Here is a 72,089-nt window from a genome sequence, read left to right as displayed (position 1 = left end):
TAATTTATTTAATTAATTAGAGGAAATAGTAAACATATATGAAAACTACACCATTAAATCTACAAAAATTACAGTAGACACTACATGCCCTAAGTAGACTACCATAAAAATTTCACACCAATTGAGTAAGTACAACAACCTACACAAAAATGATAAGGCATAATGGCTTAAAATGGCATAATTAGGAAACCTTAGTGAAAAGTGTCAAGCAACAGATTTCATATTTTTCCTAGCATCCTTAAGGTACTAACATACTACCTACCAAGTTTCATGGCCATAGGATTCCTAGATAATTTACAAAAATTCACACAAGTATCCACCAATGATAAAAGGAAAATCTATAACTCAAAAACTACACATGCAATGTCTCTCAAATTTTAACCAGAGCTTCTACTAAGCAATACTAGCTGACCCACAAAATTTCACAATTTTAGGATCACAGAAACTCAAGATATGATTTAAACAAATTTGCATGCATTCAAAAACACTTTTCAAGTTCCTATTTAATTCATCCAAAATTTCTACATAATGTGCTCAAGACATATTTTTCTTAAATACTAGACCTCACTGTGAGTCTAACAAAATTTGAACCACAGCATTTGGATCTACACATTAGGAGTTACAAAATTTACAAAACAGCATTCAAAACTAAAATTTGAACTATCTTTAAGAACACACAGTCACTGACGTGTGGGACCTCGGTTGTCAGCCGGACATGACTGTCAGTGAGACGAAATAGGGGAGGCGCACGCGACTGGCACGGCACACGGCGAGGCTCGCCGACGGTGGCTCCTCCGGCGAAATTGACGGCACCGGCGTGCTCCCCAAAGTCTCCCGCGTCGATTGACCCCCTAAGCCCTAGACCCTAGCGGCCCCTAAGCACGTCGGCCATGGCACACGGCTGGCTCAGCCATGGCGCACGGCGGTGCGTGGTCGCGTTCCGACATGACCGGACCGGCGTGGTCGGTAACGTCTTCACATGAGCAACTACACGAGATGGCGAAGACGAGACGAGGGCTAGGGATGGAGGAACGGTGCGGTGGTGCGCTGGCCACGGTGAGCGCCAACTCCGGCGAAGCTCAGCCATGGCGGGCGGTGGTGGAAATGGCCGAAGGCCCTCACCTAAGGACGATTGGCTCAGCTAGAAGGTGGAGAATGTAGAGGAGAACACGGCGGAGCTACGGTGAAGACGTAGTGCGCGTTTTTGCAGTGGTGAGCAAGCTCGGCGATAGCGCAGTTGGCTCGGCAATGGTGGAGCGGCTGAGCTTGCTAGCTGCGCGGTGGAAGGCGACTGGAGTGGAGAAATTTGAAGTGGCGACTGCGTCAGGCAGGCACGCAGGGTGTTCACATCATGGCCGGCCGTGCCAGGACGCCCGCGGTGCATGGCCTGCGCGTCAGGCGACCGGCGACGAGTGGCGCCACGCGGCGGTGATTGTCTGAAAATGGTCAGGTACTGTAGCTTTGATTCAGTGAAAATGATCAGCCTGACAGCCATGTTTGACAGCATTGGGATCTCTTAAACCTGTGACTGTATTAGTGGAAGCAATGAACATGAAAGTTGTAGAGTTAAGCTAGGTCTACAACTTTGCTTTAGAAATCAACAGCCAGTTCTCCATGGATCAAGAGTTGTATCAAGCCAAAGTTGGCTCAATCAAACTGAAATGGCATTTAGGACTTAGCAAATTTTTCAAGTGTTGAATCCACCTTCAAAGCTGACTTGTGGGTCCTTTTTGAACATGTTGTGCACATTTTCATGACTTGGCTTCTAAACAAAGTTTGTTCCTTATAAAATTTTCTACAACTTTGTTTTAGGTTGCTCAGACATGCAAACATCCTAAGCTACACTTTTTAAACAGTCAAACAAAAGGGTTTAGGGGTCAAAATTGGTCAAACCATGACTTGGGGAACCTAATTAGTCAAAGTGATCAACATGAACAATGTCCCAAATGACATTCTAGGTGTAACTAAGTTACTTAAAAGAATTTTTAGTCACACCATACATTGGTCACACAAGAATCAAGCAAGGTATGTACTGAAACAATGCAAAACACATGAAATGTTACAATTGTTTCATAGTCATGTTTCACATGTTTCATGATCTTGTTGCATAGTATTAACTAACTTTGTTTCACTAAAGTGAGTGGCCCATGTTGCACTTAAGTGTTGCACACTTTTCATTTCATAATGGAAACAACACACATGAAACATAACGATACGTGGCAATGTTTCAAAAACATGTTTCATGTGATATAAGCTTATGAATGAATAAATGATGCTCATGTCCATGAAATGCAAGTGCAAATGTGGAAGCCAAACACCTGGGGTGTTACAGCCCTCCCCCCTTATAAAAATCTCGTCCCGAGATTTGAAAAGCGTACCATTGTTGATAGAATTCCTTATAACCATCCCTCAAATAATCTTCCCTTTCCAACGTTGCATCGCGTTCACTACCCTGATTACTCCACATGACTTTGTAGAACTTGACCACCCGACTCCGAGTCACTCGCTCATGAGTGTCAATCACTCGAACTGGCTTTTCTTCAAAGGTCAAATCAGATTTTAACTCGATATCCCCCAATGGAACTCTCTCTTCAGGGACGTGAAGACATTTCTTCAATTGGGATACATGAAAGACATTGAAGATAGCACTCATCTCAGGAGGTAATTGAATCTTGTACGCCACCTTACCACTTTGTCCAATCATTTCAAACGGACCAACATATCTCAGCGCAAGCTTTCGCTTCACACCAAAGCGTTGGACACTCTTCATAGGTGAGACTTTCAGGTAAACGAAGTCTCCTAACTTTGAACTCAATAGGTTTTCTACGTCGATCAGCATAACTTTTCTGCCTAGCTTGAGCTGCTGGCCATGTGGGTTTGGATAGTACGGACTTGTTCTTCAGCTTCTTGAACAAAATCAATTCCATAATATCTCCTTTCACCTGGCTTCTACCCAGTTCAACGGGGTTCTACACTTCCGGCCATACAAAGCTTCAAACGGTGCCATCTTTATACTCTCTTGATAACTGTTATTGTACGAGAATTCAGCTAGGGGTAACCATTTTTCCCATGAGCCCTTAGCCGAGATGACACATGCTCTCAACATATCTTCTAAGATTTGATTCACTCGTTCAGTTTGCCCATTGGTTTGCGGATGATAGGCAGAACTTCTTACTAGCTTAGTTCCTAATAATCCATGTAAGTGCTCCCAAAAGCGAGCAGTGAACTATGGTCCTCTATTCGAGACAATAGTACGAGGGATCCCATGAAGTCAGACTATCTGATTGAAGTACAACTCCGCATAGTCGGTTGGACGAAAGTCTATGTGGACAGGAATGAAGTGTGCAGACTTGGTTAGACGGTCTACAATCACCCAAATGGAGTTAAAATTCCGTTGCGTAGTAGGGAGTCCAACTATAAAATCCATACTGATCTCCTCCCATTTCCAACCTGGAATAGAGAGTGGCTGAAGTAATCCAGCTTTCATGTGCACAGCCTTGACCCGACAACAAGTGTCACACCTAGCCACATAAGCGGCTATCTCTTTCTTCATTTTGGTCCACCAAAATCAAGGCTTCAAATCATGATACATTTTGCTACTACCAGGATGAATAGATAATTTAGAGGAATGAGCTTCGGATATGATTTGATTTCTAAGCTCTCTATCCTTCGGAACTACCAACCTATCCTTGAACCATAACACTGCCTTCCTCATCTACTCGAAAATGTTTGGTTTCTTGCTCTTTCATCTTGCGCTTGATGTGAAACACATCAGCATCTATCTTCTGTAGCTCGATAATTCAACTCTGTAGAGTACAACTGACAGTGATGTTGTGAAGGACTACAGGATGAAGGAGCTTCGACAAATGGACATCACTCTCAATCAATGCGTGGCAATGAGACTTTCTGCTTAAGGCATCCGCTACGACATTTGCCTTGCCAGGGTGATAGTGCACTTGGAGGTTATAATCCTTGATCAACTCGAGCCATCTTCTCTAACGCATATTCAACTCTAGTTGAGTAAAGATGTACTTGAGACTTTTATGATCAGTGTAGATGTTGCACACATTGCCAAGTAAATAATGTCTCCAGGCCTTCAAAGCATGAACAACAGCAGCGAGTTCCAAGTCATGCGTTGGGTAATTCACTTCATGGTTTTGAAGTTGGCGAGAGGTATAAGCAATGACTCTACCCTCTTGCATAAGAACACCTCCTAACCCAACACCTGATGCATCACAGAACACATAAAAAGATTTCTCGATATCCGGTTGTGCCAAAACCGGAGCCGACGTTAGAAGAGTTCGTAGGGTATGGAAAGTCGCATCACACTCAGGAGTCCAGACAAACTTCATGTCTTTTTGCAGCAACCGAGTCATAGGCTTGGCTATTTTAGAGAAATCCAGGATGAAGCGACGATAATAGCCAGCCAACCCCAGAAAACTCCAAACCTCGTGCACCGAGATTAGAGCCTTCCAGTTCAATACTTCTTGCACCTTGGTGGGATCAACCATAATTCCACCATTGGACAACAGGTGTCCAAGAAAAGGTACCTCATGAAGCCAAAATTCACATTTGCTGAACTTTGCATACAGCTGGTGTTCCCGCAATCTAGTGAGAACCACCCGTAAATGTTCAACATGATCTTTTCATTCTCAGAATAGACTAGGATATCATCTATAAGTACCACCACAAATTTGTCCAACTCGGGCATAAACACCGAATTCATCAGATACATAAAATGTGCGGGGGCATTGGTCAATCCAAAAGACATAACAAGGTACTCATACAGACCATATCTTGTAGAGAATGCGGTTTTTGGGACATCCTCAGGCCGAATTTTGATTTGATGATGCCCAGATCTCAAATCAATCTTGGAAAAGACTTTTGCTTTAGACAACTGATCAAATAAGATATCTATGCATGGCAGAGGGTACTTATTCTTGATTGGAACTACATTCAAGGGTCTATAATCTACACACATGCATAGGGATTGATCCTTCTTCTTCACAAAGATAGCTGGGCACCCCCATGGAGATGAACTAGGATGGATAAGGCCTTTCTTTAGAAGTTCATTCAACTGGGTCTTAAGTTAGGCTAGTTCATTGGGAGGCATTCTATATGGCCTTCTAGAGATGGGAGCTTGTGCTAGGAAGCAACTCTATCTTGAACTCCACTTCTCGATCTGGGGGCAATCCAGGCAAATCATCGGGAAAAACATCCGGAAAGTCACACACGACAGGGATATCTGCCAGAGACTTTGCTTGCACCTGCATTGGTCGTGCAAGAAAGATTAATGTCTCAGGGGTAACTGTACTAGAAAACCCTCCTGATTACCAGGATCTTGAGCATGACTACCCTAGTCGATGTATCAATAAGCACTCCATGACGGCTCATCCAATTCATTCCCAATATCACATCGATACCTAGCCCCGGTAAAACTACCAGATCAACCTGATAACTTCGCCCATCTATCTCAAATTGTAAGTCCCCAACTACCAGCTTGGTTGGAATAATACCACTGGCAGCCCTAATACAATAACCCTCACCCTCAACAGTATATGTTTTCTGCAGAAACTTGGATGCAAATACTGGACTAATAAAGGAATGCGAAGCACCTGAATCAAATAGTACAACTGCGGGGTGTTGATCAATCATAAACTTACCAGCAGTCACTACCTCTCCTGAAGGAATCTTAGTAATATTAGTGTGGTTCACTTGCCCCTGATGGCCACCCTGGTAATTATTCTTCTTAGGGTAAGGGCACTCCCTTGCCCAGTGGCCTGTCTTGTTGCAGTTCTAGTAGGGCATGTTGCTTGGAGGAGCCCTGGAACTGCCCTGACTGGTAGTGCCCTTAGGAAGAGCAACTGTAAATGCCTTGCAAAACCCAGTCTTGATGGGATTCTTCTTCATCTGCCGGCTCAGCTGCATTGTCATCCATCTGTACGTCCTCTTCTTCCTCATCGGCCACAATCACTTGAGGTCCACCCACATTTGGATACCTTGGTATGGGATAAGGAATAGGAAACAGACGGTTGTGTAGCTGATGGTGTTCAACCTGAAGCTCTTCAAGCTGTTCTTGTAGTGCTTGCTCCCTTTGAAAGGCGTTGTGGTTGGCCAAAATCCAACCCCGACGTCTTTCTTCTGCTAACTCTAAAGCTGCATCCCGGTGACTGGGTCACATGATCCAACTCTTGTGTAGCCTCATCTCTCTCAATAGTGAGGTTCATCAGCTGGTTATGAAGCTCGTCTCTCTCGCGTGGGGTTTGACCCCACTGTTGCAGACGATAATTTGCAATATCCGCGAATCTCCTCAACTTCTTACTGAGCTCTCCCACATGCATCCAGCCCTACGGCGATACTTGCTGGGCACGCAACCTGAACCTGTGCTGGGCTTCCATTGCCTTGCCAGCTTCATCTAGCGCACTTGAAAGGGTGTTTTGCCTGACTCGACAAAGCTTCAAGACTGCCATCATAGCACTCATTCTAGCGTTGTCGCTCTGCACACGTTCACCATGGCCTCGAACCAAGGCTTGACCAACGTCCTGAGTCCACTCAGCCTCAGTAGGAGACACTCGGGGAATGGATGAAGCAGGTCCACCCACTAACTCATCCCCGAAGCTCTATGCTATGTTCCATCAGCACATCAAGGGTAGCAACCTGAGCGGCTTCCCATGGACTACGTCCATCAGTCTCAATGCTCCACCCATGCCACAACGGTCTTGTGGGGTTTTGCGGCACTACAAAGGTCACGACGTACCATGGTACATCTCCTAATGGTACCGCCTGCCTCCACATGTAGCTAGGTGCCTCCGGGTACCTAACTGAACTAAGCACCCTCCAGAGCAAGGTGGGAGTACCGAACTGGTCCAAAAAGGTGCTGCTACCAGTAGGAAACACGGGCACTGGCCATCTGTATCAAAAAGGGATGCAATTCACGTGAGAGGGTTACTTTGCTGAGAGATTGCATTGTACACTTGGGATAAGAAATTATAAGGGAGGGAGTAATGCAATATGAATGACATGAGTGAATATGATGCATGCTCGTTCCGTACGTCCTCACAAACCTAAGAAAATTTTAAGCTTTAGCGGAATATACTGCTGGCATACATACGTTCTCTCAATTAGCGGTAACTAGTCGATCTACACGGTGCGTTGTTAGCGTACCTGCAGAAAAACTTCATTGCAGCCCAACCCAACAAGATATAATGCTAATTACACAAGTAGTAACTAAGATAGTCTCCATATATACATCCCCCGATATATATACTTCAGGTATCCAAACTACCCGACAAATGTACCCACAATTAAGTACCTTCATATATACATGTATGCAACATGTAAATACTCCAGTAACCACAACTAGCTCTCCCCTAGACCGACGGTTGGACAGGTCATGCTCTCGCAACTCACACTTACCTTGGCGTAGAGGCAATTGATCCATACATTACCATTCAAACGAATGGCACCCATGCAATATCACGCCTGCATGGACGACGAAATAGAAACAATCAATTCCCCCAAGTTAGTAATTATATATAAGCCACCTAGAAGTCCTTAAGTGGGCTATAAGGGATGTGATCACCAGTATACCATAATTTTTTGATTTTTGAACACTTATATATAACTATAAGTTGGAAAACCATTTTTACAACAAAAGCTTTTGTTTTAAATAGCCGTAAGACATGTTTAATGTTGAATCTAGCTCTGATACCAGCTGTCACAGAACTGACCAATTTATAAGAGCACAGGTACAAAAACAATTGCCGAAACGATCAAATTCTCGAACTTGAGCCCATATAAACCCGGTAGTCAACTGAAATCTCGAAGGATTTCAAGCCAACTTGCATACAACCAAGATCACAGTAATTCAACATAACATATCGTACGTTACAACATTTCAGCAGACTGTTCGCAAATAGATTACATCATCACAGAGTCATCGTTATTACAAAACAAGTCTTGTAAAACATGCGGAAGCAAATAGTTTAACTTACACACCCGAGTTCAAATACAAATACTGGTTCGCTGATCACAACCCGCAAAAGCATTCAGATAAGAGAACAGAGATCATGCCCATGATCTAGTCTTCATCACCCGCCGGGTGGAGACAATACTTACAGAATCCCTGATATAGGAGGTCATCTGCAACAAGAGGGAATAAACCCTGAGTACGAGAATGTACTCAGCTAGACTTACCCGTCGAAAACCAAACAAATGACACCAAGGATTATGCATAGCTTAATATAGTGGAGCTGGCTGACACTTTCTTTTTGCGGAAAAGCATAAGTAATAATGATCAACTCTTAACCTGAACTAGCAGTGACTTTTTAGCCATTAACCTGTCATCTATATTAGCACCTAGTACTAAGCAATCATTTTATTAGGGTGCAAACATTAATAACCATATCAGGTATTCATTGTGGCAACCTTATCATCATCATCCATTTAACCATATCATTAAATTAATTGAATCTACATTGCCGCTGCTCAGTCAAGTTCTCACTATCCGGGAGAGACGGCGATTCAAATCGATTCCTATCCAGCTGGAGGGGTATTCCTAAACACAAACCCTGCTTCCCCCATCAGGGTCGCAAACAAGTCACCTTTGGCACAATTCAGGAGTCGCTGAGTCCGAACAGATCGGCATTCTCAGAGAACCACTCTGCCAAGGTTGTTCGGGACTCTAACCCGCCTTGGACTTATGCCAATGGCTCTCCTCACATCCTTACTACCTCCAGAATGCACGCCACTGCTCGCGTCCCCGGCCTGATGTCGAGCTACTAGGCTTCGCGGTCGGAACGACTTATCCGGCTAGCTAAGTGTTAGGCTGCGTTCAACATGACATGAGGACGTACAGCGTATCGGTCCTTAAACGACTCAGACGGAGTCACTATGTTCAAACCTACACAAGACCCCAGTCCGGTCTTAATTCATTATTCACATGGTTCTTTTCCACTGATAGAAAATATAGCCAACCGTGATCCACCTCATCCTAAAGCTCGCAGGTGATAGGAAATCACCTGACTTCTACCGCACTAAGCATGGCTAAGCATTTAACCCGTCCTGAACTTAAATAGGATTCCAGTGCGATATCTAGACAAGGAATGATATATAATGCAGCAATTGGTTCCAACCAATTCCTATACTTAATGCATCATCAACAATAAAAGATACTCAATGTATTTGTGAAAACATGGGAGGCTTAATATGCTCCGGGGCTTGCCTTTCAGGAACGAGGAAGGCTGGTGGTCAGGGCACTCGGGCAACTCCTCCGCGGCGGCTGCTTCGTTGGCTTCCTACACCTCGGGCTCCTCCTCCTGGTTGGCTCCCTCGAACTCCAGCAACGTCACTCCCTCCGGCACACCTATTGCATGAATGCGCAAGATAAATATCATGGATGCACATGAACGAATGTCAGGGATGCTCGGGGAATGCACATGTTCGCTGTAGTCTGCATATTCCAACTTAAGCCCTATTCAAATCACTTTTACTTACCAAGTTTATACAACCTAATGTATAATTGCTCATCTTCAGTTAATGACCTAGCACCTGCACCTAAGCATATTCTCAAGTTAGGCTAACCCCTAAACAAACAATGAGAACATTGCATCAAGCATACACTCAAGCATTTGTATTTCAGAAAAATGAAGACTATGTAGCGGTACAGTAAACTAGCCATAACTGGAGATTTATAAATCCAATTGACATGCAACAAGACAATCTGGAAAGCTTATGAAATTGTCTACAATTCATTTTCAGACCTCAAAGCATGATTCAATCCTTTACCAGGTCGAATTCATCAATCAACAGAATTCTATCCACACAAGATAGAGAGTAGGTAAAACTGGAACCTAACCTTAAACAGCTGTAGTTTCTAAACTACTAGGCCAAATGACCTCAAATTTTGACAGGAGCTAGATACATAAATTATCTACAACTCTTGTATTCATCACATTCACTGAAAACCAAAATCTCATGGGTAACTTTCTAAAATCCCCAGATCTGTCCAGAGGGACATAATGCAAATGAAATAATTAATAACTTATGATGTAAACATATAATTGGACAAAACTAACTCTACTCACATATCACACATATCACATGAACACCAGAAAGTAGGGTGTTCATCCCCAAAACATTTCTTTTAATACCTTTCTTAATTTATTTAATTAATTAGAGGAAATAGTAAACATATATGAAAACTACACCATTAAATCTACAAAAATTACAGTAGACACTACATGCCCTAAGTAGACTACCATAAAAATTTCACACCAATTGAGTAAGTATAACAACCTACACAAAAATGATAAGGCATAATGTCTTAAAATGGCATAATTAGGAAACCTTAGTGAAAAGTGTCAAGCAACAGATTTCATATTTTTCCTAGCATCCTTAAGGTACTAAGATACTACCTACCAAGTTTCATGGCCATAGGATTCCTAGATAATTTACAAAAATTCACACAAGTATCCACCAATGATAAAAGGAAAATCTATAACTCAAAAACTACACATGCAATGTCTCTCAAATTTTAACCAGAGCTTCTATTCAACAATACTAGCTTACCCACAAAATTTCACAATTTTTGGATCACAGAAACTCAAGATATGATTTAAACAAGTTTGCATGCATTCAAAAACACTTTTCAAGTTCCTATTTAATTCATCCAAAATTTCTACATAATGTGCTCAAGACATATTTTTCTTAAATACTAGACCTCACTGTGAGTCTAACAAAATTTGAACCACAGCATTTGGATCTACACATTAGGAGTTACAAAATTTACAAAACAGCATTCAAAACTGAAAATTTGAACTATCTTTAAGAACACACAGTCACTGACGTGTGGGACCCGGTTGTCAGCCGGACCCGACTGTCAGTGAGACGAAACAGGGGAGGCGCACGCGATGGCGTGGCACATGGCGAGGCTCGCCGACGGCGGCTCCTCCGGCGAAATTGACGGCACCGGCGTGCTCCCCAAAGTCTCCCGCGTTGATTGACCCCCTAAGCCTAGACCCTAGCGGCCCCTAAGCACGTCGGCCATGGCGCACGGCGGTGCGCGGCCATGTTCCGACATGACTGGACCGGCGTGGTCAGTAACGTCTTCACAGGAGCAACTACACAAGATGGCGAAGACGAGACGAGGGCTAGGGATGGAGGAACGGTGCGGTGGTGCACTGGCCACGGTGAGCGCCAACTCCGGCGAAGCTCAGCCATGGCGGGCGGTGGTGAAAACGGCCGGAGGCCCTCACCTAAGGACGATTGGCTCAGCCAGAAGGTGGAGAACGTAGAGGAGAACACGGCGGAACTACGGTGAAGACGTAGTGCGCGTTTTTGCAGCGGTGAGCAAGCTCGGCGACAGCGCAGTTGGCTCGGCAATGGCGGAGCGGCTGAGCTTGCTGGCTGCGCGGTGGAAGGCGACTGGAGTGGAGAAATTTGAAGTGGCGAGTGCGTCAGGCAGGCACGCGGGGTGTTCACATCATGGCCGGCCGTGCCAGGATGCCCACAGCGCGTGGCCTGCGCGTCAGGCGACCGGCGACGAGTGGCGCCACGTGGTGGTGATTGTCTGAAAACGGTCAGGTACTGTAGCTTTGATTCAGTGAAAATGATCAGCCTGACAGCCATGTTTGACAGCATTGGATCTCTTAAACCGTGACGTATTAGTGGAAGCAATGAACATGAAAGTTGTAGAGTTAAGCTAGGTCTACAACTTTGCTTTAGAAATCAATAGCCAGTTCTCCATGGATCAAGAGTTGTATCAAGCCAAAGTTGGCTCAATCAAACTGAAATGGCATTTAGGACTTAGCAAATTTTTCAAGTGTTGAATCCACCTTCAAAGCTGACTTGTGGGTCCTTTTTGAACATGTTGTGCACATTTTCATGACTTGGCTTCTAAACAAAGTTTGTTTCTTATAAAATTTGCTACAACTTTGTTTTAGGTTGCTCAGACATGCAAACATCCTAAGCTACACTTTTTAAACAGTCAAACAAAAGGGTTTAGGGGTCAAAATTGGTCAAACCATGACTTGGGAACCTAATTAGTCAAAGTGATCAACATGAACAATGTCTCAAATGACATTCTAGGTGTAACTAAGTTACTTAAAAGAATTTTTAGTCACACCATACATTGGTCACACAAGAATCAAGCAAGGTATGTACTGAAACAATGCAAAACACATGAAATGTTACAATTGTTTCATAGTCATGTTTCACATGTTTCATGATCTTGTTGCATAGTATTAACTAACTTTGTTTCACTAAAGTGAGTGGCCCATGTTGCACTTAAGTGTTGCACACTTTTCATTTCATAATGGAAACAACACACATGAAACATAACGATACGTGGCAATGTTTCAAAAACATGTTTCATGTGATATAAGCTTATGAATGAATAAATGATGCTCATGTCCATGAAATGCAAGTGCAAATGTGGAAGCCAAACACCTGGGGTGTTACAGCCCTCCCCCTTATAAAAATCTCATCCCGAGATTTGAAAAGCGTACCATTGTTGATAGAATTCCTTATAACCATCCCTCAAATAATCTTCCCTTTCCCACGTTGCATCGCGTTCACTACCCTTGATTACTCCACATGACTTTGTAGAACTTGACCACCTCGACTCCGAGTCACTCGCTCATGAGTGTCAATCACTCGAACCGGCTTTTCTTCAAAGGTCAAATCAGATTTTAACTCGATATCCCCCAATGGAACTCTCTCTTAGGGACGCGAAGACATTTCTTCAATTGGGATACATGAAAGACATTGAAGATAGCACTCATCTCAGGAGGTAATTGAATCTTATACGCCACCTTACCACTTTGTCCAATGATTTCAAACGGACCAACATATCTCGGCACAAGCTTTCGCTTCACACCAAAGCGTTGGACACTCTTCATAGGTGAGACTTTCAGGTAAACGAAGTCTCCAACTTCGAACTCAATAGGTTTTCTACGTCGATCAGCATAACTTTTCTGCCTAGCTTGAGCTACGACCATGTGGGTTTGGATAGTGCGGACTTGTTCTTCAGCTTCTTGGACAAAATCAATTCCATAATATCTCCTTTCACTGGCTTCTACCCAGTTCAACGGGGTTCTACACTTCCGGCCATACAAAGCTTCAAACTGGTGCCATCTTTATACTCTCTTGATAACTGTTATTGTATAAGAATTCAGCTAGGGGTAACCATTTTTCCCATGAGCCCTTAGCCGAGATGACACATGCTCTCAACATATCTTCTAAGATTTGATTCACTCGTTCAGTTTGCCCATTGGTTTGCGGATGATAGGCAGAACTTCTTACTAGCTTAGTTCCTAATAATCCTGTGTAAGTGCTCCCAAAAGCGAGCAGTGAACTGTAGTCCTCTATTCGAGACAATAGTGCTCCCAAAAGTGATCAACATGAACAATGTCCCAAATGACATTCTAGGTGTAACTAAGTTACTTAAAAGAATTTTTAGTCACACCATACATTGGTCACACAAGAATCAAGCAAGGTATGTACTAAAACAATGCAAAACACATGAAATGTTACAATTAGTTTCATAGTCATGTTTCACATGTTTCATGATCTTGTTGCATAGTATTAACTAACTTTGTTTCACTAAAGTGAGTGGCCCATGTTGCACTTAAGTGTTGCACACTTTTCATTTCATAATGGAAACAACACACATGAAACATAATGATACGTGGCAATGTTTCAAAAACATGTTTCATGTGATATAAGCTTATGAATGAATGAATGATGCTCATGTCCATGAAATGCAAGTGCAAATGTGGAAGCCAAACACCTGGGATGTTATAGTATTTGTGCACAACAACTACCGGCGGATATGTATTCGGCTTCGGCGGTTGATAATGCAACACTATTTTGCTTCTTTGATGACCATAAAACAAGTGATCTTCCTAATAATTGACATGTGCCCTAGGTGCTCTTCCTTTTAACCTTGCATCCCGCATAATCCGAGTCAGAGTAACCAACTAGTTCAAACTTTGCTCCTTTGGGATACCACAAACCAACATTTTGTGTATGCTTTAAGCACCTCAATATTCTCTTTGTAGCCTTCAAATGACTTTCTCTTGGTGAGGCTTGAAATCTTGCACACATGCACACACAAAACATGACATCCGACCTTAATGCGGTCACATAGAGTAGGCTTTCAATCATAGACCGATACAATTTTTGATCCATCATATTGCCACTTGCATCACTATCCAAATTGCCATTTGTTCCCATTGGTGTACTAATGGCTTTGCTATCACTCATTCCAAACTTTTTGAGCATGCCTTTGATGTACTTGTCTTGACTCACAAATATACCATTCTTCAATTGCTTGATTTAAAGACCAAGGAAGTAACTTTACTCTCTAATCATGGACATTTCAAACTCATTAGCCATCATCTTTCCAAACACTTCACAAAAGTCTTAATTGGTTGATCCAAATATGATGTCATCAACATAGATTTGCAACATAAACAAGTCTTTGCCAATCTTCTTGATGAAAAGAGTGGTCTCAACCTTGCCCATCATGAACCCTTTAGAGAGTAGGAAGTCCCTCAATCTCTCATATCATGCTCTAGGTGCTTGCTTCAAGCCATACAATGCCTTCTTCAACTTGTACACATGGTCGGGCTTCTTGTCATCTTCAAAACCAGGAGGTTGCTCAACATATACTTCTTCATTGATGTAATCATTGAGAAATGCACTCTTGACATCCATTTGATAGAGCTTGATGTTGTGGGCACACGCATAGGCTAGCAAGATTCTAATTGCTTCCATTCTAGCAACCGGGGCATATGTTTCTCCAAAGTCAAGACCTTCAACTTCAGTATAGCCTTGTGCTACCAATCTTGCTTTGTTCCTTACAACTATCCCATCTTCATCTTGCTTATTTCTAAAGACCCATTTGGTTCCAATCACATTGTGTCCCTTTGGTCTCTCTACTAATTCCCATACTTGATTTCTTGTAAAGTTATTCAATTCTTCATGCATAGCATTCACCCAATCAACATCCTTCAATGCTTAATCTATCTTCTTTGGTTCAATGGATGACATAAATGAGAAATGCTCACAAAATGAAGCCAATCTTGATCTTGTTTGTACACCTCTAGAAATATCTCCAATTATAGTGTCCAATGGATGACCCCTTGCAATATTGGTTGGTTGGAGGATTGGAACTTGATTGCTTCCACTTGCTTGATCATTGGGTTGAGATGATGTACTAGCCACTTGATCTTGTTCATTATCATGAGAGCCACTTATACTAGCTTGATTTGTATCATCTTGCACGTTTGAGTTAGAGAGCACTTGCACTTGATCATCTTCATCATCATTCGCTTGCCTAGGCCTCAATTCACCAACATCCATGTTCTTCATGGCATTTGAAAGTTGAATGCCTCTAACCTCTTCCAAGTTCTTATTCTCTTCTTGTGAACCCTTGGTTTCATCAAATTCAACATCATGAACTTTCTCAAGAATACCACTATCCAAATTCCAAACTCTATATGCTTTGCTTGTAGTGGAATAACCAAGTAGGAATCCTTCATCACACTTCTTGTCAAACTTGCCCAATCTAGTGCCTTTATTTAAGATATAGCATTTGCAACCAAAGACCCAAAAATATGCGATGTTGGGCTTTTCACCATTCAAGAGCTCATATGATGTCTTCTCTTTCAATGGGTGATAATAGAGGCGGTTGCTACAATAGCAAGCTGTGTTGATTGCTTCAGTCCCAAAAAGATTGACTCACATTGTACTCACTAAGCATAGATCTTGCCATATCAATGAGTGTTCTATTCTTCCTCTCAATAAGGACCATTTGATTGTGGAGTGTACTTGGCAGAGAATTGATGTCTAATTCCAAATTCATCACATAACTCATCAATTCTAGTGTTCTTGAACTCACTACCATTGTCACTTCTAACTCTCTTGATGGTTGTTTCAAACTCATTTTGAATGCCCTTGATAAATGATTTGAGTGTTGCAAACACATCACTTTTGTCCACTAGAAAGAATACCCAAGTGTATCAAGTATAATCATCCACTATCACAAAGCCATATTTGTTACCACCGATGCTAGTGTATTGTGTTGGCCCAAACAAATCCATATGCAATAACTCAAATGCTTTACTAGTGCTCATCATGCTTTTCTTAGGATGGGTGTTTCCAACTTGTTTGCCGGCTTGACAAGAGCTACAAAGCTTATCCTTCTCAAACACAACATCTTTCAAGCCTTTAACCAAGTCATGCTTGACCAATCTATTTAATTGTTTCATTCCAACATGACCAAGCCTTCTATGCTATAACCAACCCATGCTAGACTTAGTGAACAAATATGTTGACAGTTGAGCTTCGCTAGCATTAAAATCAACCAAGTATAGATTCTTATATCTAAAGCCCTTGAAGATCAAATTAGAACCATCTACACTTATGATCTCTACATCATCTACCACAAATATGCATTTGAATCCAAGATCATACAATTGTGCCATGGATAGCAAATTGAAGTTCAAGCTCTCTACTAGCAACACATTGGATATGCTCATGTCATTAGATATTGTAATCTTACCAAGCCCTTTGACCTTGCCTTTGCCATTGTCACTAAATGTGATACTATCATAACCATCATTACCATTGGTATTGATTGAGTTGAACATTCTTGCATCACCGGTCATGTGTTGAGTGCACCCACTATCAAGAACCCTAGTGCCTTCCTCCGGCTTTGTAATTGACCTACAAAAGAAGATCAAATCTTTTTAGGTATCCAAACTTGCTTGGGTCCTTGAAGGTTAGTCACTAAGCTCTTTGGTACCCAAATGGCTTTCTTCTTTGAGCCTATCCATGGTGCACCAATGAACTTAGCCCTCACACCATTTGAACCCTTAGTAAGCATATAGAAAGAATTAATCTTAATTGAGGATACATTAGCATTTTGCTCTTGTACTTGCACTCATGCTCTTTATGACCAACTTGCTTGCAAATAGTGCAAAACCGACCGTTGTTCTTCACAAAACTAGTCTTGTGAGGAGCAAAGGTCGCCTTGCCTTTCTTGGGGGTATAGCCCAATCCCTCTTTGTAGAGAGAAGCTCTTTGGCTACCCAAGCATATAAGCAAGCGGTCCTCACTGCCATAGGCCTTAGCCAAGGTGTGAGTGAGCTCATTGACCTCCTTCTTGAGGGTCTCATTCTCAACCATTAGTGAGGTATCACATGTGAAACCATCACTACTAGATGAGGTGGAAGTAGAAGTGCTACAAGAAGGATTAGTAGGAGCAGCAATGATAGGATTATAGCATGATTCATCAATTAAGTCACAAGTTAAGCCTACATTACATGTCTCAACATGCTTCTTTTTATTTTGCTCATCAAGCAAAGAGGAATAAGCTTTTTCAAGCTTCTTAGTGAGCCTTGCCAAGCTTCTCATGGGCTTCCTCTAGCCTCTCATGAGATGCATTGAGCTCACCAAAGGCTTGCTTAAGAGCTTTTAGTTCCTTACGCAAGCTTTTGCATTCCCTTCTCTTAATGTCAAAGTGTTCTTTAGCATCATCTAGCATGTCAAGTAATTCATCCTTAGTTGGTTCATCATCATCTCTATCACTTGCATTTTCATTTTCATTATCATGTTCCTCATCACTTCCATCATCACAAGTTTGTACCTTAGTGGCCTTAGCCATGAAGCATGATGGAGTGTCGAAGAGAGAAGACTTCTCATTGATAGCAATGCTAGCAAGTACCTTCTTCTTGGTGGTCTTGTCATCATCACTATCATCATCATCACTTGAGGAAGCATCACTATCCTAAGTGACTACATATGAACCACCCTTCTTCTTGAGGGTCATCTTTTCCTTCTTCTCTTTCTTTTCCTTCTTCTTGTTCTTCTTGTTGTCATCACTCTTGTCACTATTGTATGGGCATTGAGCAACAAGATGATCCTTGCTTCCACAATTGAAGCACCTTCTTGACTCTTCCTTGTTCTTGGATGAAGACTTCTTTCTTCTAGCATGGTAGCCCTTCTTCATCATGAACTTGCCAAATCTCTTGACAAAGAGTGCCATCTTCTCATCATCCATCTCATCATAGTTCAAGTCTTCATCTTCACTTGATGATTCTTAGTTTGCCTTGCCCTTGGATGGCAGCCATGGTTGCACGGAGCTCGGCTGTGGCCAGCCATGGCGAGCGGCTACGCGGCAGTAGGGCGGGCGAGAGCGCTGGGAGAGCGAGGGAGGCCAGAGGAGGCGAGCATGAGTGAGGAGGGTGCCGGTCTCTGTATTCATGCACATGGGGGCGAGGTGGCAAGCGAGGCACAAAAGAGCCACGTGGCATCGCTCTCCTGCTGTGGTCGGCCACGACGCCGTTCGTTTCTCAATCCTGAAGGAAGTAACTAATACTACCACAAAAATACACGGAAACATCAATTTTCGTCCCCTTTTAACTCCGAATCCTTTTAGTTTTGGCACAAGCGGTAGTAACAAATGTTGTAGAGCTATGCAAGATCTCCAACTTTGCTTAAAGTGTGAAAGTCTAATTCGGCCTGGTTGGAGAGATACAAGGTTCCAAAGTGGGGTTCATGAAACTTGAAAACTAAAATCAGTTTCAAGCCGACTGAAACCTCCAACTTCTCTCCTCAATATCTCCCAAACCATTTGATGATGCAATAAACCAATTTCTCCTTGTTGTAGTGCTACGTGAGTACTACAACCTTGATTACATGAGTTTGGCCAAAATCGACATGGTTTGCAAACTAAAATTCGCCAAAGATAGGTACATGAAAACGGAAACACGAAAATTCAGTCATCCTAGACTTAGCCAAATTTCAGGATTCCAAAACAGTATTTTGTTGATTTTTGTGAGCTCTATTTAGCTAATCTAGGCACTAACTTAGCTCTTGACCATTAAACAAAGTTTGTTCTACATAAGATGAACTACAACTTTTATTTAGGTTCCACTACCATGCAAACACTCTAAGCCACTGTTAAAACCAAGTCAAAGTAGCATCATGATAAAGCTTAAATTATCCCTTTTTGATCTATTGAAGCATTTTCTGGCCACTTGCTCAACATGAACCCTTCATGACTTTTGTTGTAGAGTTCATTTGGAGTCATTTGGGTAAGGTAGCAAGGTTTGGTTGATGATCTATAATTCCATTCACTTAATAGTGCAATTCTAGCAAGAATGTAACTCATCATTTCATGTGACTTCTTGATTCTAAACTTCATGAAACTTTTCCACTAGTCTAGATGGATGCATGTTGATGTAATGTACATGGAATGAGCATGTTTAACATTACTCTTGCATAATCTTGACAAGGGTACACATGTAAGTAAAGGTGTGTTGTCCAAGTTTAAGTTGGAGCTCACTTTTGTAGATTTGATCTTGACACCTTCATCACCACTTAACATGTCATGTTTGAGCTCAAACCCATTGCTTAACTGGGGACAAAGACCTGGGGTGTTATAGCCCTCCCCCTTACGAGAATCTCGCCTCGAGATTCGGTGTGAAAGACTTTTAAGAGAAGAGAAGCATGTCAACCATTTTCCAACATCAGTGATAGCATTGGGCTTCTTAACTTCGGAGTATCAGTGAGGCTAATTTGGTCAAGACACTTTCTGATACTTGCCTTTCGTAGCAAGTTTTGTCTAAAGAATTTCCTTCGTTGGCTTCCATGAAGCATTGTTACTTTGGGAGGAATCCAAGACAGCACAATACTTCGTTCTCGGGATACGGAGAGTACTATGGAGCATAGACTAATTAGAGCATCAAGTGGCACTTTGATAACCGTATTTCGATACGAGTTTCACCCCTCTTAATAGTATGGCTATCGATCCTAAATGTGATCACACTCACTAAGTGTCTCGATCACTAAACTAAAAAGCCCCTATCAATTTCACCTTTGCCTTGAGTTTTTTGTTTTTCTCTTTCTTCTTTTCCAAGTCTAAGCACTTGATCATCACTATGGCATCACCATCATCATGTTAAGATCTTCATGTGCTTCATGACTTGGAATGTGCCACCTATCTCATAATCACTTTGATAAACTAGGTTAGCACATATGGTTTCATTAATTCACCAAAACCAAACTAGAGCTTTCAATAGGCCTTACCCCCAAGTTTGAGGTCGTGATAGCACTCTAGCTGACCCCAAGCAAAATACCAAATTGGAGGTTGGTAGTGATCGACCAGAGATGGGAAAGATAGAGGGTCCAGTTGGCTCCCTAAGCCGCTTACTAGCGCGAGTAATCGAACCATGGAGCCATGAGCTTGCTAAACCAATGGGCGGTGGCATGGAGCTCAAGCCATGGTCGTTTCACGGAGGAATATGTGAATGAGCTCAAGCGGATGAAGTGGAGGCTCTGGCCATTAGCTGCCACCTGCACCCATGTACACAAGTGACAAGATGGAGCAAGCTTTTGCACGGTGTGCATGAATTGAGTCGGCCGAACCCGAGCAGAGTTCTCCATGGCAGCTAGCGGGATAAGGCAGGCAGGGGAGCGTCACCTCGGCACTGCGACTGGGACTGGATGGCCACGGTGCGGCAACAGCGGCACAGGCAGGGCAGGGAAGTGTCCTGTCTCTAGGGTGACTAAATCATCATTGCGGTAGGTCGAACGAGGGGCAGGGCAGTCGCCATGTCGGTGAGATGGTGGCCACCACGGTGTTCGCTCGGCCCGCCTACGGCCTCATCGGTGGCGACCCTTGCCCAGTCCTATGGAGATGAGCATTGTACACCCTAGCCTGATGTGCTGCTAGTGGAGCAGTGGCCATAGCCAGGAGCAGATGGGCAGACGTGGCATCAGGCTCGCGTGGTGACCGCGGCCACGGGAACCCAACGACCGAAATGGCAACACGCACGAGTTTTAAAGTGAACGAAAAACTATCAACGATCATGTTTGAGGCTCATTCAACTCCCCTATCCCTAGGCCCATAGTACCAACATTCCAAAGAAATGATCGGCGCATGAAGAGGATAACCAGAAGGGGAGATAGAAGCATGCCAATCTAGGGTCATCGCGTAGAACACTGGTTCATGAACGAGCACCAGATTGTAATTCGTAGCGTGTTCTTAGCGAAGTTCAAACAATTTTTGCGAGAATATCGCAACACCTAACACGACTATAACCTACTGTTGGCACAAAAAAATGTGTCGACACGTAGCAAGCTGGAAGGATCTGCTTGGGATGAGCCTGGAGATCCGCTTGGCTTCAACGTAGGACCAGCTGACCCTGCAAATTCTTGAAGGCGTGCCAGTCAATTTGACCTGCAATTAACAAGGAGAGAAAGTTTATCGGTAATTTAGGGTGGACCATGTCGATTTTGCCTAGATAGTTTCAAGTGTGCCGCTTCAGGAGCAGCCAGATGGGAAAATCAACTAAATAGCCAATACGAGAAGAAAATTAGCTGTTAAGGACTCCGATGTTCGTTGGTCACGATTGATTTGTGATAACAAGTACAATGCACCCCGATATAAGTAAAATCATTAGCTAGGTGGTTATTAACAGTGTAAAGCATCGAGCCAATGACTTTAATGAGAAAAGATATAACATGCGAACAAATCGACTGTCTAGTACGAATGGATCTACAAACGCTCTGAATCTAATCTGTTACCATCAACAGTGAGGTTCGACCGGATCGATGCAGCTATGATGATAACAACAAACTAAAGCCAAAGAATCCATAAAACCATCTATACATTGACAGGTTTTCTGAAAGACATGCTACATGTGTGGAAGCAAAGGCGAATCGGCTGAAATAGCTGATTCAGGTAGAAAAGGAATTACAGCATGTGAACAATCGACTATTTAACATCGACAGATTTATAAACTCATCAGACCTAACCTGTTATCCTTAATAGTGGGGTTCAACCAGATCGATGGCAGCCATGATAAAGATAACAAATCAAACCTTTAAAATAAACAGATCTATTCACATTTAAAAGAATCATGAAAACATATTGTAAGCGTTAAAGTGCGGACGATCGACTGTTTAGCCGATGCAGGCATAGCAAATAGCCAAGATCACGCCTGGTCGAAAGCAGGTCTACTAGTTAGCATACTCTGATCTAAAGTATTAGTAGTGGGGATCGACCGGATCGTTACATCCATAATAGCGAGCTATAGACCAGATTCAACTAGCCAGTAAACCTTCTCAAGATCAGACGTGCCTTAACTGCGTACTATGCACGATCAAGATCAAAGCAGAACAACTAATAAAACATAGTCCATCATTTAAAGTAAGAACCATCGCAATATGACAAGATAAACGAGGGACTACAAGGATGTGAGGCCGATTTAGATCGATCTCAATCGGACGGGTTGATATTGCTAAAACTAATGACAATAAGAACGTCAGCAAAAATCAGTAACTTAACGAATCTACCTGATGGATGCCACTCTTAGGTAGAGCCGATAACTTGACCTTAATCTAATTCGAGCAGTGGAGGTTGAACTTAACCGATGCAGCCGTACTTGAACTAGATAAGGATCGATAACTAGCTTATACTAGAGCTCACAAGAGGTCGGCCGGACTGATGCAGCCTCACAAATAGAAGTATAAGCCATGATGGTACTTACAGACAAGCCGGAGGTCGGTCGAACCGATGCAGCCCTGCTTGTTGAAGAACTCGCCGAGATCTATAGTACTCATACTCCTAAGGGTTGGCGTAAAGCCAAAAAAAGTAATTGGTATTGGTTGATTGGATGTTTTTTACAATAGCCGGGGTCCAATATTTATACCCGGAACCTAAGTATGAATCCTACTCAAGTACGACTCATTATAATCTTTGGTATAAGAGAAAATATTCCTAACTTAAGATAACTTGGACCCTAATCTTTTCCATTTTGTAAAGTCCAACATGTCTTTCCCGACGCCAACCGTATCTCATTAACATTAATCGCTGATGTCATCCGAAGAGAGCCGATCCCTGTGCTGCATATGAATCAGCTGATATCGATCCTCATGCAATCAATTCCTTGATGACACAGTCTTGGAAGCTTCGAGTTCCCATGTTCTTCTTCCCAAATTTTGGTGTAAACACATGCCCCCCAATTTTGGGATAAAAATGATTTTATTCCAAAATTCCTATTTATGTGTTCACCATGTCGCAATCGTTTATTGCAAGACATACGCGTGACTCCTGACTTCTTGGTTCGAGTTTTATATAATATGCCAATAGTATCATTTCCAACTCACTCGGCCCATTCGCTTTCCTCTTCTTTCTCGAGCAAATCTTAACAGCCGACGCCGCCATCGCCAAGGCCTCAACCCTAGCAAATCCTCTGCCCTATCAAGTTATTATTCAAGCAACCTTCCTTAGATTTAGATCTATTTTGGCTGCAATGGCGACCAGCGACCACATCCCTAAGGTATGCTTTCAAGTTCCCATTTTTCAAGTATCAGCCGTTACCCTGCATTTCCTTTCTTCTCAAATTTATTTTATCTGGTTTCTAGGAAATGAGGAACAAAATTTTGATTCCATCAGCTCTTGCTCCCAATGTCTATTTTCTTGGGCCTATGGGTGACCCTGATCCATCTGACTTTATCCATCAAGAAACCAACCGAATTCCCTTCAAACAATCTATAGTGGATTTGTCCTCCTGGAACACCAAAACTCCCTTTAGAAACTAGCCCAAAATGCCTAGGGGATGGAGAGATTGGTTTTGCAGGGTATCAGGAGAAAAGGCTAGAGATTGGGAGATTTATGACTTGAATCAATGCTTGACACTCTCATTGTGTGGAATGGAGAGGAATGATTCACTCCTGATTTCTACATCTTATTTCTGGTCTAACACCCTAAATGCTTTTGTTTTTGGTCACAGCCCAATGACCATCACTTTGGCCGATGTTTATATGTTGACCAGCCTTAGAATAATAGGATCAATGCAACCTTATGACTTCTTAAGTGCTGGATCTAAGAAATTAGCCAAAATATTAGACTACACAGGATGGGCAAGCTACATTCTAAACCATATTGGAGATGGATCAACTGTTAGTGAAAGAGAACATGTGGCTTTTCTAAACATGTGGTTAGAAAGATTCATCTTATGTGGGTCATCTTGTGGTCTGACTTACAATCACAAACTCATGGCAGAGCATCTAACAATAGGCGTTGAGATTCCTCTTAGAAAGTATCTATTGGGATCAGCTCACCATTTGATGTATCAGGTGGACACTCAGCTGCTGAAGAATGAAGTAGTGCATACCATCAGCGGTGCTTGGTGGCTAATACAAATGTGGTTAAATTTGTATATGCATAAGATTGTAAAGCCAAATCTTCAGAATTTGAGCTTTCCCTCCTCCAACTTTGATGAGGAATACAGAGGCGAAGAAGGAAGAACCCGTCAGTGCATGAACTATGGTGAAGCTGCATCGGTCATAACAATTGCTGTCAATGTTGGCCATCTCTTCAAGAAGTTTTATAGAGGGTTTGATATAGATGTTCTGACTTGGCTACCTTATGATGAGGACGAGAACAATGAGTTGGTCTTTCCATTCAAATTTCGATTTGAATCAGGCTGCTCAGATGAAACGGCAGCTGCAATCTTCGATTCCTTCATCAAACCTTGCGTTCTTCCAGCCAAATTTCATCATGGCCACGGCAAAATGTCTACAGGTTCCTTCCTTCCAGGCAACCTTCCAACCTATGAGTTTTACAACCCTTCTTTTGTAGCTCATTAGTTTGGTCTTGGTCAACTACCCCTAGCCTATTTTTCAAAGATATACTAAAACCGAGAGAAGGCATTAGTGAGGCAATGGAAGCTTCTAGAGTGTTTCAGTTAGGATCACATCTTCCTTCCCTCTATCTACATGAATGGACTAGAGCCTCTTTCACTTTCCATTTATATGATCACTGGTGGCAAGAATGGCACTCCCACCTCTTCTGTGGGTCAGTCCATCCTAGATGCATAGCTCTGGATGGAGATTTCACTTCTGACAGTGAGATAACCTGCCATTCCTTTTTCAAAAAAATTATTCGATAAATTCCCCTATCAACTGTTCTAACAGACTTTTTTAGGACACTGAATCTGATCCCCCAAGCATGGACAGGAAGGGGCATCCTATAGATTATTATCCACCATGCCCAGCCTTAAGAATGGGATCAAATGCACCCACACTAAAGAAACTGATGAAAACCCATGCTGCCTCTACAATTGTAACATATCAATCTTCAAAATGCAAGGCAGCCCAAGGGATAACCCAGAAAACCATTACTGGGAAAAGACTTCGTAGAACGAGACCATCAACTGCTCAGGTAAAATGATTCATCCTTTCCTTATAACGATATTCAACTTCTAATCCCCTTTCTTCACAGTTATCAACCTTTGTATCCCAATCTGCTCTGGGTGCGGAACTGTTGTCCCAGGCATTTAAACTAGCATCGACTAAACCTTCATCGGCCGATCCTCAAAAGGATCCAATTTTGGTTGAACCAAATGATGCTTCTAAAGAAACCTTCATCGGGAGAACGGTCAGCTTGAGATTCGTCTTGGGGCTTCTAAAGCCACCCTCCTCACTGTCGAGGAAGAGTCCAACGTTGCTCGGGCATGGCTGGCCAAATCTGATGCCATGGTGGCGGGTAAGATGAACTCCAAGAAAACTCTTCTTCTAATTTCCACTGTCTTTATCTTGATAGCTCCTTTGTTTCTATGATCGCCAGCCCTAACGGTGCAGTTGGAGTCCCTCCAACTGGTGGCAAATGTGGCTACGGTGTCCGTCAACGCCTGGGGCCCCCTTATCAATGCCCGCCTCCACGACATCCCAGCTCGTGTCTAGGAGATTGCCCTTCTTGGTGTCCATCATGGCGCATCGGTGGCGCTGGCCGCGGTGTAGGTCCAGACCGGGTACGAGCTCCATACCATGGAGACCGATTTCCCGATGGTCATCGGCCCCAAGGAGCATGAGGAGTTGATCAAGGACTTCGTCGATGTAGCGGAGGCCATCGTGGACATCGCATCCGCTCAGGATGTGATCAATGATGTCTTTGATTAGTTTGTATTTAGGGCAAACTAATCAATGAATAAAATCTTCTATTTTCTATGATTGTATCTCAGTGTACTTTCTACAATGTCTTTGTATACATCATGATTGTCTCTGTGTTTGTTTTTAATCTATAGGCAATACATCTCGTATCGGCTTTTTCACCTTTTGGGGTAATTTTGAGCTAAAGGTGATACCCTTCTGGTATCGGCTATTAGAGCCGATGACTGAACAAATTGGCTATCAAGTATTGATCCAAACGCTAGGATAATATTCCTTCAAACATTTTCCTTTGATCGCTTCTTGATAGGTTGCACCAGAACTCTTCAGACCAAAGATCAAACAATCGATCGATCTAGGCCAGGCATCTCATTGTATTCCTAAGCAAAACAATCTTTAAATTCCTTTAATAAATCTATCAACTCTTGCTTATACTCAGGATCCAACTTAGCATTCATAAATGTCGGCCTAGGCCTATCTCCAGGACCAATGTCTATCTCCTCTAATTCATCAGCCGACGTGAAGCCAAGCCCTGGTTTACCACCTGTACCATTTATTAGATTATCCATTAAAACAAACTCTCAGAGTCGATTGCTTGGATCGGCTATTGGCTTTCATCATTGATCTTAATGAAGCCTCCTTCCCATAGCTTGCTAGAAAAATACTCAAAGTCTTCTAGTTCCCAATACATGGGATTAGTTGTTGCGATACTTATAGAATCATCAGCGTGAACTAGCTCAACATCATCTCCATGCCACTGAATCAAGCATTGATGCATAGTCAATGGTACACAACAATCTGCATGAATCCAATCACGACCAAGGAGTAGACTGTATGAACCTTTTTCGTCAATGACAACAAACGTAGTGAGTAAAGTCTTACTTCCGATTATCAACTCAACGTTCATTGCCCCCCTGCATTACCCCAAAATCCTTAAGCATCATGTCGGTCTCAATCAAATCTCCTGGTCCCATGCTAAGCTTGTGAAAAGTAGTATAAGGCATAAGATTAACAGAAGCACCTCCATCTACCAACATTTTGCTCATCGGCTTTCCATCAACAAAACCTTTTACATACAAAGCCTTTAAGTGCCGATGCTTGACTGACTTATCGACTATAGCTTGTTGTATCACTGTCAACTTGGCAACTATCTCCTCATATTCTGATTCTTTAAAATCTGAATAGACTTATTGATCCGCTGGAGCTCTAAATTCTGATGGCAATAGAAAAATCATTTGAATATTAGCCGATGGTTGACCCTTATCGGCTGTTTGTTTAGCACGCCACATTTGAGGTCTACCAGATGCCTGAGCCTATTCTAGCTCTCTGTTCCTTAGGCGTTGCACCCTTCTTTTTTGGCTTCCTGTCAAACCTCCTGGACACCATTGCCCATTCTGCCAAACATATTATTCCTCATTATCTTCTTCTTCATAATCAGCCCAGTTTTGATCAACAACTCGCTTTTCAAGTGAAAGGTCCTAATGGCTAGAGGGGGTGAATAGCCTATTAAAAATTTCTACAACAACACTAAGACAAATGATTAGTCAATAAGATGGCGAAGCGAATTTTGCGCTAGCACTATACTTGGGGTTGCAAGCCACCTACCAAATTCTATTTAGTATAATCTCTATCCACACAATGGTTATGTTACTACACTAAGTTAGTGTGCTCTCAAAAGCTAACTAAAGAGCCATACTAACCAAACTAACAAGCTCTCACAACTAGCTACACTAAAGAGCTTGACAACTAGTTTGTGGTAATGGAAAGAGATAGAGCAGGATGGTTATACCGCCGAGTTGAGGAATGAACCAATCAATCACAAGAATGAATACCAATGTAGACCAATCACCTTAGAATCAAATGATGAACACAATGATTTTTGTTACCGAGGTTCACTTACTTGCTGGCAAGCTAGTCCTCATTGTGGCGATTCACTCACTTGGAGGTTCACGCGCTAATTGGCATCACCCGTCAAACCCTCAATAGGGTGCCGCACAACAAACACAAGATGTGGATCACACAAGCCATGAGCAATTTACTAGAGTACCTTTTGGCTCTCCATCGGAGAAATGTCAAGAACCCCTCACAATCACCACGATCGGAGCCGGAGGCAATCACCAACCTCCGCTCGACGATCCTCGCTGCTCCAAGCTGTCTAGGTGGCGGCAACCACCAAGAGTAACAAGTGAATCCTGTAGTGAAACACGAACACCAAGTGCCTCTAGATGCAAACACTCAAGCAATGCACTTGGATTCTCTCCCAATCTCACAAAAATGATGAATTAATGATGGAGATGAGTGGGAGGGCTTTGGCTAAGCTCACAAGGTTGCTATGTCAATGCAAATGGCCAAGTGGGTGAGCTTGAGTCGGCCATGGGGCTTAAATAGAGAGCCCCCATGAAATAGAGCCGTTGGCTCCTCAGTCCACTGAAAATCGAGGCGACCGGACGCGCCGGTCGTATTGACCGGACGCAGGACCCCAGCGTCCGGTCGCACGATGCACGCCACGTGGCACTAGCTTCAAATACTGATCGCCCGATCTCAGAAGTCATCAGTACATTTAAGTTGTGACCGGACGTACTACAGTTTAGGACCGGACATAGGACCCCAGCGTCCGGTCACTTCTAGTAAGGTTCTACTCATGACCGGACGCGTTCGGTCGATCACGATCGGATGCAGCATTAGCGTTCGGTCCTTTCTCCTCTTCTTTGTGCTACCACGTCAGTGGGACCGAATGCACCCATCACGCGTCCGGTCATGAAGTGACCCAGCGTCCGGTAGAAGACCTACGCCAGTGTCTTCACTGCTTCCACTGACTGGACGCAGACCCTAGCGTCCGGTCACTACGTGACCAACATCTAATGTACTCTGTGAAACCCTATCTTTTCTGTACTGTCCGCACTCTATGGGCGGACACTCCGTCAGTGAAGTTTCAAACCCTTGCTCAAATGTGCCAACCACCAAGTGTATCACCTTGTGCACATGTGTTAGCATATTTTCACAAATATTTTCAAGGGTGTTAGCACTCCAGTAGATCCTAAATGCATATGCAATGAGTTAGAGCATCTAGTGGCACTTTGATAACCGTATTACGATACGAGTTTCACCCCTCTTAATAGTACAACTATCAATCCTAAATGTGATCATACTCTCTAAGTGTCTCGATCACTAAACCAAAAAGCTTCTATCAATTTCACCTTTGCCTTGAGCTTTTGTTTTTCTCTTACTTCTTTTCCAAGTCCAAGCACTTGATCATCACCATGCCATCATCATCATCATGTCATGATCTTCATTTGCTTCATCACTTGGAGTAGTGCTACCTATCTCATATTCACTTTGTTAAACTAGGTTAGCACTAAGGGTTTTATCAATTCACTAAAACCAAACTAGAGCTTTCACCAGGCCAATCATGAACACTTCTATTTTTTAAGCGCCGATCCATATTATTATGATGATACTCATCTCGAGCATGGACAGACCGGCGGTTGGCTTAAGATTACCTAAACTCCCAATATTGCTCACTGCACTCTGAGCAATCATCTCTAGTCAGCAATTTCAAACCTTCGTTCCAACAATGTCTGAAGAAAGGACAATTCCAATGTGATTCAGCTTGCTTTCTTTCACACCTCTCTTTCTCCTGTTGACGCTGGTATTCTTTCTCTTCTAACCAACGTTGATAATCCTTTTCCTTCTGTCGTTGCCATTTATTCAACAAAATTCGAGATGTGACACGCGGCCTTATTGCCCCATCCCTTGATGTCTCTCCTTGCTCGTATCGACTCTTCTGTTGGTCACAATGCCTTTTAATCTCTATATTCATCAGTCAATATTTGCATCTTCGGGTCGATGGTTCCGGCTTCTTTGGCCCTAGTTGATGTTAGGACTTTAGTCTTCCCTTTGAGCAACCTAGCATCAACCATGTTCTGATCACTTGGGAAAGGATTATCATCAACTTTCATCTTCTGAGGTGTATCAAATTTAAGCTTCCCTTGCTGAATAGCCCTTTGTATTTGTCGCCAGAAAATTCTGCACTCATTAGTAGAATGAGAAGTAACGTTATGAAATTTGCAGAACTTTTTATTCTTCAATTGATCAGGAGTTAACATAACATGATTGGCGGGCAACTTGATCTGTCCCCTCTCAAACAAGAAATCGAAGAGCTTGTCTGATTTTGTGACATCGAAATCATAGCTCTCGTCAACTCCTTTTCCCCAAGGATTTGGTACCATTACTATCTTCTTACCCTAATTCCATTCGGCCACATCAATCTCTTCTTCTTCGTCGTCCTCATCGCCATCACCAACTGAATATGAATTATAGGCTTCGACAATTGCGGCACTCTTCTAGAATCGAGTATCTCTGCGCATATTATGGAATTGGCTATTGAGCGCTGCCACTCGTTGAGCCAACTGACCTAAATTGTCAAACTCTTGCCCCAGCAGCTTCTCTCTTTATATTGGCAACATTCCTTGAACAGCTAAAGTAGCTAGCTGATCATCAGCTAGATTCAATGAGAAGCTCAAATTTTTTGTCTCTCGGAACCTCTGAAGAAACTCGACACCCGATTCATTAGTTCTTTGCCTTATAGTCATCAAATCTATAATTTTCTTTTCTCCTATCCTAGTATAAAAATATATATGAAACTTCTTCTCTAGGTCAGCCCAATTAATAATGGAATTAACTGGCAGCGATGAAAACCAAGTGAAGGCTGGTGCTGATAGAGACAAGGAGAAGAAACGAACTCAGTGAGCCTCTTCAATGGATGTTTTGCCCAACTGTGTAAGATACCGACTGACATGTTCTATTGTGCTTGTGCTATCTTGGCCGGTGAACTTAGCAAACTCCTGGAGCCTGTAATTTATAGGAAGAGCGACCAAATCATACCATTCTGGATATGGATGTTTGTACAAAAAGGTCTGCCCTTTTGACTTCAAACCGAACTAATTCTTCATCATCTTGGTCACTCTAAGCAACAACTCATCAGCACTTGAATCTGGATTTCTCTGCAATTGTTGACCTATCTGCGGATTAAAATTTCGGGTACCTTGATATCCTGGATTTAGAATCATATGAAGGGTGTTGTAATCTATTCCATAATGATATCCTTGTGGAATTTCTATCTGTTGGGTCCTTTGCTGATTTGCTGCTTGAAGTCTTTGGTTGTAGATGTTGGGATCTGTATCTCTATGAATCCTTTGAACTGATGGCGCTATTTTTTGAGCCGACGATGGTATTTGGCCTGATGTGCCAAAATTAACCATTTGATTCTGCACTTGCCCCGTCGGCTGTTGCACATACTGCACTGATGATCCAAGATTATTTTGTATTTGATTAGTAGTGGTACCTTGAACTTGCTCAGATGAGCTCTAAACTGCCTAGACATCATCATTACCAGTTAGTGCTGCTTCTTAATGGCTAGTGTCGGCTTGATTAGTCTCCTGAGTCGATGGATGTGGAATGTTGTAATAAGCCAGTCCAACCTGATCAATTGGATATCCATGAAACACCTCTTTCATCGTATTATGGAATGTGTTCAAGAAAGCTATATTATGGTTCAACATGGCATCATGAACAGACTTGTTTACAACATCTACGAAAAAATGTCTATTGTCAGCTTCGTCTGTATCTGACTGTCCATGCATTAAAGCTCTTGGTAGTGGATATTTCTGAACAACTTTATTGTCACGTGTCTTGGTGTAGGACAACAAACACTTGTTCTGAAATTCTTCTATAGTTTTACTGATGACATCTTTATCCTCATTAGGTAGGTCTTCATAAGGCACCATAAGAATGTCACTGATGTTGTAAGTTGCCATGACGATTGTGGGGTCCCACCGGGCATGCCAGAAAGTGTGTCGGTGCAAAAAAAAATGTGTTGACACGTAGCAAGCTGGAAAGATCTGCTTGGGATGAGCCCAGGAGATCCGCTTGGCTTCAACGTAGGACCAGCTGACCCTGTGAATTCCCGAAGGCGTGCCAGTCAATTTGACCTGTAATTGATAAGGAGAGAAAGTTTGTCAGTAATTTAAGGTGGAACATGTCGATTTTGCCCAGACAGTCCTAAGTGTGCCGCTTCAGGGAGCAGCCAGACGGGAAATTTGACTAAATAGCCGATACAAGAAGAAAATCGGCTGTTAAGGACTGTGATCTTCGTGGGTAGCGATTGATTTATGATAACAAGTACAATGCACTCAGATATAAGTAAAATCATCAGCTAGGTGGGTATTAACAATGTAAAGCGTTGAGCCGATGAGTTTAACGAGAAAGGATATAACATGCGAATAAATCGACTGTCTAGTACGAATGGATCTACAAACGCTCTGAATCTAATCTATTACCATCAACAGTGAGGTTCAACCAAATCGATGCAGCTATAATGATAACAACAAACTAAAGCCAAAGAATCTATAAAACCATCTATACATTGATAGGTTTTCTGAAAGACATGCTACACGTGTGGAAGCACAGGCGAATCGGCTAAAATAGCCGATTCAGGTAGAAAAGGGATTACAGCATGTGAACAATCGACTATTTAATATGAACAGATTTATAAACTCATCAGACCTAACCTATTATCCTTAATAGTGAGGTTCGACCAGATCGATGGCAGCCATGATAAAGATAACAAATCAAACCTTTAAAATAAATAGATCTATTCACACATTTAACCTGGATCATGAAAACATACTATAATCGTTAAAGTGCGGACGATCAGCTGTTTAGCCGATGTAGGCATAACAAACAACTAAGATCACGCCTGGTCGAAAGCAGGTCTACCAGTTAGCATACTCCGATATGATCGATCGAATCGTTACATCCATAATAGCGAGCTATAAACAAGACTCAACTAGCCAGTAAACCTTCTCAAGATCAGACGTGCCTTAATTGCATACTATGCATGATCAAGATAAAAGCAGAACAGCCGATAAAACATAGTCCATCGTTTAAAATAAGAATCATGACAATATGACAAGATAAATGAGGGACTAAAAGGATGTAAGGCCGATCTAGATCGATCTCAATCGGGCGGATTGATATTGCTCAAACTAATGACAATAAGAACATCAGTAAAAATCGGTAACTTAACTAATCTACCCGAAGGATGCCACCCTTACGTAGAGCCGATAACTTGACCTTAATCTAATTCGAGTAGTGGAGGTCGAACTTAACCGATGCAGCCATACTTGAACTAGATAAGGATCGATAACTAGCTTATACTAGAGCTCGCAAGAGGTCGGGCGGACCGATGGAGCCTCACAAATAGAAGTATAAGCCATAACGGTACTTACAGACAAGCTAGAGGTCGGCCGGACCGATACAGCCCTGCTTGTTGAAGAATTTGCCGAGATCTACAGTACTCATACTCCTAAGGGTTGGCGTAAAGCTGAAAAAAGTAATTGGTATTGATTGATTGGATATTTTTTACAATAGCTGGGGTCCAATATTTATACCCAGGAACCTAAGCATGAATCCTACTCAAGTACGACTCATTACAATCTTTGGTATAAGAGAAAACATTCTAACTTAAGATAACTTGGACCCTAATCTTTCCCTTTTTTAGAGTCCGACATGTCTTTCCCGACACCAACCTGTATCTCATTGACGTTATCTGCTGATGTCATTCGAAAGAGAGTTGACCCCAGTGCCGCATCTGAATCAGCTGATATCGATCCTCATGCAATCGATTCCTTGATGACACAATCTTAGAAGCTTCGAGTTCCTGCGTTCTTCTTCCCAAATTTTGGTGTAAACACCTACACTATGCTCAAGTGCTCACCTTGGGGCAACCAATAGTGCTCCAATATATAAAAATTGCTTAACCATTTTTGTTGGAATTTAGATGTCGAAAATGGCATTGTTGATTATCGTTACAGACTTAGAAGGGACGAGAGTCCCGCTTGAGCTAAACAACCATTAACACATTTGATTGAATTTTTAAAAGGTCGGAACTTCGTCAATTTCAACTAGGCAACATGTCATGACCTAGTCCATACTTCGTACTAACTCGCGGGAATAAAATATTAAAGCACTATTTAAGTATTTTGCACATTATAATTCTTCAAAAATAGCTACTTTCTAATTATAAACTATGTCACATTTTCATTTGCAGAAATCGTTTTTTTATGCCGAACATCTAAAACAACTTATCCTATTTTTCTTATTAGAATTACATAAGCATGTTTACACATTAATTGAACTAACTCGCAATATACCGTTCGCTTCTCTTCTCATAAAAATGAGACCTACAATTTAATTATCCTTTTTTTGTGAGTTTTAAAATTTTTAACACCCGAAAACTTGCCTTGTTAATTTCTTTTAGGCCTTAATCTAAGTACTAAGCAAGATCGTAACACAAGAGGTGTTAGAAGGAAGCCCATGGGGCTCCTCGAAGACATCGGTGAAGGTGCTGAGGAGCGCGTCCAGCAGGGTTGTCGCTGGCGTCGGTGGCTTGCAGCCGGGGTGCCTCTGGCCCGGCCATGCCCTACCAGCATACATGGCGCGCGTGCTGCTGGAACATCACCGTATGGGCTCTGAAATCCCAGAGAATGGGGCCTAGCGTGGCAAGCCACTGGGTGCCGAGGACAACTTCATACCTAGCGAGGGGAAGGACGTAGAGGTCGTCGAGGAAGTCATCGCCATTGACAATGAACGTGGCGTGGCGAATGACACTCAGGCAGGAGACGCGCTCGCCGTTCGCCACTGTGGCCGTCATGTGGGGGCGGTGTTGCAGGGGAAGCCCCGTCCGCTACGTTGCCGCCTCAGAGATGAAGTTGTGCCGTGGACCTTGAATCAAGTAGCGCGACAAGGGAGGTGTCGTCGAGCTTGAGGTGGATCTACATTGTTTCGTGGATTCGGACTCCGGCGATGGTGTGGAGGGAGAAGTGTCGGATGACCTCCTCTATTGTGCCCTCCTTCGATGTCTCAGTAGAGACCTCATCCTCCACGGCACTGTCTAGCAGGAAGAGGCACTGACAGACCTTGTTATGGCCGCGGCCGAACTTTTCGTTATAGTTGTAACAAAATCCGAGGCGGCAACATTCCTCCTGCTCAGCCTAGGTGAGGTGCTTGACCGGACTGGCCTTCCACGGTGATCGTGGCTAGGGTGGACGTGGTCGGAGTCACCGTTGGCGGCACCGGCAGGGCGAGGCAAGGCACGGGTGATGGAAGAAGGGCGCGCAGCATCGCCCGAGGCGGAAGCGCCGTGTACTGATCCCGTAGCTTGAGCTTGCGCACCAAACTCATGGCTGTGGCGAGGGATTGGGGATTGTGCACCTCGACGTCGAAGCTGAGCGGCGGTTGGAGGCCGGTGGTGAAGAGCTGGACCTGCTGCTCCTCGTCCAGACACCCCGCACGTGGAAGGAGCACTTGGAAGCGGTCCTGGTACTCCTCCACGAAGACGTGCGTTTGCACGCCGCTAACTCGCCAAGTGGATTGGAGCGAAGAGGGGGCCGTAGCGGAGGTGTAACAGATCCTTGGAACGGCACCATGATGGGATACCCTCGTCCAGCTGGACTTGGATGTACCACATTTGTGCCCCGTCCTCCAGGTTGTACGAGGCCATCCAAACCTTCTCCTCCTCCATGATACGCTGCTGATAGAAGTACGATTCACAGCGGTTGAGGAAAATCAAGAGATCGGACTTGCCATCATAGTGCAGGAAATCCATCTTCTGGAAACGCAGTGGGCGGTCGTGGTGGTGCTCCCCGGAGCCGGGCCTGGTGCCCGAGCCAGACGACGGCGGCCGGTGCACGTCCAGGCGTTGAATCGCCTGGGAATTGGCATCGACGGAGGCCTGCAGTGACTAGAGGGTGGCGGCTAGGGAGTCCAGGGTGGCCTGGAGGGCGGCCTCCTTGGCACTGGGTTCTCCCATGGCGGTGGTGCTTTGCGGAGTGGGCGGTGCAGAGGTGGAACGCGGCGGCGGCGAGGATGAAGATGATCGGCGAGATGAGGAAGGCCTGGAACGTGATACCAGGTTGTCAAGGGCGTCGAGGGATAGGGTAGGAGGACCCAGGCTACGTAGATCGTAGCCGCGATCCGTAGTTAGGGGCGAGGTTTTACCCCTCAGCGCCCAGTTGTTTTAGCAGATGAAGATTAGGGAACTTGGGTAATTGTTCTTGCTTGATTATCACCATACCGAGTACAAGATTATATAGGCCATTCGGCCATAACAACTTGGAGCCAATTGCTCCTCAATCTAAGGCCATGATCGGCTCTACTATCTTCCAGGCACTTGCCTTCTTCCGCGCGCGCATGCAGAGTGCAGTGACCGCGCCTATGGTGCCATAGGCGCGTCGTCTGCGGCTTTGCGAGCGTCCTGGGCGCGCTTGTTTCCTTGTGTAGACGTGGCCCCATATGACAGTTCCTTTATTTTGTATTTCTTTGTTCCAAACATGCCCTTAATGAATATATCAAGAATTTAAGTTTACAGTAAAGTTTCAGTCGAACCTGAAAGAACGTGGTTTGCCGTGACTTCTGTCTTGTGAAAATATTTTTGAGTTATATAGTACATATACAGTCAGGAGGCAGTAGAATCATCTTGTGAGGCGTACATTAGTAATAGTACACATATTCAGGATGTTGTGGCTGATCCCTACGTGGCAAGTCACAGTACAATTGTCTAGTATGGTGATTGAATGGATTTTCTGATTTTACAAACGTGCATTTGTGTCACTTCAAACGGTTTTTTTTTACTAAATACATGAACAAATTAAGAGGTTGTTTGGATGCCAATTGAATTACAGTAATCAAATAAAATAATCTGAAGATGGTCAAAACACTGCAGGTTATGGGTTGGATTATAAAAATTGAACCACCGGATTACAATAATCCTCAATCTGTCTCCAAAGCCTTTTTTTTTAATTATAAATCATTTATACTTCAACTAATAATAGTCCACCTCTATAGTTAAGGGAGAAAATTACATATCTAGGACTCCGGTCGTGAAACGGCCTAATAATGTTATAATCTTATTCGTAATAAAGATTTTTGTCATAAAAATTGGAATCAAAATAGGTTGTAAGTTTAGGGTACAAATGGGATGGAATTCTGTTTCTCATTTGCCTCGAAAAAGAACGAAACATTTGTGCTCTGCAAGTCCTTCCGCATTGTTGACTAGGGCCTTGTTTAGATTGTAAATTTTTGTAATCTGGACACTGTAGCAAGTTTCGTTTGTATTTAACAAATTTTGTTCGATCATAGACTAACTAGGCTCAAAAGATTCGTCTCGTGATTTACAACCAAACTGTGCAATTAGTTATTTTTTTTATCTACATTTAATGCTCCATGTATGCGTTCAAAAATTGATATGATGAAGAGAGAGTGAAAAAACTTAGAAATTTGGAGGTGATCTAAACAAGGCCTAGAGTTCTTCTGGAGTTCCATCCACCACGAGCCTCAACGGGCTGTTGTTTGCTTTGAGAAATTGCTTAGCTCAAGCGCTTCCAGCGTTGCTGGAGTTGTTGCCCAGGCCAGGCAATACAGGGCCCGCCGCCGGTCAGCGTTCCCCAATTCCAGTCCCAGCGTCCGCCAACGGTGCTCAACACCCGGTCCCCAGATTCCGCTCTCGCTACTCCACGAAATCCCCACCGCCGCCGACCACAGTAAGCCACGACACTGCAGCCCCTGTCCGCTCCATCGACGTCGAACCAGTAGCAGACTAGCAGCTTGAGCTTGAAGACGAAGGGCGTCCACACCTGCGCGTCGCTTCTTCCTGTTGCGTGTTGCCCCAATCCGTCCTTGTGGCCCAAGGTACAATAAATTCTTTTTTCTTTTTACAAAGCAAGCAGGGGAAGGTACAGAAGATGGGATTTGCGGATTCAAAGCTGTTCCTCTGTTTCGTGCTTCGTGGATAAGAGGGTCTGTTGTTTATTCTAGATCTAGTTTACCTGTTGATGCTTAACTTGCAACCTTGCTTATTGCTTCTCTGAGCCACAATGGTTGCAGTTTAACGGGCCAGTGCTAAAAAGTTTCAGCGTAAGATGAGGTCTAAAGATGGGAATTTCTCGATTCTAGATAGCCTTGTCCTTGGAAATTAAAATTTACTAACAGATTGGTTGAAACCCAAGACTTCTAGGACCAAAGAATAGAGACTTCTACCTCTGCCGGAACTGATTTCATATATAGTGCAAGTTAAAATTCAGATTTTTGTCATGGGCATAAGATTTTGGGCATCGGTCGATATGGTAATTATGACTTGTTCTAATTTCTAAACAAATGGTACAAAATATGAGCATACAATCATTTTGAAGATGTCCCGTTTAGGTTATTGGATTTTTGTACCAATCTTACTATTAATAATTAGGGGCTCCTTTCCATACTGATCCTCACAAGACTTCCTAGAACTATTACTAATTAGAGGACCCTTTCTAGCCTCCATACTGATCCTCACAAGCCTTATTTAGCAATGATACCCATTAGCAGTGAAGGACATGGGGGTGGGTTTGCTCTGGCACTACTCCTATGCATGAGCACCTCTGAGCTAGCAGAGGATGAGAAGGAAGAAGGAAATAACTCAATAAGGGACGATGTTGTATGCAAAAGAAATGAGCCCCCCTATGACTAAGCTCTGCGTCTGCCACTGCTATTTGGTTTCGTCATGTTTTTTTTCTTAAAACTATACCTACCTCTGTCATTAAAAAAAGGGCGTACCCAGTGCAGAGAGCTCTCGCTCTGTGCGGGGTCTGGGGAAGGGTGTTAGTGGCAAGCCTTACCCTCGCCTGTGCAATGCGAGGAGACCGCGACTCGAACCCGGGACCTTCCGGTCATAGGCGGTAAGACTCTACCGCTTGCACCAGGCCCGCCCTTCATACCTACCTCTGTCATTGTGAGAAATAATCTAAAGTGGCCCCTAACCTCCACCTAAACTACGAAACTATGCCATTAAAAATTACCCAACTCTGCCATTATGAAAAGTGCAAAGTAAACCTAATCCATATCTAAATGACCCACCAGTTACCATTCAAAAATAATATAAAGTACCCCTAATGTTCATCTCTAACATATACAATTATGAAAAATAATCTATAGTAGTCTTCTAAGTTCTCGTATAAGTCACTGGCTTCCGCCATTAGTAAAAATAAATTGAAGACATATGTAATCTAAATGCCTGCCTCATCATTATAAAGAAAATGTCCCCAAGGAATTGTTTTTCTACTTACCATCTTTGGCCATTATTAATATAGAAAAAAAACTAACTCAATACATACATGTATGATCTGTGTCACACCATACTGACCATGTATACTTGTATGTATGAAGCAATGGATGTAACGTAAAGTTTGAACTAAACATATGTCAAACACGCATGGATGGTGATAGAAAGGTGAAAAACTATGAATGGGCATAGGAAAGCATATATTTAGTTGGTACTAAACTCTATTACAACCAGACAAAGATGAGTAAATATTAAAATAAGAACAAATGTAAAAAAAACAAAGATATGCAGTTTTAGTTAGCTATGTGCATCACATTTATCCTTGTCACTTAGGATTACTTGCCCGTGCAGGAGCACGTTTTGATGGACTAGAACAATCAGATGTGCATAGCACCTAGCACAGGAGATCATGTACTCTAATGGAGAAAGATTGGTTCCTACAACTGGTCAAAACGTTAGGCACATCGACAGATCGACTCCATGAGACCTGGAATTAACATGACCCAATAATACGAGACTGAGAGACAACATCTACACAACATCACCCAAGAAATCAGGGGAAAACAAGCACAAAAATGAAAATAAGATAATTGAATTACGATGTCAATGCACAGGTTCATTATATACCACAGGTGCATATAACATTTGCCGTACAGAGTAAACAAATTCGAGTCAATTTAGCATTTTAGCTATATATGTTCACTCAATTGTCTCCATGTAGATTTTGACATCGAAGAAACAACAATTATCTTTACTGTGCCATGGACGCAAATATTTTAGTTCAAAATGCCTAGAGTGTAGGAAAAGGAAGAGGGAAGGTATAAATGAAAAGCACCAGTCATTTAGCCCTGTGCTCTGGTGCCAGAATCAGAAACAGACAGATTGTCAGTATGCATCAGGACGAACATGGTTCCTCCAGTTTCAAAGCAGGTGTCTTAGGATGCTGGTTAAGTTGATTCTCCATGTCCAACTTAACTGTGTTGTCAAGGGAACCAAAATACCACACCTCCTTGAGTTTTCCTTTAGAGAGACTCTTCACGTCAGCAAACTTCACTGCCGACCCAGTACAGCATTTAGCTGTCAGCAGCTCAAGATTTTGCATTGCTAATGATCCAAAGGATACATTTAACTCTGAGTTGCAAGCAATTTCAAGTATCTTGAGGTTCAAATAACTGCTCTGCTCTACTCCATTCACCTCGACAAAAAAGTTAAGCTTATTACCATCTCCATCTTTAAGCGGCTTGACATAAAAACGTAGAATACATAGTTCTTTTATGTCCCCAAGAACTTTGATTACTTCAACTTCTTCTGACGTAGTTATCTCCAGTTCCAACTTTGTTAGTTTGGGAAGATCTCTGATCCATGCTGGCACTTCTTTTACAAGGCCATATAGCTTAAGGCTCTGAAGATTTTCCGGAGGCTTCTTCTGAGGCGAGAACATGTCATTCAAACAAGGTTTGTTATTGCCCATGATGAGCCACACTGACAAGGATTCCAAATGAACGTGGTCTGAGATGACGGAACAGAACTCCTTCCTACTTTTCTTGTTGATGCCTGTCACTTCAAGCTTGTGCAATTGGGTGAGCTTCTTGAGCTCTTTCAGGATGGCCTTGCCCCCTGAAAAACCAACGTTGACAGCACCAAGAGTGTGCAAGGCTGTAAGTTTCTTAATCCCTGCAGGCACTTCAACACCACCTACAAGACAAGATCTACAGCAGCTAGGCAACCAAGAGAAATGAGCACATGGTACTGATGGTTCCTTAGCTATGCCAGCACGGATGTACTGCAACTTGGTAAGCTTGGTGATGGATGGTGGCAAAGTGACTATGGAGGTGCCCCTGACATCCAGAGTTTCAAGCTGCCTCAGACCAGCAAATGAACGTGGCAGATAGCAGATCTCTCTTATTCCTCTCAGAGAGAGGAACTTGAGGCGAGGAAGCACCTTCAGCATCTGCTCCAGGCATTTATATGTGACACCCGTTGCATTTTCAAGATCAAGCACCCGGAGCACCCTCATAGTTTCACTGATGAAGAAGGGCTTCCACTGTCCAAACACAGTGAGGGAGCGTAGCCTTGAGAAGTCAATACTACTGAACACGATCTTGTCTCTGTCCCAGCTTTGCTTTATGACAAGGTGTCGTCCTGTGCGTTGACTGGTCAATGTGCACCTGCCCTCCAGTTCGAAGACAAGGTCCTCATCCTTTCGCCTTGATATGATGTACTCACGGAAGAAGCCGTTGACTTGGCACAAGACCATTCTTGTATCTGCAGTGGTGACTGAATGTGGTGTCTGCTGGATGATACTCAGATCAAGGAGCATCGAGAAGAATTTTTCCCCATTATCCTCAGCTGACCTGTTGGACGTGTCCCTCGAGTAACCCTCTGCGATCCACCGCCTCACTAGACGCCTCCGTCGAATGCTTGGGCCTTGCGGAAAAATGGACAGGTAGAGGATACATGGCTTGAGGTAATCTGGGCAAGTACGGAAGTAGTTGTGCATCCAACCAAATAATCCACGCAAGTTATCAAATTCCAGTTTAGTCTCCAGATCATGCATAAATCTGTCACTAAGATTCATTGCGGTTTTCATCCAGCTGACTGTCATGGGTGCCAAAAAGTTGGCTACAGCAACTATTACTTTGGGAAGTCCGCCACACTTGGAAATAAGTTTTAGAAGCTCGGGATCTTCAGAATCCCTTAAAGCGGACGAATCTGGAAATATGCCTACCTATATTATTGAAAAGAAGCTAAATTAGTAATAATTATTGTATCAATCAATCACACTTTAGATTTAGTTTTGGTTTGTGCTGTTAGCATGCATAAACTTATGTTTTGAAAAGTTGGAAAAATTACATGTGCATCAGGCTCTGTTTGTTTATCTTACAAATTGTGGGGTGCGCTTGTTGTTTGAATTTAACTTTTTACTTAGAAAAAAGATACAATTTTTGTTGAAATATTATGACATATCTATATTGCCAGTATGCTTGTAATATGGTCTATTGTTTATGATATCAATACTACTAAACATATAATTCTTTAATAGAATTTTTTTTGTATTCCTGGTCCTAGGAAAGAATTGTTCTGAACTTTTATGATACCATTTGGATGAGTTTGTTAGGCATACTAGAAGACTTGGATAAGATGATTCTGTGTCTTTTAAGATGGGATGAGCATAGCAACTGAAAAAAAGCTTGGATAAAACTACTTTGATGCAAAAAAAAATATATATATTCACACCATTTATCTTCTTTTGCAAAACATAGTTTAATCACCTAGAGGGGGGAAAAGATAAATCATAGACTAATTGTTGCATTTGAGCATCAAGATGTATCTGAGAAATTAGATTTAATGAGACCAAGAGAATAGGCAAGTATCTTGCAAGAAAACACACCTCCTTTTTGAAGAGATCACGTGCTTCATCGTCTTCTAGACTTTTGACATTGTACATGGCCTCTTCTCGATTTGCACAATGTATGGCTATGCTTGCTTCCGTTGTAATCACAACGATAATGCTTCTAGAATGTATAGACACCAAGTAATGTTGTATTAGGTCCCACTCGTCTGTGGATTGCAAACCATCTATTACGACAAGGCAGCGATGTTTCTCCAGAAGCTCATGAAACTCTTGAATGGGATTGCTGATTCCATTTTGCTGAGGAGAATCTGACTGAAGTTCTGAAAGTAAGCTCCAAGCCAAGTTCCTTAAATTGAATGGATGTGATACATCCACCCAACTGTACATGGTAAATATTTTGTTGCTACTGTCACACATTATGTCGTAGTATAAGTTCCTGACTAGAGCTGATTTCCCAACACCAGCTATCCCCCACACGGATATCACAGGAAAACCATTAACACATGCCCTGGCTAAATAGCCACGGAGATCTTTCATCTGTGAATTGCGTACTTTAACTAGGGGGAATCGACCAATCCACATATCAGTGTTGTTTTGGACACCCATTGATGATGATGCCTCATTATTGTTAGCCATCACCATAGTGGTTTGCTTGCTTTTATCTCCGTCGCCTTGAGAACCCTGAAAATATAGAAAATTTAAGAAGGGTGGTCAAGGAGACCTCAAGAGAAGGGGACATGTGCACTTGGAAGGAGGAATTAATGTAACATGCAACAAACATTGGAGGGATGGCACAGTTTCTGAATCCTGTGCCAAGTGTTACATTATGAGTTGGGATTTGCTGATTTGACTGAACAAATATAAGAATTTATTCCACCTACTTTCTCCTAAACCCATTTTTTCCGGAAAGTTATTCAATTGTGTTTCAGCTGCTTACCTCCCTGAAGAAGACACATACAGAGTGTTCGGCTGAGGACTGCTTAAGCTCAAACACTTGCCATGGATCTCCAACACACAGCCTGGCGACTTCAGATTGCTGAGTAGAGATGATGACCCAGCTGTGATTTTTCTTTTCAGGCAGGTAAGCTCTGACGGTGTCCCACTCTACCATACTGGAAACGTTTTCCAGGATAACCAGGTACCTCTCCTTCATTTGCTCCATGAACTCTTCAATAAGTTCGCCTTCTGCAGCCACTTCCAATCTCTTGAGGGTACCAATGTCTACACCCGATTTCTTTTGTAGGCAAGAGTTTGTGTGGAACTGAATCAGCAAGCTCCGCTGGAACTCATGGGGGTTGAAAGGGTGCGTCAGCTTTGCCCAGCCACGGCATCTGAAGCTGTCACATATTTCTGGTTTGCCATAAGCCTCCCTGATTATGGGTGTGGTATCAGCATTGCCACCTGCTGCCCACACTGAGATCACTCCAAGGTCTCCACCAGGTTTCTTGGTGATCAACAACTTGGTCAGATCTCCTAATCCTCGTTGCATCTTTGTGGTATCTCTTGCTTTGACGAGCATGTCAAATGTTGTGGCACCGACAGAAGCACCAGGCACAAACTGTTGCTGCGTGACGGGCTTGGAACCTGAATCACTGATGAGGTTGTAGCTTATGTTCCTAAGGCTCACCTCCTCAACCCTGCCCTTGAGCAGCTTTATCTCGGCGACCGCCTTGTCCAGCGGCAGCTCTGGCCTGATGAAGCCTGGGAGGCAGCGGCAGTGCCAGTCTGATGCCTTGTCAAGGTGGATCACATACTCGATGCAGTCCTCCACGTTGTAGGCGAGGTCACGGACCTGTCTCACCCAGGTCCTCACCACGTTGTTCCTGGCGCGCTCCTCATCTGCGACATTGAGGAAGGACTGCATCATCTGGAACTCACCGGTGATGAACGCCAGGTCGTTCTGCGTGCTCTGCCGCAGCGTTGCCTCCTCCTCAATCGCCAGCCAGGGCCTTGGTCACAGCCCCCTCCACCACCGACTTGGCCAAGCTTACTGCCAGGTCTGCCATTGCTTCCCCTGTCTCTCCTAGATACTCCAGTGTATTTGTCTCGGTGGTAGCAGCTAGTGATTAGTGATGCTAATGCTCGGAGGAATTGTGCAACCTCCGCGCACCTAGAGATGGGAACATGGGGATATCAGCTAGGCATGAACATAGTCAACTGGGAGTTTGGGACATTGCAAAGCAAGTCTTGCCTGGCCAGATCCGTGAGCTGAGTTGGATCTCTGATATATCAACTTAGCCGTTGACTAGCAAAACACAGTCGCCCCCCTTGAGCCCTTCAACTTTTAGTTTCACATACTTCAACATATGTGCAGTGGTGTTTCTGCAACTATGTCATACCTTAGTGATGTGGATCTGTAACCTGTTTGGAAAAAGAGAATATTTCTTGTCAAGTGAAGACAGATTGATCGGTACTATTTGTTATGTTATGTGTGCATCATGGAAAAGAACATTTTCATATAATAATAATTAAAAGAGCACCACTTGTCATACTCTACTGGTTCTAAAAGTTTATATTATTTTACTTTTATCTTAAATAAAAATATTCTTTGACCAAAGCCTACGAAAAAAATAGTCTTATCATTTGTACGCTATTAAAAATGATGATTTTTGTATGCAGGCTGCACTCTTATATATTGCTACCATGGCATAAACTCACTATGTTCCAAATTATAACATATTTTGACTTTTTCTAAATACATTGCTTAGTATATATCTAAGTGTACGACCAAAGCTTATATATATAGAAAAGTCAAAACGTCTTTTTTTTTTTGAGAATTACACAGTACAACGTATACGCCCAACACGCACGCACGCTTATCCCTATGAACGCACGCACGTAAACCCTACCTCTATGAGTACCTTCAAAGGACTGAGCCGGCAGATCTCGAGATTTATGAAGTCACCATAAGCACCTCGCTGTCGACTGAAGACGTCGCCTACAACTGAAAGCATAGCGCCGTTAAATCCTGAAATAAATCCCGGAAAATGTGAACATATGTGCCAAGTCGAGGACTGGAACCCGGGTGGGCAGGTTCCACCACAAGGAACCCAACCACCTGATCTATGATCAGTTCGCAAAACGTCTTATAATTTAAAACGGAGGGAGTACATAATTGTACTGTGGTCAGCTAAGCCCAATAGCTTTTCTTATTCCCACTAGAATTTCCTCATTTTCCCTCAAAAAAACAACTAGAATCTCCCCATTAACATTTATAAACCTCTTTTTTATAATCAATAAAATAGCCCTGTTCGTTTCGCTGAAAAAATAAGCCAAAACACTGTTCCGGTTGATTTGTTGTGAGAGAGAAACACTGTTCCGGCTAAAAAAAACAAGCTGAAAAAGACGGATTATAAGATAAACGAAGAGGGCTAAAATTCTAGCATCCCCCTTCGTTTAAGTATACACTATGGTGCTCAAGATCGACGGTGCAGTTTAGTGTGAGATCTATGAGAAACCAAGAGTGCTAACCTTCAATAGAATATACATTTAAGCATATTGATAACTATTTATTGTAAAAGAATATTAAAAAAACAAGGAGATCATAGCCAATTTTGGTCTGCATCGGAGGCTTCTTTAAAATGGCTCTGGCTTCTCTATAGAAGCAGTTTCTCCGGTAGAGCTAAAGCATTTTAGAAAAGCATTTGGTAAAATGGGTTCTAGTTTTCTAGTAGAATATAAACATATGAAATGTCCATAATGACCCTCTGTAATTGATTGACTACCTGATATCTCAAACAAAGTGAAATTATTCAACCCAATGCTGCTGATGTAGCCCCTCCCCTTGTTGAATTCAACTTTTTTTAGCCATATAATATGAGCGTAAATTACACTAGTGATCCCTATATATACTATTACGTCATCATCCAGGTCCTTGAAGTGTGAAATTGCATATCTAAAGCCTAGACAACTTTTTTTTTCCTGTTTGGGCTTTACAAGCCTTGTAAATTGTAAATATTCCCTTTCGTATATATAAAAATTAAGTACGGGCCTCCCCTGCTGACCCTTAAAAAAGGTCGCTACACTGCGGTCCAAAGTAGCCACATCACAGGTTATTAGCTGTTGTGGCGTTTCAACGTGAAATCAAATCAACATATGGATCCGTAGCTTATAGTTATATGGGCGGTCTCTAAACTATCACAATATTCTCTCCCAAATACCAAAATTATGGAACTACATATTTAGGTCCCTAATATATTAAACTACTCTAATCTCGGTCCAAAACTCTGTTTTTTTTTTCAAATCTCAATTGTAGAGATGAGCGTTGACCACATGTGTAAATCTGGACCTTTTTTTTTGCAACTTGATGTAAATCTGGATCTATACACAGCCTGTTCGGTTGGCTGGTTCGTATCGTTGCTGGTTCGTAAAGAAGTACTACCGGCTGGTTTGTGTGAGAGAAAAATACTGTTTCGGCTGAAAATTTACGATTGTTTACGAAAAGCCACAGCCAAACGAACAGGCTAACAGATGCTAGGTGACAGGTGTCCCGGCATCTGCATCTCAAAACTCTTTTTGCCCACCTCAAATTAATCTGTACTATTGTAGTGTGCTATGGAAAAAGGTAGCGGCTGAAAATAGCAGAAACTTTGTTGACCTTTCTTGCGACTAGTTTCTTTCTGTCACCTTTGTTTTGATACTAGTATGAGGGCGCGCGCCTTCGCGCGCCCGTGCAACTATACATGATTCTAAATATAGAGATTTTGCTATGTAAAGATTGCTGCCTCGGTCGGTTGTTGGTCTATGCTGACTATCAAAACTCCATATCCGTGTGGTCTTCTTGTAACTGACCTGTTTTCAGGTGATAATTCAGGTGAGGTGTCTGAGCCAAAGTGAGCAAGATTCAGTAAAACGTTTCAGAATATTAGTGTTTTATTTACCAACCATGAAAGCTCTACGCTGAAGCTGAAACCCCATTCTCCTGGCTTTGCCCTTTGCTGTTGATGTGGAAGATGGGTTGGAGGTCCCCTCAGTAGCTTCTTTGCTGAAAAATAAGTTCATTAGAGCTTAGTTCAAGGTAATTACCAGACTGCAATTAAAAGAGAGAATATGAGTGCTGTAATCCTGAATGTAGCCTAGGGTGCATATTTGCAAGGTAGGAAATATTACATGGTGCATACAGATATATGATCACAGGCAGGAGTTTACATGGCTAGGAAGCAGCAGTATCAAATCACGGTGTAGGCAGACAATAATTTGGGGGAAGAAGAAAACCAAAGCAACAATCAAGGAGAAGATAACACATCAGGACTTAGAGGCACCTCTGATGAAATCAAAGGCTACAATGACTTGAGTAGGGCCCTTAGCAGCACCGCAGGCTAGGGGCGCCTGGTAGGAGTGAAAATGGCTTTAGCGCTGCACGGGTTCAAGATTGCATCAAGATTGTATGGAAGGAGGGCATCTTCATCTGTAGAACATTGTAGAGTTGTAAATTCAGACTCTACACCTGCTTGTACACATTTATGCGACAGTTGTATAAAAAATGAAACATGGTAGCTAGGATGATGACTGCTTCTTATATTATTTTTTTGTCTTGTAATGGATGTTAAAAAAATGCCACTAGCTGGGTGTATAGAATTAGGGGTGCAGACAGATCACCCCTACAATTAAATTTAGTTGTTCTATCTAAAATGAATATCCGTGATGTTGTAGGTTTTACGATGGATGTTCATATAACATGGAGGTAGGTATTTTTTCAGTCTTCTCTCAATTTTCTGATAGGAATCCATTTGTGTACCAACAATGTATGTAGTCATAGAGACATTCTCACATGCACAAACTATTTTTGAATAAATCTACAGATTACCTGACCGAGAAAATCCAGCAAACTAATTAGAGAACTCGTAGGTATGTACAGGTATCGAACCACGAATAAAATCTAGCAGAGAAATTAGGGAACTCCTAGGTATCTACAGCTATCGAACCGCGAAACCTATGGAAATAAACCTAAGATTAGATAAACTCCCAAAGCAAGAAAAGAAAGACCTTTGTTGTAAGCAGTCTCGAGATCCTGCTCGTAATGTAGGGCAACGAAGGCCAGCTTTTTTGTCTAAGGATGTTCATCAAGCGGTCAGTCAGATCACAACCAATAAGATCCAACCTAGGAATAGCATGAAGAAGCAAGAACCTTGCTTATAGAGACCAGAGAAGAATAATATAAGTAGGTCATATTTCACACATGTAACATATTGCAGATGATGTGTGGCAATGACTAAGCTATCTGGTGTGCAGGCTGCAGTCTCACTCGATATGGGCACATTGAGACACCATTGCCTATGCAAAACGCCTACGAAGACATATCCTTACAGGTTGCATTAAAAACTGTCAATCATAATGCTTGAGTTGCTGCAGCTAGTCTACTCTTTGTTAGACCAAATTGAAAATAAACTTAAGATTAGATAAACTTCCAAAGCAAGAAAAGAAAGACCTATGTTGTAAGCAGTCACGAGCTCCTGCTCGTAATGTAGAGCAACGAAGGCCAGCTTTTTTTCTCTGAGGATCTTCATCAGGCGGTCAGTCAGATCACAACCAACAAGATCCAACCTAGGAATAGCATAAAGAAGCAAGAACCTTGCTTAAAATATTAACATGTCATGAACCAACTGCCCATATGTAAAAGTAAATTTCATATAACGAGACGTAAATACCTTACAATAGCCATGTACACATTTATGCGACAGCTATATAAAAAATGAAACATGGTAGCTAGGATGATGACTGCCTCTTATATTATTTTTTTGTCTTGTAAGGGATGTTAAAAAAATGCCACTACTGGGTATAGAATTAGGGGTGCAGACAGATCACCCCTACAATTAAATTTAGTTGTTCTATCTAAAATGAATATCCGTGATGTTGTAGGTTTTACGATGGATGTTCATATAACATGGAGGTAGGTATTTTTTCAGTCTTCTCTCAATTTTCTGATAGGAATCCATTTGTCTACCAACAATGTATGTAGTCATAGAGACATTCTCACATGCACAAACTATTTTTGAATGAATCTAGAGATTACCTGACCGAGAAAATCCAGCAAACTAATTAGGGAACTCGTAGGTATGTACAGGTATCGAACCACGAATAAAATCTAGCAGAGAAATTAGGGAACTCCTAGGTATCTACAGCTATCGAACCGCGAAACCTATGGAAATAAACCTAAGATTAGATAAACTCCCAAAGCAAGAAAAGAAAGACCTTTGTTGTAAGCAGTCTCGAGATCCTGCTCGTAATGTAGGGCAACGAAGGCCAGCTTTTTTGTCTAAGGATGTTCATTCAGGCGGTCAGTCAGATCACAACCAATAAGATCCAACCTAGGAATAGCATGAAGAAGCAAGAACCTTGCTTATAGAGACCAGAGAAGAATAATATAAGTAGGTCGTATTTCACACATGTAACATATTGCAGATGATGTGTGGCAATGACTAAGCTATCTGGTGTGCAGGCTGCAGTCTCACTCGATATGGGCACATTGAGACACCATTGCCTATGCAAAACTCCTACGAAGACATATCCTTACAGGTTGCATTAAAAACTGTCAATCATAATGCTTGAGTCGCTGCAGCCAGTCTACTCTTTGTTAGACCAAATTGAAAATAAACTTAAGATTAGATAAACTTCCAAAGCAAGAAAAGAAAGACCTATGTTGTAAGCAGTCACGAGCTCCTGCTCGTAATGTAGAGCAACGAAGGCCAGCTTTTTTTCTCTGAGGATCTTCATCAGGCGGTCAGTCAGATCACAACCAACAAGATCCAACCTGGGAATAGCATAAAGAAGCAAGAACCTTGCTTAAAATATTAACATGTCATGAACCAACTGCCCATATGTAAAAGTAAATTTCATATAACGAGACGTAAATACCTTACAATAGCCATGTACACATTTATGCGACAGCTGTATAAAAAATGAAACATGGTAGCTAGGATGATGACCGCCTCTTATATTATTTTTTTGTCTTGTAAGGGATGTTAAAAAATGTCACTACTGGGTATAGAATTAGGGGTGCGGACAGATCACCCCTACAATTAAATTTAGTTGTTCTATCTAAAATGAATATCCGTGATGTTGTAGGTTTTACGATGGATGTTCATATAACATGGAGGTAGGTATTTTTTCAGTCTTCTCTCAATTTTCTGATAGGAATCCATTTGTCTACCAACAATGTATGTAGTCATAGAGACATTCTCACATGCACAAACTATTTTTGAATGAATCTAGAGATTACCTGACCGAGAAAATCCAGCAAACTAATTAGGGAACTCGTAGGTATGTACAGGTATCGAACCACGAATAAAATCTAGCAGACAAATTAGGGAACTCCTAGGTATCTACAGCTATCGAACCGCGAAACCTATGGAAATAAACCTAAGATTAGATAAACTCCCAAAGCAAGAAAAGAAAGACCTTTGTTGTAAGCAGTCTCGAGATCCTGCTCGTAATGTAGGGCAACGAAGGCCAGCTTTTTTGTCTAAGGATGTTCATTAGGCGGTCAGTCAGATCACAACCAATAAGATCCAACCTAGGAATAGCATGAAGAAGCAAGAACCTTGCTTATAGAGACCAGAGAAGAATAATATAAGTAGGTCGTATTTCACACATGTAACATATTGCAGATGATGTGTGGCAATGACTAAGCTATCTGGTGTGCAGGCTGCAGTCTCACTCGATATGGGCACATTGAGACACCATTGCCTATGCAAAACGCCTACGAAGACATATCCTTACAGGTTGCATTAAAAACTGTCAATCATAATGCTTGAGTCGCTGCAGCCAGTCTACTCTTTGTTAGACCAAATTGAAAATAAACTTAAGATTAGATAAACTTCCAAAGCAAGAAAAGAAAGACCTATGTTGTAAGCAGTCACGAGCTCCTGCTCGTAATGTAGAGCAACGAAGGCCAGCTTTTTTTCTCTGAGGATCTTCATCAGGCGGTCAGTCAGATCACAACCAACAAGATCCAACCTGGGAATAGCATAAAGAAGCAAGAACCTTGCTTAAAATATTAACATGTCATGAACCAACTGCCCATATGTAAAAGTAAATTTCATATAACGAGACGTAAATACCTTACAATAGCCATGTACACATTTATGCGACAGCTGTATAAAAAATGAAACATGGTAGCTAGGATGATGACCGCCTCTTATATTATTTTTTTGTCTTGTAAGGGATGTTAAAAAAATGTCACTACTGGGTATAGAATTAGGGGTGCGGACAGATCACCCCTACAATTAAATTTAGTTGTTCTATCTAAAATGAATATCCGTGATGTTGTAGGTTTTACGATGGATGTTCATATAACATGGAGGTAGGTATTTTTCAGTCTTTTCTCAATTTTCTGATAGGAATCCATTTGTCTACCAACAATGTATGTAGTCATAGAGACATTCTCACATGCACAAACTATTTTTGAATGAATCTAGAGATTACCTGACCGAGAAAATCCAGCAAACTAATTAGGGAACTCGTAGGTATGTACAGGTATCGAACCACGAATAAAATCTAGCAGACAAATTAGGGAACTCCTAGGTATCTACAGCTATCGAACCGCGAAACCTGAAACGTTCATGTCGTTGCCTTATTGAAGCTAACCTTTGGTATTGAAATGGGAGTTTTTTTTTGCAAGCACACTATGATCATGCACCTGATAAATATGTGTGTCGAAAGACCCAAATAAACTTGGAAAGTTGCTTCCCTTGGTCTCATACAGTAATACCTCTAAGTCTAACAAGCAGGCCAGGGACTCCAATGGATTTGAAAGAACAACAGTGCACATAATTGCAGGGAAAACTCAAAGAATAAGGAGAACCAAAAGCCTGACAACGTCATCTTTGGGAATAGGCCATGTGTTCATTTGCATTAGTGGAAAAATACATGACAACAACAAGAAATATATACAGGCTTAGTACCAGAATATGATTCTGAATAAATAAGCTGTGGCTATAAAATTTCAGTGCCCATTTCTAATCTATATCTATATGATTCTTAAAATTTTAATGAACCTATGGTACACGCTTAAATGCTTTGGACTCCCAAATAATAAGTATAATGCAGTAGCATTTGGAAAATGTATGTATATTATGTAATTGTATCACCCAAAAAAGAATTCAAGACACCTTGGTAAATCCAAATGCACTGCATTAACATTTATAGCTAATATCCATTTTCATAATCTTGTTAGTATTCATGACCGGGAACAGAGAACAGAGGACATATGTAATCAAAAAAATTTCAAGAAACCTTGGCTATTCCTAGTCCACCGCACTGTCCTTTATACTTAATATATTTGTTGACTAAAAGCATTCATGTTTGGAAATCGACCACACAGGACATATGAGAAGAAGCGTCAAGGAATGTAAATTAGATATGTTTGGAAAGCACAAATGACATAATGAAGAGACGACCAAGGATGTAAATTCCATAATCATTTGAGGCTATTTCATGAAGTAGAAATCACATAGGCATCGACAAAATCATAACTACAAAATCGAAATAGTTGAGAACCTGGAATTGTGGTACGCAAGCCAAATCAAAATATGTTAATGAACCATCCCAAGAAGAAGATGTGGGGACAACAAATCACAGTGTCATACATACCTATGGAAGGGAGCAGCCATGCCGTAAACAACCGGCGGGGCTCATCTGCTGCGTCGTGCCCGAGGACGACGGCCTTTGGGGCCCTTGCGGCGGGAGGCGACCAGTGCCACCGGCGCAGCACACGGCGGGGGATCAAGGAATCAATTGCGTGCAGATCGGAACTAGCTGATTCGAATGCAAAAACTAGAATCGGCTTTCTTCAGATAGCGCCAGCGGATAACGACAAAGGCTACGTTCGACGCCAGGACGAGACATGTTGGACTCTACAAAAAGAGAAAGATTAGAGTACAAGTTATCTTAAATTAGGAATGTTTTCTCTAGGGTCAAAAAAATTGTGACGAGTCGTGCTTAGACTAGGAGTCATGCACAGGTCCCGGGTATAAATATCGAAGCCCGGCTATTGTAAAAGACACAATCAATCCAATATACAAGCCATTTACTTTTTTTCGGCTTCCAGCCACCCCTTAGGAGTAGGAGTAGAGTAGATCTCAGCGAGTTCTTCAGTAAGTACTGGCTGCATCAATTCGGTCAACCTCCACTGCTTGGTGTAAGTACCGTTATGGCTTATACCTCTGTTCGTACAGCTGTATCAATCCGGTCGACCTCCACTGCTGACTCTGGTATAAGTTAGTTATCGATTCTTGCCTAGTTCAAGTATGGCTGCATCGATCCGGTCGACCCCCACTCCATGAACTAGATTAAGGTCAAGTTATCGGCTCTACCTTAGAATGACAGTCTTTGGTAGATTCATTAAGTTACCGATATTGCTTATTGCTTTCATTATTTATCTAAATTACAGCAATATCACTCTGCACGATTGAGATTGATCTAGATCGGCCTTATATCTTGTTTAGCCCATCGTTTGTTAATCTGAAATCGATCTAATCTACACATTAAACGATGAGCTACGTTTTATCGGCTGTTTTACATCAATCTTGATCGTGCATAGCGTGCGGTTAAAGCATGTTGCGTCTTGAGTAGATTTATTGGCTAGCGGAAACCGTTCCATGGCCCGTTATCATGGCCTGTGTGATTCTGCCTCACACCCCACTATTAGCACCAGTAGAGTGGGGATCGTTATTTGGTAGATCTATTCCTGATAAGGCATGACTTTAACTATGCGCTATGCCTGAATCGGCTGTTTTAGCCGATATCGAGTGCTTTCACGAGCAGTTCGCATCATGAGACCGTTGAAGTAAAGATGGGTTGAAAGATGTGTTAGCCCCATAATCTTATTATTGTATTACGGCCTACATGATTCTGCCTCATGCCCCACTAATATTAGTAATGAGTTAGGGTCGTCGAGTCTATTGTTATTTCTACGGCCTGTATGATTCTGCCTCATGCCCTACTGGTCATAGCGATAGATGAGATCTAACATGTTCATTAGATTTATCTTTATTAAACGGTTAAATGGTGTTGAACTGTTTCTTTATATAGAAAGGGGTTCGGTTACTTGTAATCATTGGCTTAGCATAAACCAATCATTGCTGACATCTTATTGCCATTGATTAATATTTGTTCAAATAACGACATTTATCTTGAATGACAACCGATCCTTCTTATACAACCCAATGAGCTTCAACCGATTTATTCTCACTAATATGCTGGAATCGACTGTTTAGTCGATCTCCTTTCATATCGATTCTCAGAGCCACACATTCGGGACTGTCTGGCAACACCGGCACGTTCCGCCCTTAATTACTGATAAACTTTCTCTCCTTGTTACTTACATGATCAAATTGACTGGCACGTCTCGGGAGGAGTGCGCAGGATCAACCATCCCTGTGCTGAAGCTAGGCGGATCTACAGCTCCATCGAGCAGACCCTTCTGGCTTGCTACGTGTGTCCTCGGCACAGGACGAAAATTCCGTGTCGACAGCTCCACACCGGTCTCATCACGATGGTGCAGGCAAAACAATTCTCTGGTTTATGAAGCGAGGATGCGAACGTGCATCTCCAACACTTCCTCGAGCTCTGCGACACTATCGTCATCAAGGACGTTGAGCCTGCAATCATCAGGCTCCGCTTGTTTCCCTTCTCCCTCTCGGAGAGGGCAAAACAGTGGTTATACAAGGAACGGGAAGCTGTCAATTCGTGGGACAAGTGTTCCATGACGTTCCTCGTCAAATTCTTCCCCATTGGCAAAACCAATGCCCTGAGGGGATGAATCCCTAACTTCTAGCAGAACACCATGGAATCAATTCCCGAGGCATGGGAAAGGCTGCAGGACTACATCCAAGCATGCCCGCACCACGGGATTGAAAATTGGCTAGTGCTTCAATATTTTTATGATGGATTAACAATCATGTTTAGGGGCCACCTCGACGTTGTTGTTGGAGGCGCTTTCTTTTTTCTCACTATTGATGGAGCCACGACTCTCATCAATAAAATGGTGTCGAATCAAAGCTTGGGGGAAGAAAGGAAATCACAAAAAGGCATGCATACCGTGAAGGAGGCGGATATGCTTGCTGCAAAAATAGATCTTCTCATGAAAAGACTAGAGGAATGGGACCAAGACAAAGAAGCAATGATGGGCACCGTCCAGGCCTTAGACTCGCACATGACGTGTGAGGTATGTGGAAACGTTGGCCATTCAGGGAATGACTGCCCCAAAACCCACAAAAAAGTTGCCTTCATCAACATCTGGTTTCGCCAACCACAAAGTAATAACGGGTGGAATAACCAATCCCACCCGCAAGGTAATTCAAACTTCAATTCTAATTACAATTCGAATCAACCTTCCTTCAAAGACTTGGTTTTACGCCAAGTTCAAATTAACGAAAACATTACTAAAAAGTTGATGTACAATGATAAAATGCTAGAGAACATCAATTCTAAAATAGAAAGTTTATCTTCCTCCATGAAAAATCAATTAAGCTTTAACAAAATGATATAGACTCAAATTTCACAAATAGCTGCCGCTATTCCTGTCGATCATTCGGGGAAAACCCAGGGCAACCCAAGGATTCCCTCAAAAATGTTCATGCAGCTGCAGATCAATGAAGGAGGAAAGGTCTTGCCCGACGGACTAAAAACTCAAGCCCTTGCCGAAGGTAAATCGGTAGTTATCTTTAAAAAAATATATATTCAAAATAAATATTTCTATATTAAAAATTTGAATTTTTGCGTCAAAATAAAACTTTCAGAAAAAATAAAATAAAACTTATATATAAAGATTTTCCATTGAATTACTTCTATTGTTGAAGCATAATTATCTTACCATGTTTACACAAAGTATGTTTTGGTTTGGGGTATGATTTTTCGTGCAATCATACTTTCATAGACTCTTAAATTATGCATGGGGCTTAGGTTAATCAGTCTACCTTGATCAAACGGAACATAGTGTCTATTTTGATCATTGTACCAAAATTACTAAGTGTAAGCATTAGTTGATATACTAAACAAATAACTTATCTCAGAATCATCACCTGGCATCAATCTAGCTTGGGGGAGGACCCCGCAGAGGTAAGTTGTATCTTTCCGCATTATTTATTTATTTAATTATTAGCATATAAAAAATGAAATATGGCAAAAACAACAAAAATATTTATTCCACTCTCATATGTGACTTAAGAATGTTTAGTTTCTCCTTTGTTGAAATGATAAATAGTTGCTCTATCTATAATTCGTCTGTGCCTAGGCTATAACTTAGTATTCCCCAAGATTTAAGTTTGTTGGCTAAAATGTCTCATCCTAAAACTTGAAACTTGTGGTTGCAAAAGCATGATCCTTTTCTAAGTTGTTGCAAGTTATGATATGGTAAATAGAATATGCTATGACTTTATTCTAAGAGAAACTTGATATCCAGAGTTTTCATTTTAAAAATGCTAAAATCAAAAAGTTCTTCAATGGTTATTAATTCCTACCACGGCCATATGGCATGATTCAAATGCAAACCTTAGTCATATGCTACTTATATTCACAATAAGTTTTGTCAAATTGTTGTAACCCTTGTAGAGATTCTAGTCATGCACCCATGATCAAGATTCATGTACACCCACAAATAAAATGTTGACTCTTACACTGAGAGTTACGCAAAAACATGTTTTCCGTCCACCTAAAATAAAAACTCCATTCATTTGTCATGAGTCTTTCTCTCCAAAGTTTTCATATGCCAAAAAGAGCATGGGGCTATACTGAAAAAGAGAGAGAGAGAGAGACATATGAAGCTCTCAAAATAGCAAAAGAAAAGAAGAAAAAGAATGGAACACATGAAGGTTCCAAAGTATTGAAAAAGAGAGATAGCCCATACTTCTAAGGCAATTATCAAAAAGAGAGAAAGTCATGATCAAAGGAGTACCCAAAAAATATTAGGATTATAAAAAATATATATATTCCACACACTTGCACATCTTGATCAAAGTGTATGACTTGCATCTCCTTGGATCCGGTTTTTGACTTAGCAATATATGTGATGTAAGTATGCCTCTCATTCATACCTACCTAAAACTCCACTCAAAGCCTTTTAGAGATAGGATGAAAAGAAGGTAAAACAATGCCTTGGTGAGGATCATACACATTGAGCGATCGAGTGAATCATTTGAGGAACTTACACTTATTTTGCAAAACTCATAAAACCTTCGGATAGAAGGTTGATCAAATAATGAATGATTGGTAATTCTGTTAAATCCGTTCTATCTTGCAACCGCCTAAGACTTGGAAAAGCAATAAGCCCCACAGGAATTAAGTTTAAAGGGTGGATAGAATGCCAACTTATTTAAATTGAGGAAGAATACTTTGTTATAGGCATGGCACTTGTGAATTATATTCATCATTATAGCAACTACTAATCAACAACCAATAACTTAGCTATTTGCTCGGTACTAGAAAAGGTTAAGCTTGGGGGAGCTTGTTGGCGGTCTTTACCGATCAAATCCTGACCACCAATTAATGACACAAAAAGAGGAGAAATAAGCAATCTTAAACACATATGCATTTACTATTAACCAAGTTCCACATATATTTGGAGAACATTATTTTGCAAGTCACAAACACAAATACATGGAATAATTCATTGAAAGGCGCTTTTCGACGCTGAATTTGCGCAAAGGAATAAGGGAGACGCCTATCAAATCAATGCAAATGAGGCAAAGCACCACGGGGAAGCCATCCTGGTCCAGCCCATGGCCTACCACGCGAAGGCAGTGGCGAGTGGCCATGGTCAAGGGGTGGCCGACCCCTAGGGGCGGTGAAAGCTCTAGTTTGGTTTTGGTGAATTGATGAAACCCTAAGTGCTAACCTGGTTTATCAAAGTGATTATGAGATAGGTGGCACATTCCAAGTGGTGAAGCAAATGAAGATCATGACATGATGATGGTGATGCCATGGTAATGATCAAATGCTTGGACTTGAAAAGAAGAAAGAGAAAAACAAAAAGCTCAAGGCAAAGGTGAAACTTGATAGGAGCTTTTTGTTTTGGTGATCGAGACACTTAGTGAGTGTGATAACATTTAGGATCGATAGCCGTACTATTAAGAGAGGTGAAACTCGTATCAAAATACTGATTATCAAAGTGCCACTAGATGCTCTAACTCATTACATATGCATTTAGATCTAGTGGAGTGCTAACACCCTTAAAAATGCTTGTGAAAATATGATAACACATGTGCACAAGGTGATACACTTGGTGGTTGGCACATTTGATCAAGGGTGGTGAAGTTCGGGGTCAAAAGGAGAAGTTTTGTATTGACCAGACTCTGCCTTGGGCAGTGACCGGACTCTAACCCCTGCGTCCGGTCAGTGGCGCGCAGTGAAGGCCACCCTCGGTCCCTTGACCAGACGCTGAAGAGGAAGAGGGACCGGACGCGCAAGGGGTGTGTCCGGTCACCTAGTGATGTACACTCATGTCCGGTCACCTAGTGACGTACGCTGACACAAGCAACAGAGAGAGACTGAGTTGACCTGACGTAGGCCTAGGTCCGGTCATGAGCCACCGGACGCGTCTGGTCATGAATTTCCCCCTCCGGAACCTTACTAGAAACGATCGGACTCCAGTGATGGAGCATCCGGTCACTTTGAGCAGTATGTCCGGTCACAACTTAAGTGCACTGATGACCATTGAGATTGGGCGCTCAGCATTTGAAGTTGATGAATGTGTGGCGAGCATCGGGCGACCGGACGCTGGGGTCCTGACTGGCGCATCCGGTCAGCCCGAATTTTAGAGGACTAAATAGCCAATGTCTCTATTTTGTTGGGGGCTCTATTTAAAGGCATGCAACTAGCTCTAGCTCACTCTCTTGGCCATTTGCATTGAGATAGCAACCTTATGAGCTTAGCCAAAGCCCTCCCACTCATCTCCATCATTGATTCATCATCTTTGTAAGATTGGGAGAGAATCTAAGTGCATTGCTTGAGTGTTTGTATCTAGAGGCACTTGGTGTTCATGTTTCATTGCGGGATTCGCTTGTTACTCTTGGTGGTTGCCGCCACCTAGATAGCTTGGAGCAGTGAGGATCGTCGAGCGGAGGTTGGTGATTATCTCTAGCTCCGATCGTGGTGATTGTGAGTGGTTCTTGACCTTTCCCCGGTGGAGAGCCAAAAGGTACTCTAGTAAATTGCTCATGGCTTGTGTGATCCTCATGTTGTGTTGGTTGTGTGGCACACTATTGAGGGTTTGGCGTGTGATGCCAATTAGCGCGTGAACCTCCAAGTGAGTGAATCGCCACGATGAGGACTAGCTTGCTAGCAAGCAAGTGAACCTCGGTAAAAAATCATTGTGTCATCATTTGATTCCGAGGTGATTGGCCTTCATTGGTATTCATTCTTGTAATTGATTGGTTCATTCCTCGACTCGGCGGTATAACCATCTTGCTCTCTCTCTTTACATTACCGCAAACTAGTTGTCAAGCTCTTTAGTGTAGCTAGTCGTAAGAGCTTGTTAGTTTGGTTAGTGTGGCTCTTTAGTTAGCCTTTGAGAGCACACTAACTTAGTATAGTGATATAGCCATTGTGTGGATAAAGACTATAAACTAGAATTGTGGTAGGTGGCTTGCATTTTTAGTAGGCTAGAGCAACACTCGCTTCAGCCTCATATTTGTCTAACCGGTTTGCTAAGTGTTGTTGTAGAAATTTTTAATAGGCTATTCACCCCCCCTCTAGCCATTAGGACCTTTCAAGTGGTATCAGAGCCATGGTCACCGTGATTTGAGGCTTAACAACCTTCGATGTCAAAATGGCTCAAATCAACAACACCAAGAAGCCACCCCAATTTGATGGCATAAATTATCCATATTGGAAGTCAAAGATGACGACACATATCAACTCAATCAATAGGAAGGTTTGGAAAGTGGTGGAGACCAAGATTGAGATAGAAGATCTAGAGAACCCCACCACCGCCGAAGAAGTGCTTCTCCAAAATAATAACATTGCTCCTAGTGCCATTCATGATGCTATTGATGAGAGAACATTTGAGCAAATCAAGAATATTGAGATGTCTCATGAAGCATGGAAGAAGTTGGAGGAATCATTTGAGGGCACTCAAGCCGTGAAGGGTGCCAAGGCATATATCCTCAAGGAGAAGTTTGCTAGTTTCAAGATGAAGGAGGATGAGAGTGTGCCGGAGATGTTCCATAGGTTACAAGTGCTTGTCAATGATCTCAAAGCACTTGGTGAGAAGGTGGAGGACAAGGACTTCTCCCATAAGTTCTTGAGATGCTTACCCTCAAGATTTGGCACATTGGTCACTATTCTAGTGAGGAGTGGTTTGGACACCATGACACCAAACCAAGTGTTGGGAGATATAATGACTAATGATACATATAGAGACGATGATGAGAAGGAAGAAATGAAGGAAAGAAAGATGAGAAGATGAGAAAAGAAGAGTGTGGCATTCAAGGCCACATCATCCAAGGGCAAGGCAAAGCAAGAATCATCAAGTGAAGATGAAGACTTGAGCTTTGATGAGATAGATGATGAGAAGATGGCTCTCTTTGTCAAGAGATTTGGCAAGTTCATGATGAAGAAGGGCTACCATTCTAGAAGAAAGAAGTCTTCATCCAAGAACAAGGAAGAGTCAAGAAGGTGCTTCAATTATGGAAGCAAGGATCATCTTGTTGCTCAATGCCCATACAATAGCGACAAGAGTGATGACAACAAGAAGAACAAGAAGAAGGAAAAGAAAGAGAAGAAGGAAAAGATGACCCTCAAGAAGAAGAAGAAGGGTGGTTCATATGTAGTCACTTGGGATAGTGATGCTTCCTCAAGTGATGATGATGATAGTGATGATGACAAGACCACCAAGAAGAAGGCACTTGCTAGCATTGCTATCAATGAGAAGCCTTCCCTCTTCGACACTCCATCATGCTTCATGGCTAAGGCCACTAAGGTAATACTTGTGATGATGGAAGTGATGAGGAACATGATAATGAAAATGAAAGTGATAGTGATGATGATGAACCAACTAAGATGAATTACTTGACATGCTAGATTATGCTAAAGAACACTTTGACATTAAGAGAAGTGAATGCAAAAGCTTGCGTAAGGAACTAAAAGCTCTTAAGCAAGCCTTTGATGAGCTCAATGCATCTCATGAGAGGCTAGAGGAAGCACATGAGAAGCTTGGCAAGGCTCACAAGAAGCTTAAAAAAGCTTATTCCTCTTTGCTTGATGAGCAAAATAAAAAGAAGCATGTTGAGACATGTAATGTAGGTCTAACTTGTGAATTAATTGATGAATCATGCTATAATCCTATCATTGTTGCTCCTACTAACCCTTCTTGTAGCACTTCCACCTTATCTAGTAGTGATGGTTTCACATGTGATGCCTCACTAATGGTTGAGAATGACACCCTCAAGAAGGAGATCAATGAGCTGACTCACACCTTGGCTAAGGCCTATGGAGGTGAGGATCGCTTTCTTATGTGCTTGGGTAGCTAAAGAGCTTCTCTCTACAAAGAGAGATTGGGCTATACCCCTAAGAAAGGCAAGGCGGTCTTTGCTCCTCACAAGACTAGTTTTGTGAAGAACAATGGTTGGTTTTGCACTAGTTGCAAGCAAGTTGGTCATAAAGAGCATGAGTGCGAGTATAGGAGCAAAAATGGTAATGTATCCTCAATTAAGATTAATTCTTTCTATATGCTTACTAAGGGTACAAATGGTGTGAAGGCTAAGTTCATTGGTGCACCATGGATGGGCTCAAAGAAGAAAGCCATTTGGGTACCAAAGAACTTAGTGACTAACCTTCAAGGAAGAAAAGAAGGAGAAGATGAGAAGAAGGATGAGAAGAACAAGAGTGTGGCATTCAAGGCCACATCATCCAAGGGCAAGGCAAAGCAAGAATCATCAAGTGAAGATGAAGACTTGAGCTTTGATGAGATGGATGATGAGAAGATGGCTCTCTTTGTCAAGAGATTTGCCAAGTTCATGATGAAGAAGGGCTACCATGCTGGAAGAAAGAAGTCTTCATCCAAGAACACAGAAGAGTCAAGAAGGTGCTTCAATTGTCGAAGCAAAGATCATCTTGTTGCCCAATGCCCATACAATAGCGACAATAGTGATGACAACAAGAAGAACAAGAAGAAGGACAAGAAGGAAAAGAAAGAGAAGAAGGACAAGATGACCTTCAAGAAGAAGAAGGGTGGTTCATATGTAGTCACTTCGGATAGTGATGCTTTCTCAAGTGATGACGATGATAGTGATGATGACAAGACCACCAAGAAGAAGGCACTTGCAAGCATTGCTATCAATAAGAAGCCTTCTCTCTTTGACACTCCATCATGCTTCATGGCTAAGGCCACTAAGGTACAAACTTATAATGATGGAAGTGATGAGGAACATGATAATGAAAATGAAAGTGATAGTGATGATGATGAACCAACTAAGGATGAATTACTTGACATGCTAGATGATGCTAAAGAACACTTTGACATTAACAGAAGGGAATGCAAAAGCTTGCGTAAGGAACTAAAAGCCCTTAAGCAAGCCTTTGATGAGCTCAATGCATCTCATGAGAGACTAGAGGAAGCCCATGAGAAGCTAGGCAAGGCTCACAAGAAGCTTGAAAAAGCACATACCTCTTTGCTTAATGAGCAAAATGAGAAGAAGCATGTTGAGACATGTGATGTAGGCTTAACTTGTGATATAATTGATGAATCATTCCATAAGGCTATCATTGTTGCCCCCACTAACCCTTCTTGTAGCACTTCTACTTTCACCTCATCTAGTAGTGATGGTTTCACTTGTAATGCCTCACTAATGGTTGAGAATGAGACTCTCAAGGAGGTCAATGAGCTCACACACATCTTGGCTAAGGCCTATGGTGGTAAGGACAGCTTGCTTATGTGCTTGGGTAGCTAAAGAGCTTCTCTCTACAAAGAGGGATTGGGCAATACCCCCAATAAAGGCAAGGTGGCCTTTGCTCCTCACAAGACTAGTTTTGTGAAGAACAATGGTCAGTTTTGCACTAGATGCAAGCAAGTTGGTCATAAAGAGCATGAGTGTAAGAACAAGAGCAAGAATGCTAATGTATCCTCAATTAACATTAATTCTTTCTATGTGCTTACTAAGGGTACAAATGGTGTGAAAGCTAAGTTCATTAGTACACCTTGGATGGGCTCAAAGAAGAAAGCCATTTGGGTGTCAAAGAGCTTGCTCACTAACCTTCAAGGACCCAAGCAAGTTTGGGTACCTAAAAAGAATTGATCTTCTTTTGTAGGTCAATTACAAAGCTGAAGGAAGGCATTGGGTTCTTGATAGTGGGTGTACTCAACACATGACCGATGATGCAAGAATGTTCAACTCAATCAATACCAATGGCAATGATTGTTATGATAGTATCACATTTGGTGACAATAGCAAAGGCAAGGTCAAAGGGCTTGGTAAGATTGCAATATCCAATGACATGAGCATATCCAATGTGTTGCTAGTAGAGAACTTGAACTTCAATTTGCTATCCATAGCTCAATTGTGTGATCTTGGATTTAAATGCATCTTTGGGGTAGATAATGTAGAGATCATAAGTGTAGATGGCTCTAACTTGATCTTCAAAGGCTTTAGATATGAGAATCTATACTTAATTGATTTCAATGCTAGTGAAGCTCAATTATCTACATGTTTGTTCACTAAGTCTAGCATGGGTTGGTTATGGCATAGAAGGCTTGGTCATGTTGGAATGAAACAATTGAATAGATTGATCAAGCATGACTTGGTTAAAGGCTTGAAAGATGTAGTGTTTCAAAAAGTTAAGCTTTGTAGCTCTTGTCAAGCCGAAAAACAAGTTGGAAACACCCATCCTAAGAAAAGCATAATGAGCACTAGTAAAGCATTTGAGTTATTGCACATGGACTTGTTTGGACCAACACAATACACTAGCATTGGTGGTAACAAATATGGCTTTTTGATAGTGGATGATTATACTAGATACACTTGGTTATTCTTTCTAGTGGACAAAAGTGATGTGTTTGCAACATTCAAATCATTTATCAAGGGCATTCACAATGAGTTTGAAACAACCATCAAGAGAGTTAGAAGTGACAATGGTAGTGAGTTCAAGAACACCAGAATTGATGAGTTGTGTGATGAATTTGGAATTAGACATCAATTCTCATCCAAGTACACTCCACAATCAAATGGCCTTATTGAGAGGAAGAATACAACACTCATTGATATGGCAAGGTCTATGCTTAGTGAGTACAATATAAGTCAATCTTTTTGGGCCGAAGCTATTAACACGGCTTGCTATTATAGCAATCACCTCTATTATCACCCATTGAAAGAGAAGACACCATATGAGCTCTTGAATGGTAGAAAGCCCAACATTGCATATTTTCGTGTCTTTGGTTGCAAATGCTATATCTTGAAGAAAGGCACTAGATTGGGCATGTTTGACAAGAAGTGTGATGAAGGATTTCTACTTGGTTATTCCACTACAAGCAAAGCATATAGAGTTTGGAATTTAGATAGTGGTACTCTTGAGGAAGTTCATGACGTTGAATTTGATGAAACCAAGGGTTCCCAAGATGAGAATGAGAACTTGGAAGATGTTAAAGGCATTCAACTTTCAAATGCCATGAAGAACATGGATGTTGGTGAATTGATGCCTAGGAAAGTGAATGATGATGAAGATGATCAGTGCAAGTGCTCTCTAACTCAAATGTGCAAGATGATACAAATCAAGCTAATACAAATGGCTCTCATGACAATGAACAAAATCAAGTGGCTAGTACATCATCTCAACCCAATGATCAATCAAGTGCAAGCTATCAAGTTCCAATCATCCAACCAACCAATATTGCAAGGGATCATCCATTGGACACTATCATTGGTGATATTTCAAGAGGTGTGCAAACTAGATCAAGATTGGCTTCATTTTGTGAGCATTTCTCATTTGTGTCATCCATTGAACCAAAGAATATAGATGAAGCATTGAAGGATGTTGATTGGGTGAATGCTATGCATGAAGAATTGAATAACTTTACAAGAAATCAAGTATGAGAATTAGTAGAGAGACCAAAGGGACACAATGTGATTGGAACCAAATGGGTCTTTAGAAACAAGCAAGATCAAGATGGGATAGTAGTAAGGAACAAAGCAAGATTGGTAGTACAAGGCTATACTTAAGTTGAAGGTCTTGACTTTGGAGAAACATATGCCCCGGTTGCTAGATTGGAAGCAATTAGAATCTTGCTAGCCTATGCGTGTGCCCACAACATCAAGCTCTATCAAATAGATGTCAAGAGTGCATTTCTCAATGGTTACATCAATGAAGAAGTATATGTTGAGCAACCTCTCGGTTTTAAAGATGACAAGAAGCTTGACCATGTGTACAAGTTGAAGAAGGCATTGTATGGCTTGAAGCAAGCACCTAGAGCATAGTATGAGAGATTGAGGGACTTCCTACTCTCTAAAGGGCTCATGATGGGCAAGGTTGACACCACTCTTTTCACCAAGAAGATTGGCAAAGAGTTATTTGTGTTGCAAATCTATGTTGATGACATCATATTTAGATCAATCAATCAAGACTTTTGTGAAGAATTTGAAAGATGATGGCTAATGAGTTTGAAATGTCCATGATTGGAGAGTTAAGTTACTTCCTTGGTCTTCAAATCAAGCAATTCAAGAGTGGTATATTCGTGAGTCAAGGCAAGTACATCAAAGACATGCTCAAGAAGTTTGGGATGAGTGATAGCAAAGCCATTAGTACACCAATGGGAACAAATGGCAATTTGGATAGTGATGCAAGTGGCAATATAGTGGATCAAAAATTGTATCGGTCTATGATTAGAAGCCTACTCTATGTGACCGCATCAAGGCCAGATGTCATGTTTAGTGTATGCATGTGTGCAAGATTTCAAGCCTCACCGAGAGAAAGTCATTTGAAGGCTACAAAGAGAATATTGAGGTACTTGAAGCATACACAAAATGTTAGTTTGTGGTATCCCAAAGGAGCAAAGTTTGAGCTAGTTGGTTACTCCAACTCGGATTATGCTGGATGCAAGGTTAAAAGGAAGAGCACCTCGGGCACATGTTAATTGTTGGAAAGATCACTTGTTTCATGGTCATCAAAGAAGCAAAATAGTGTTGCATTATCAACCGCCAAAGCCGAATACATATCCGCCGGTAGTTGTTGTGCACAAATACTTTAGATGAAGGCCACCTTGAATGACTTTGGAATCAAGTTCAAGAAAGTGCCATTGCTATATGACAATGAGAGTGCAATCAAGTTAACCAACAACCTGGTTCAACATGCCAGAACAAAGCACATTGATCTCCGCCATCATTTCATAAGAGATCACCAACAAAAATGGGACATTTGCTTTGAGAGTGTGGGCACCGAAGATCAACTTGCAGATATATTCACCAAGCCATTAGATGAGAAAATGTTTTGCAAGCTTAGGAATGAGTTGAACATATTGGATTTCTCAAATATGTGTTGATGCACCCCCTCACTTATATGGCATGCCTCTCCTTCGAGCAATCCAAGGTAAAAGTTGATTGGCATGGCATACATCCTTGCTAAGGACATGTTTAGTGCATCTAGTCATCTTTCATGTTTAATAGGATCATTCATGAAAATCAAATGATTTTGATGTTTGTATGGTGCCACTATTGCCTCTATGCTTAATTTGGTCTAGTGGTAGCATATGACATGTTTGTGGGCTTGTAAACCTAGTGTTTGATCTAGAAAATGAGCTATAAGTGTTTAACTCAACATGGTACAAGATAACCCTTATTTGAAGGTGTGACGAAGCTTGTCCTTGGATCAAACTGAGTTAAATATCTTTGGCAAGTGATCTAGATTGGACCAAATTTGGGAAAAATGATCCTCACCCCATTGATTGACATTGATAATCTCAACCTATTTAAAATTAAACCTTTGTGGTCATTAATTACAAAGAGAGGGAGAAACAAAGATATAAGTGATAGGGGGAGAATTTTTACATAGGGGGAGAGATATGACAAAGGAAGGGGATCAATTAAAATTTTAAGCACACAAGTAGGGGAGCAAGCTCATGAACTTGTATGGTGCATTTGAATGTGCATTTCATATATTTGCTTGCATGGCACAAGTTTTTAATTTTCAATATCCATGCTTGTGTGGTATATGCTAGTTGTAGGATTGAATGATGAAATGAAAACTAGCATGCATAGGTTAAGAAACTAGACTTATGTTCATTTTATGGAAACTAGACCCTTGCTTCTAAAGTTGATCTCATGGGGTATTCTAGTTTTTGTGTATGTCTAGTTACTAATGGTGCTAAGGATGGTATATTGGTGCACTCTGATTGGTATCACACTTCAATGGTCCATCTCTTATACCTTAGCATCATTTGGTAGACATTGACTCCTACATTTTCTATCTAAACATATGTGCAAGCTACAATCCAAACTCTTAGCACATATGTAGGGAGAGCAATTGCTACCATATGAGATTCATGAAACTTGTCCATATTCTTTTACACATGGTAAATATGCTTGGGCAAGCTACATGGATTCAAAAGAATTTCAATTCATATCTTTATGAAAGGGTTGTCATCAATTACCAAAAAGGGGGAGATTGAAAGCTCTAGTTTGGTTTTGGTGAATTGATGAAACCCTAAGTGCTAACCTAGTTTATCAAAGTGATTATGAGATAGGTGGCACATTCCAAGTGGTGAAGCAAATGAAGATCATGACATGATGATGGTGATGCCATGGTAATGATCAAATGCTTGGACTTGAAAAGAAGAAAGAGAAAAACAAAAAGCTCAAGGCAAAGGTGGAACTTGATAGGAGCTTTTTTGTTTTGGTGATCGAGACACTTAGTGAGTGTGATCACATTTAGGATCGACAGCCGTACTATTAAGAGGGGTGAAACTCGTATCGAAATGCGGTTATGAAAGTGCCACTAGATGCTCTAACTCATTGCATATGCATTTAGATCTAATGGAGTGCTAACACCCTTGAAAATGCTTGTGAAAATATGCTAACACATGTGCACAAGGTGATACACTTGGTGGTTGGCACATTTGATCAAAGGTGGTGAAGTTTGGGGTCAAAAGGAGAAGTTTCGTATTGACCGAACTTTGCCTTGGGCAGTGATCAGACTATGACCCCGCGTCTGGTCAGTGGTGTAGTGAAGGCCGCCCTCGGTCCCTTGACTAGACGCTAAAGAGGAAGAGGGACCAGACGCGCAAGGGGTGCGTCCAGTCGCCTAGTGACGTACGCTGACGCAAGCAATAGAGAGAGGCTGAGTTGACCTGACATAGGTCTGGGTCCTGTCCTGAGCCACCGAACGCGTTCGGTCACGAATTTCCACCTCTGGAGCCTTACTGGAAACGATCAGACTCCAGTGATGGAGCATCCAGTCACTTTGAGCAGTACGTCCAGTCACAACTTAAGTGCACTGATGACCGTTGAGATCGGGCGCTCAGCTTTTGAAGCTGATGACACATGGCGAGCATCGGACGACCGGACGCTAGGGTCCTGTGTCCGGTCAACCTGACTAATGCGTCCGGTCAGCCCAAATTTTAGAGGACTAAGGAGCCAATGGCTCTATTTTGTTGGGGTCTCTATTTAAAGGCGTGTGGCTGGCTCTAGCTTACTCTCTTAGCCATTTGCATTGAGATAGCAACCTTGTGAGCTTAGCCAAAACCCTCCCACTCATTCCATCATTGATTCATCATCTTTGTGAGATTGTGAGAGAATCCAAGTGCATTGCTTGAGTGTATGCATCTAGAGGCACTTGGTGTTCATGTTTCGCTGCGGGATTCACTTGTTACTCTTGGTGGTTGCCGCCACCTAGATGGCTTGAAGCAGCAAGGATTGTCGAGCGGAGGTTGGTGATTGTCTCTGGCTCTGATAGTGGTGATTGTGAGGGGTTCTTAACCTTTTTCTGGCGAAGAGCCAAAAGGTACTCTAGTAAATTGCTCATGGCTTGTGTGATCCTCATCTTATGTTGGTTGTGCGGCACCCTATTGAGGGTTTGACGTGTGATGCCAATTAGCGCGTGAACCTCCAAGTGAGTGAATCGCCACAATGAGGACTAGCTTGCTGGCAAGCAAGTGAACCTCGGTAAAAAACCATTGTGTCATCATTTGATTCTGTGGTGATTGGCCTTCATTGGTATTCATTCTTGTGATTGATTGGTTCATTTCTCAACTCGGTGGTATAACCATCTTGCTCTCTCTCTTTACATTACCGCAAACTAGTTGTCAAGCTATTTAGTGTAGCTAGTCGTGAGATCTTGTTCGTTTGGTTAGTGTTGCTGTTTAGTTAGCCTTTGAGAGCACTATAAGGGACCATGACGCCAAAGAGGGGGCTAAATTAGGCAACTTAAAACTGTAACTCTAAACTATGGCCTCTAATTTCACCTAGTCAAAACCTATGCAAAAGATAAACTATCTAAATGTGCAATTACGGTTTTGCTAGGTGTGTTGCTATCTCTACCGCAAAAGAGTGATGCAACCTAGGTTCCAATCCTATCAACTAGCATATCACTAAGCTAGAAAAGTAAATCACAAACCAAGATTGCAATGTAAATGCGGAAGCTAAAGAGTAAGGTAGAGATATGCAAACTCCCGTCGACGACTCCGGTATTTTTACCGAGGTATCGAGAAGCGCACAAGCTTCCCCCTAGTCCTCGTTGGAGCCCCTCACAAGGGCCAAACTCCTAGTCGGGTAACTCCGTGGATAGCCTCGGGCCTTTCCCATGTGCAAGTGGGTCTCTGATGTGCCTTCCGGCAAGCCTCTCCTGGACCGCTCCCCGCCGTCTTCACTATCAAGCTTCTAGCCGAACCGCTGTGGGTCGTGTTCCCTTCGGTACATGGTGGCGGCCACACCACAAACGTGGTTGATGTGATCTCACAAGACTACAAGCCCTTCCAATGTACAACAATGGTGCGTGCAAGCCCTGAGTGGTAAGAGGTGTGCAAACCTCACTAAACACTAGGCCTAAACCTAGAGTAAGCACATAAGCGGTGGTCTAATCACCTAAGCACTTCGCAAAGCACCTACGCTAATCACCCAATGAATCACTAAGCACTATGCAAGTGGAGATCACTAAAATGGTGTATCAACACCCTTGATATGTTTCATCTGCTCTCCTTCTCTCAAATGGCTAGTTCAAGGGTCTATTTATAAGCCTCATAGAGAAAGTAGCCGTTGGGGGCAAAATCTAGCTTTCTGCTACTAACCGAAAGCTCCTATCGTCCTAACCAGACATATCCGGTCATCCCGACCGTTGCGCGTGCGCGTAGAGATTAGACGCACTGTCGAGTCCGGTCATCTTCGACCAGACACGTTCGGTGGCATTTGCGCCGCTCTGAAACCTCTCTAGACTCGATCGAATGCTGCACTTTGTGCGTCCGGTCATCTAGTGCCGCTGCCTTTGGTCCTCACTGAGTTGTTGCTGCGATGATGAACAGTGAAGTCCATGCATTTGGTCACTACTTCGCTCAGCGTCTGGTCACTACTGCTAACGCCTGCTGTTGCCGAGCAACTGATCGGACACGTCTGGTCCTCCTAGGGCCGTGTCCGGTCATCTCTGCCGAGCTTGTTTCTTCACGATCTTGCGTCTGGCTTGGTTCCCATCTTCGTGCTTGGACTTTGCTTGATATCTTGGGTCTTCTCTTGTGCTATTAGGGTCTTGCTTATGGTGTTGATCATGGGATCATCATGTCGCCTTCGTCCAAGTCACATCTTGCACACTATTGAACTACAAAATAATTACTTGCAAATTCATTAGTACAATTTGGTTGTGTTGGTCATCAAACACCAAAATCCAAAGTAAATGGCCCTTGGGTCCATTTTCCTTACAATCTCCCCCTTTTTGGTGATTGATGACAACACGACCAAAGCAAGCAAATAATAAAAATTTTGGAATTTAAAAACTATTTACTTGCTAGGATGCAATGCAAAGGGCAAGGTTATAAGATGCTAAAAGATCCCACATATAAACATCTTTGGAAACTTATCTTGCCCTTGCAAATGTCCTCATGTGGCATTATGGATTTAAGCCTCCCCTAACTCCATAATCCACTATCCTCCCTTTCTCGGACCATTACTACTTGTAAATTATTATGATCGGGCTTGCTTTTGGTCCTACAAATTCTCCCCCTTTGGAATCAAACACTGAAAAGGAAGACATTAGTAGCACAAGGGAGGGTCAAACTTTGTTATCCTTTGTATGTGGAGTGGAATAGGTCACAAAATTTGACTCTCACATTACATAGACTAAGCTCCCCCTAAATATATGCATACATATGATGGAGAATGTATTTTATGAATAATTGGCAAATTAATGCTCAAAGGAGTTTAATCTATATAATGCATGGAGAAAGCATATAAATACCAAAGTGAAATCAACATGATGATATCGGTTTAGAAATACCACATGTGGAAACCAATTTGATTTATACCACTTGCAATAGGTGGTGGATATTTGAAGCATGATGCTTAACTCCAGGGACTCCATTTTCCTTGCAATGAGACTACTACACACATGATAAGCTTGAAAAGGTGTTAGTCTCAAAGCATCCAACTTGTAGAGTAACCTCCCCCTAAATTTGTGCATACAAGTATGAAATACTTGTAGGAGACATGCACATTG

General features: G+C 42.1%; 1 long non-coding RNA gene, 1 other non-coding gene and 1 pseudogene across 2 annotated transcripts; 1 reads left to right on the top strand and 2 right to left on the bottom strand.

Annotated features, from left to right (window-relative positions):
- Positions 1 to 37,342: 37,342 nt before the first annotated feature.
- LOC136486763 (uncharacterized) lies at positions 37,343 to 43,853 on the top strand. Its single transcript, XR_010766943.1, has 3 exons — positions 37,343 to 37,713; positions 43,403 to 43,611; positions 43,717 to 43,853. It is a non-coding gene; the product is annotated as an uncharacterized lncRNA (long non-coding RNA).
- On the bottom strand, positions 37,720 to 44,935 carry LOC136486761 (disease resistance protein Pik-2-like; annotated as a pseudogene).
- A 10,283-nt stretch (positions 44,936 to 55,218) lies between these two features.
- LOC136490399 (small nucleolar RNA R71) lies at positions 55,219 to 55,325 on the bottom strand. The gene has a single exon (XR_010767692.1). It is a non-coding gene; the product is annotated as a small nucleolar RNA R71 (small nucleolar RNA).
- Between the last annotated feature and the right edge of the window lie 16,764 nt (positions 55,326 to 72,089).

This window comes from Miscanthus floridulus, chromosome 10 (genome assembly GCF_019320115.1).
Source record: "Miscanthus floridulus cultivar M001 chromosome 10, ASM1932011v1, whole genome shotgun sequence".
NCBI lineage: Eukaryota > Viridiplantae > Streptophyta > Magnoliopsida > Poales > Poaceae > Miscanthus > Miscanthus floridulus.
Note: the sequence above shows the minus strand (reverse complement) of the source record. Positions and strands in the feature narration are given on the sequence as shown.